At 29.5% G+C, this 53,768-nt stretch overlaps 3 protein-coding genes across 7 annotated transcripts; all 3 read right to left on the minus strand.

Annotated features, from left to right (window-relative positions):
• Positions 1–13,875: 13,875 nt before the first annotated feature.
• LOC122859513 lies at positions 13,876–26,400 on the minus strand. 2 transcript variants are annotated; one of them, XM_044163141.1, is made up of 5 exons: positions 26,124–26,400; positions 18,145–18,289; positions 17,712–18,006; positions 17,142–17,335; positions 13,876–14,489 (listed from the first exon to the last, which is right to left on the minus strand). In XM_044163141.1, exons 2-5 carry the CDS (start codon positions 18,248–18,250, stop codon positions 14,122–14,124), a joined length of 963 nt encoding a protein of 320 aa, XP_044019076.1. In that variant the 5' UTR covers positions 18,251–18,289; positions 26,124–26,400; the 3' UTR covers positions 13,876–14,121. The 2 variants fall into 2 exon arrangements, with proteins under 2 accessions (XP_044019076.1, XP_044019077.1); XM_044163142.1 differs by lacking the exon at positions 26,124–26,400 and having other exon boundaries at positions 14,020–14,489; positions 17,712–18,002; positions 18,145–18,245.
• A 1,908-nt stretch (positions 26,401–28,308) lies between these two features.
• On the minus strand, positions 28,309–36,871 carry LOC122859502. 4 transcript variants are annotated; one of them, XM_044163121.1, is made up of 5 exons: positions 36,616–36,871; positions 33,633–34,323; positions 32,111–32,251; positions 29,099–29,394; positions 28,309–29,036 (listed from the first exon to the last, which is right to left on the minus strand). In XM_044163121.1, the coding sequence occupies exons 2-5, from the start codon at positions 34,234–34,236 to the stop codon at positions 28,614–28,616; spliced, it is 1,464 nt and encodes a 487-aa protein (XP_044019056.1). In that variant the 5' UTR covers positions 34,237–34,323; positions 36,616–36,871; the 3' UTR covers positions 28,309–28,613. The 4 variants fall into 4 exon arrangements, with proteins under 4 accessions (XP_044019056.1, XP_044019055.1, XP_044019054.1 ...); XM_044163120.1 differs by having other exon boundaries at positions 29,099–29,391; positions 32,111–32,230; positions 36,616–36,870; XM_044163119.1 differs by having other exon boundaries at positions 32,111–32,230; positions 36,616–36,870.
• A 2,403-nt stretch (positions 36,872–39,274) lies between these two features.
• LOC122859516 lies at positions 39,275–41,181 on the minus strand. Its single transcript, XM_044163144.1, has 4 exons — positions 40,618–41,181; positions 40,200–40,464; positions 39,573–39,833; positions 39,275–39,453 (listed from the first exon to the last, which is right to left on the minus strand). The coding sequence occupies exons 1-4, from the start codon at positions 40,870–40,872 to the stop codon at positions 39,329–39,331; spliced, it is 906 nt and encodes a 301-aa protein (XP_044019079.1). The 5' UTR covers positions 40,873–41,181; the 3' UTR covers positions 39,275–39,328.
• Positions 41,182–53,768: the final 12,587 nt, after the last annotated feature.

Genomic DNA, 53,768 nt, shown 5'->3' on the forward strand with positions numbered 1-53,768 from the left:
TTATATGTGTAATTTTTAATGTGTAAAATAATTATGTGTAAAATAATAATGCGTAAATTATTATGTGTAAAACTATGCTGTGTAAAATTAAATGTGTAAAATATTTATGTGTAAAACTAAATGTATAAAATATTTATGTGTAAAATATTTGGTATAAATTATTATGTGTAAAATATTTATATGTAAAATTAAATGTATAAAATATTTATGTGTAAAATATTTAGTGTAAATTATTATGTGTAAAATTATTATGTATAAAATTAAATGTGTAAAACTATTTAGTGTAAATTATTATGTGTAAAATTAAATGTGTAAAATATTTATGTGTAAAACTATTTTGTGTACAAAAAGATTGTGTAAAATAAAAATGTGTATATATTTACTGTGTACAAATAATGTGTAAATAATCATTGTGTACACTTTCAATGTGTAAAACTAACCCTAAGCCTAAAAAAAATCAATATTGTTTTGAATTGAGGGTTATGTCATTTCATTTTAGCAAATTTTCTCTCAGCTTGAACGCTTGTTGCCTTAAATCGAATGACTTGTCTTTCAAATTGCGGTATATGTCATTTTTTTTTTGCAAATTTTTCCTCAAATCAAAAGACAAAATATCCTTAAGTTTATCACAAGTTTTCTTAAATTAATTCTATATTTTTAAAAAAAAAAAATAATTTGTCTCGAATTGAAAAAAAATATTTTCTCAAAACAAGACATTTTTTCTCAAATTAATTTTTTTTTTTTTTCCAACTTAAGACAAAAAAGTTCCAAGAAAAAATTTGCTAATATGAAGAAAATTTTTTTTCAATAACAGCAATTTTTTTTCTCAGTGTATAAGCTAAATACAAATTAAACAACCGTGTTACCCATAGTCGAAATAGCCGTGTGTGTTAAGTCCCATGTTTAGTAATCGATAAGTTGAGGGTTCGCGTCCGTCCAGAGGTAATTAATTTAGGTCACTTTTTCTGTGTAATTCTGTCTTCCATCCATAGAATCAGTCTCTCGTCGTCATACATATGTATAGTAATAATAAAATCAAGTCTAAAAAATTAATGTTGTTAATTTTTCTTTTTTTTTAATTTATAATAATATTTATTAATTAATTAATAATTAATATACATAGTTATCCTTTTTATATAGTCTAACGGAATGACCACTGGCCAGGATTGAATCTAAAATAGAGACTCGATTGCAGAGGCAATCATCTCTGTATCACGCAGATAATATTTTAGAATTTGTCAGAGGCTATTGTCTCTGATCAAGAGGCTTGCACCAGCCTCTGAACTACCTCTAATTTGGCCACTTTAGAGACAGAGTTTAGAGGCTGCAGAGTTTTCAGAGGCTGTTTTCAAAGACATAATTTCATCTCGGGCGTCATAAGTTTTTTCTATAACCCAATGTAATTTTTAGGCTAGACTATTCTAACTTTTAAATTTGGCTTCGGTGAAAATTTCTTTATGAGTTGTAATTTTTTATCTGATCATAGCAAAAAAAAAAAAAAAAACATTATATAACTTGCTATGGTACATTTTTATTTTTCAAGACAAAAATTGTTTTTTTTTGTTAACATGATAGTAAATATTTTAATAGTCAGAAGATAGACCCTGGATGACATGGCACCATAGTAAAATTTGCTGAAAGATTTTCCCCGTGCAATAACCGAAAAAGTTTGTAAATGGAATGATAAAAAGATCTCGATGGTAGACATTTGTTTTTAATTTTTACTACTAAAACTTGAAATAATCACTCATGTTTAGAGTTAATTATTTAAAATACAAAATGGGATAAAATTCTTCAGTTATATTTAACTCTAAACATTAAAACTTTTAACCCAACGTAAACGAAGACCTCTAATTCTAATTATTTTTTTTACTAAATTCATTGTAAAAAAAAATTGTTTTTACCAATTTCACAAAAAACTGATATTTTTTCATTAAAATCATTTAGAAAATTTCGGTGAAAAGTTTTTAAGTTATGAAAATCCAAAGATAGTGATCAGTTTATCGATAAACGAACATCAATTTATGTTTTATCGTTAACAAGCAAAGGAGCCGTCATTGACCCTTATCGCTTTACTGTACCTGGTTAAAATTACTACAGTCACTCAGAAAACTATTTACTTCATTGAATAGACGTGTTACTCGCTTTGCTCTACCCGTTGACTATGAATTTTACGTAGCCGGGACGCTTCGCGTCACCTACGTATTAGATTTGTCTACCGAAAATTGAAAAGCGCTCTCATTTCCAAAGTAATTGTCAGAGACACTTCGTGTTAGGACCAAAAGAAGCGTATTTTCGATTTCTTCAATTTGTATATTCTCGATTTTTTCTCAAATAATTATTAGAGTTGCCAGTGCCAAAAATGTTAAAAACCTTTTTTTCTTTTTTTTTTTAATTATTGAATAACTTTTTATCTGTAAGCGTGATCGATTTGCACCGACTAATTAAAAGTTTTCTTTTATTTTGATCTTTAAATCGCCGCTATTTTGAAAACGATATCTTTAAAACTCACGGAGTTATTAGAATTTTAATAGACAAATTTGATGTGGCTGTTTTTTTCCCGATTTACATTGGAACCCAACAAAATCATGTTTTGTGGAGATTCGACGCGCAGTGTTGGCAGCCCTGCTTCGTCTCACTCACACAGATGAACATATGTTTATGATAAAATTTCGTAGTGTTGTGACTAAACGACGACGTTTTATTTGAAAAAAAAAAAAAAATTACACTAATTAATAATTGCACATAACCCACCGGAGTATTGAAAATTTTAATTTTAGTTATATATGATTTTTTTGTTCTGAAGGTAGCAAAGCCTCAATTGATCATTTGAAAAAAACGACATGTACACTGCGAGAACTTCAGCTAAGAATTACGAACGTAGAAAAAAAAATTACAAATTAAATAGTAAAAACTGCGTCGCTAACAGTTCCTGGCGTCATTTGTAGGACTTATTCGTATATTGATAAATAACTTTTACTATAAAGTTTAGTAAAAATTCGGCCATTGACTACTCTACTAAGCCGTAAAATTTACTTAATTTTATTGTAATTTTTCTTTGAAAAAATGACCAAGTTTTACTATACATATTTACTATTAAAATTGAGTAGACTGAGAATATATCAAATACTGGTACTAAAATTTAGTTAATTTTATCGTAAATTTGATTTAAATGTTTGACATTTTTAACTGCTAAGTTTGGTAATTTGTGCTAGATTCATAGAGAACAGCAATCAATTCTCGGCAACATTTTTTTTTCTGTTTACACGCTCAAAACCCGAAAACTAATTGACAAATCAAAAAAGTCACACGGAGAAAAATAATTTGTAAACTTAACAAAAAAAATTGTAAAAATTACATTTTTTTTTTGTGATTGGGGAATCCGTCACATAAAATGTGTAAAAACTACAAAAAAAATATGTAATCAGATCAAAGCCAGAATTCACATTATTAAAATGTAAAATTTACATTTTTTTTCACTAAACATCAGGCTTATTGAAAAAAAATGTAAAAGTTACATTTTTTTTTAGTAAATAAGGGATTCTGCAAAAAAAAATGTTAAAATTACAATTAAAAATTGTTTTCATCGCAGAGATACAGTTTGCATAAAAAAAATGTAAAATTAACATTTTTTTTTACTAAATGACATGCTTAGTAAAAAAAAATGCAAAATGTAAATTTTTTGTTTGTAAATGGAGAGATTGTAATTGTTTCTTTGATGTGTAAACATCTTTAGGCGCGGGTTGGGTTAGAGTAAAAGGAAAAAACATAGAGTTTAGACGTCAGATCCGGTAACGGATCTGGGCAGAAATCCATTTTCTGTCAGTCTACATTGCGCCTTGCAGTGCCATGGTAATCGGTCGGTAACCGTTACCATCAGCCGTTCTGTAGTATAGATGAATTTAAATGTGCGTATTTATATATTTAATTTATTTATTATTATATATATATATGCGCCGTTGTATATATTAATATACAAGTATTGTATTTGTATTGATTAGTTATACTTGCATTTGTTAGGCGAAGTAAAGTTCATATTGTACATATATATATACATTATACATGCATATGCAAGTATTTTTCATTTACAAGATTAATATACCTATTAATATTGTTTATATGAAATAATATTTCCTGAATACAAAACATAATATTGAATTATTATACAATAATAATTTATTTATAATATTGACTAATTTTATGTTTTTAAAAAAGAGAAATAGACATTGATGACTGATGTGTTAGTTTGAAAGAGAAAATTATTATTGTAATTGTACAGAAGAATTTCAGAAGATATTATCATAACCGAGACAACATGTTTTTTTATTCGGTTTTTATAGAAAATTTTCTCACGATTACGGGAAAAATACGGAAAAAATTCCTACGAATGCGCAGTGGTTAAAAATGGAGTTGAAATATGGAAAAAACGGCTATTTATCGGTTATATATCGTGTAGCTATTGAAATAACGATTAATTCTCAAATTTAATAATGGCCATCAATGAATCTCGTCAAGTAAAAAAAATAGTCAACATAAAAAAATTCGATATCGCGAATAGTTTTCGAGTTATAATAACTTATATATTTCGATATATTAAGTTTTTTTTTGTAATATTAATAAAGGCAATCGATAAAACTCGCCGAGCTAAAAAAAAAGCCCAATAAAAATTTTTATATCTCGAATAGTTATCAAATTATCGATATTTTTTTTAAAATGTATACAATTTTTTTTTCTCAAAAAAAAAGTCGAAATTTTTGTTTTTTTTTTCAAAAAAAATGCTAATTATTGATTGTCGCATATTGTTAAGCACGAATATATATTTTTTTTTTTTGAAAATAATGAATATATCCAAGTTTTTTTTACTTGGTCGCTAGGTTTTTTACTTAGCTATATTTTTTACTTTATAGCCAAACACACAATATCTACATAATTTGACTTAGCTATATTTTTTACTTAGCTATATTTTTTACTTAGCTATATATTTTTTACTTAGCTACATCTTTTCCTTAGCTACATCTTTTCCTTAGCTACATCTTTTCCTTAGCTACATCTTTTCCTTAGCTAGTTTTTTTACTTAGCTATATTTTTTACTTAGCTATATTTATAGCCAAACACACAATACCAACATAATTTTACCAGCTATATCTTTTACTTAGCTTTATTTTTTACTTAGCTATATATTTATAGCCAAACACACAATATCTACATAATTTTACCAGCTATATTTTTAACTTAGCTATATTTTTTACTTAGCTATATTTTTTACTTTATAGCCAAACACACAATATCTACATAATTTGACTTAGCTATATTTTTTACTTAGCTATATTTTTTACTTAGCTATATATTTTTTACTTAGCTACATCTTTTCCTTAGCTACATCTTTTCCTTAGCTACATCTTTTCCTTAGCTACATCTTTTCCTTAGCTAGTTTTTTTACTTAGCTATATTTTTTACTTAGCTATATTTATAGCCAAACACACAATACCAACATAATTTTACCAGCTATATCTTTTACTTAGCTTTATTTTTTACTTAGCTATATATTTATAGCCAAACACACAATATCTACATAATTTTACCAGCTATATTTTTAACTTAGCTATATTTTTTACTTAGCTATATTTTTTACTTAGCTTTATTTTTTTACTTAGCTCTATTATATTATCAATTATGAAAAAAATTATTATTAACATTAGAAAGATATCGATAATTCGAAAACTATTCGCGCGATCAAAAAATTGTATTCGATTTTCTTTTCTCCTTGATGAGTTTAATCGACTTCCATTATTAAATAAATAAATAAAAAAAAATCGATATATCGAAACTTTAAAAAATATTATAACTCGAAAACCATTCGAGATATCGAAGTTTTTTTAAAAACATTTTCTTCTCCCCAACGATCTCTATTGATTGCCATTATTAAATTCAAGAATAATTCGTTATTTCAATAACTATACGACATATAACCGATAGATAGCCGTTTTTTTCATATTTCAACTTCATTTTTAACCACTTTGCGCATTCGTAGGAATTTTTCGTAGAAACACGCCGAAGATGTTTACACATAATAAACCCGCGAGTCTAGATGGCTCACAAAATTTTTTTTTTTTTTTTTTTTGTTTTATACGTGTCCTGACCGGGATTTGAACCTACGACTCTACCTAAACCTATTTATCCTATCTTTTAAAAGCAAGCGTCTTATCCCCTGAGCTATCGCGTGTTTATGTTGAAAAGGAAAATTTTTGTCCATATTAAGAATGACCTCCAATAACGACGAAAATGAAACTTTTTATTGATGAATTAGTAACATTGAAGAATTGACACAAAAATAAAAATTTGCACATTACAAATATTGAAAAGTCGTGTTAAGTCAATTTGTTGAAATAATTCCTTAGTCACATTAATTTCTTAGCTACATCTTTTCCTTAGCTACTTTCCTTAGCTTTTCCTTGGACCTTGGTAATTTTTTTTATAAATAAAATACATGTAAATTTATTTTTTTTAAAAAAAAAGGTCCAAGGAAAAGCAGTAGCTAAGGAAAAGATGTAGCTAAGGAATTAATGTGACTAAGGAATTAATGTGACAAAGAAATTATGTTTCAAGAATAAAATTCCTTAGCTACATCTTTTCCTTAGCTACTGCTTTTCCTTGGACATTTTTTATTTATTTTATAAATAAAATACATGTAAATTTATTTTCAAAAAACAAAAATGTCCAAGGAAAAGCAGTAGCTGGGAAAATATAGAAGCAGGAATTGATGTGACTAAGGAATTATATTCTTGAAACATAATTTCTTTGTCACATTAATTCCTTAGCTACATCTTTTCCTTAGCTACTGCTTTTCCTTGGACTTTTTTTATTTATTTTATAAATAAAATACATGTAAATTTATTTTCGAAAAACAAAAATGTCCAAGGAAAAGCAGTAGCTAAGGAAAAGATGTAGCTAAGGAATTAATGTGACTAAGGAATTATATTCTTGAAACATAATTTCTTTGTCACATTAATTCCTTAGCTACATCTTTTCCTTAGCTACTGCTTTTCCTTGGACATTTTTTATTTATTTTATAAATAAAATACATGTAAATTTATTTTCAAAAAACAAAAATGTCCAAGGAAAAGCAGTAGCTAAGGAAAATATGTAGCTAAGGAATTAATGTGACTAAGGAATTATATTCTTGAAACATAATTTCTTTGTCACATTAATTCCTTAGCTACATATTTTCTTTAGCTACTGCTTTTCCTTGGACATTTTTTATTTATTTTATAAATAAAATACATGTAAATTTATTTTTGAAAAACAAAAATGTCCAAGGAAAAGCAGTAGCTAAGGAAAAGATGTAGCTAAAGAATTAATGTGACTAAGGAATTATATTCTTGAAACATAATTTCTTTGTCTTTTTAATTCCTTAGCTACATCTTTTCCTTAGCTACTGCTTTTCCTTGGACATTTTTATTCATTAATAATAAAATAATATGTATTTTGTTTATTGAATAAATAAAATATCCAAGGAAAATCAGTAGTTAAAGAAAAGATGAATGACTTTCTCACGCACACATGTTTTTTACCAGGCTTCCGAGAAATTAGACAACCTCAATTTTTTACAATAAAAAAATGTAAAATCTACCTCTTATATTTGTTAATTTCTATAAACTTATTTTTTCAATATACTTTACAGTTTTTAGATGTAAAATTTGCATTTTATTTTTGTGTCTTTTTTTTTTTTTCTGAATTACAATTAAAAGCTGCAGATTTTACCAAAAAAATATCTAAAATCGTTAATGTTTATTTTCTTTGTTTTTTTCACCGCATTTATTTGTAATATTCGCATTTTTCAAAGATATATTTCAAATTCATTTTAAGTAAAAAAAAAAAATCAATTTTTAACATTTTTATCGTTAAATTTCACCTAATAAAAATGTAAAATTTACAAAAAAAAAATGTTTATTCAGTTTTGTTTTAAAAAATGTAAATCTAACCAAAGAAAATGTAAATTTTTAAATAAATTGTGTCGGATTCCTCAATCGCAAAAAAAAAATGCAAAATTTACAAATTATTTTTCTCCGTGCATTTTTCGATAAATTGGTTAGAAATAAATTACCAATAATAGACGACGTCTTAATTGATTTTTCCGGAAAATTTTATTTAGAAAAGTTTAATACCTGTTATATGATAGCCCTATACACCCATAACACGTTACACCTACTTCCTACCATTCTAATGGTCACCTGTCTACAGGTAAGCCAGGTAAAAAAGAATATTTTTTTTTAATGCATTTTAAATATAATAAAAAAAACCTTACCATTTTAAGAATTGTTAAAGAGATTAAAAAAATTATTAAAAATTAAATTGAATTGTAGAGTAATGCGGTATGGGTGGGGATTACAGAGTGGCGCTTTACTTTACAATTCAATTTAACTTTTAATAATATTTTTAACTTAAAAAAAAAAAGTCATTTTATCGAAAAATTTTTTAAATAAAAAGTGTTAGTTTTGATGTAAAAAACTTTTTGGTATAAAATAAAAATATAGGATCCATTTTAAAAAACTATGTTCATACCTGAAACTCCGTCAACTTTTACTTGAATCATTTTTCAATTCGAGCCATATATGTATTTCGAGAAAAATCCATTATCAAATTAAAATGGGACAGTCTGTATATTCATTTCGTTATTTAAAAAGAAAATACCATTTCTGCTTCTTTAGGGATTTAAGTTGGTCCGTTTTTCTCGATAAAATCACATTCATATTTTTGATCACATTATGTGATTTCTTTATTGATCACATTGATAGAATAATCACATAATGTACAAAATATACATATTACATTTGTATATATATATATATATATATTTGTTGAATGGCTACTTTGGTGACATCTTTTTTTTTGTTCTGAAATCAATGAAGGACATCACAATGAATAGTGTCTTTTCGAAAAAAATTAAATATACTCATTTTTTCTAGAGATACGGGCAATAAAGCATAATGTGTCTACTTTGGTGACACTAGTCAGTAAGTGGTGTGGCTACTTTGGTAACATTTTCTATGTCACCAATCAAGCCAATTCTCCTATTACATATACATACTGATGTCACGAAAGAAGCCACATGTTATATAATAATGAGTTTATACGAATAAATATATTAATTGTCTAGATTCGTGACTTTTTTTATACAAAACATCAAAGTCCACGAAATTATGTTCAGATTTATATAATTAAAGTTTAGGTGAATGAATTTTACTAGTATTGATTTGAAAAACGTTAAAACTAGTGTTTGACGAAAAATACGTATTATCTTCAAATTTTGTCTTGTATTTGTCGTATGTTTTCCGTAGTAACGTACGAGTTTCCGAACATCTATTTTCTATAGTTTTTTACTTTTTTTCTCAATTATTGCATGGGTCAGGGTCAGATAATGTTGAAACGAGTGTCTCGGAACGAATCTTAGCAGTTTTGAGGCTTATTCATGTGATTTCAGTTTTTCTACTGTCACCAATCTATCCACTTGACAGGAATTTTTAGTTTCGTCTCGTCAAACTGAAAAATAGAAACTTTCTCATAACTAACTGTCCAAGAGACTTGAAGATTCCAGACAGGTTACATTCGAATCGAGCGTATGGAATATGACAGAGAATATCTAATTCGAGTCAATAACTGTCGTGTAGTCTTCGTTTTTGTCGTAAGTTTTTTACAGTAACGTACGAATTTCTGAAACGTTATTTTTCCATAGTTTCTGATTTTTTTTCTCAATTATTGCGCCGGTCACGGTCAAAAAATGTTAAGACCAGTGACTTAAAAAGAATCTAAGCAGTTTTTAAGCTGATTGACGTGATTCCTGTTTTTTCACTGTCACCAATCTAGCCACTTGACTGGATTTTTGAGTTTCGTCAAGTCAATCTGTAAAACAGGAGCTTCCTAATAACTAACGGTCTCGAAAACTTAATGCTTCCAAGTAAGTTATATACGGATCTGTCGTATGAAATATGGAAGAAAGCATCTAGTTTCAGTCAACGAACGTCCTGTATTTTTTGTTTTCGTCGTATGTTTTCCATAGTAACCTACGGATTACCGAAACGTTAATTTTCGATAGTTTCGCGTTTATTTTCTCAATTATTGCTCGGGTCAGGGTCAAGAAATGTTGAGAACAGTGACTTAGAAAGAATCTCAGCAGTTTTTAAGCTGATTGACGCGATTCCTGTTTTTATACTGTCACCAATCTAGCCACTTGACATAATTTTTAAGTTTCGTCCAGTAAAACTGTGAAACAGAAACTCCCTAATAACTAACTGTCTAAGAAAATTAAAGCTTCCAGAAAAGTTATATTAGGATCGGGGTATGGAATATGACAGATAATGTCTAGTCCTAGTCAATGAACGTCGCTTATTCTTTGTTATTGTCGTATGTTGTCCATAGTAACGTACGAATTTCCGAAACGTTAATTTTCCATAGTTTCTGAATTTTTTCTCAATTATTGCTCAGGTCGGGGTCAAGAAATGTTAAAACCAGTGACTCGGAAAGAATCTCAGCAGTTTTCCAGCTGATCCTGTTCTTTCACTGTCACCAATCAAGCCACTTGACTGGATTTTTAAGTTTCGTCCAGTCGGACTAAAAAACAGAAACCACCTGATTACTAACTGTCCAAGAAACGTAAAGCTTCTAGACAAGTTGTATTCAGATCAGGCGTATGGAATATGACATAAAATATCTAATTCTAGTCAGTGATTGTCTGGTATTCTTTGTTTTCGTCGTATGTTTTCCATAGTAACGTACGAATTTCCGAAACGTTATTTTTCCATAGTTTCTGGTTTTTTTTCTCAATTATTGCTCAGGTCGGGGTCAAGAAATGTTAAGACCAGTGACTTAGAAAGAATCTTAGCAGTTTTTAAGCTGATTGACGCGATTCCTGTTTTTTCACTGTCACCAATCCAGCCACTTGACAGGATTTTTAAGTTTCGTCCGGTCGAACTAAAAAACAGAAACCACCTGATTACTAACTGTCCACGTAACATAAAGCTTCTAGACAAGTTGTATTCGGATCAGGCGTATGGAATTAGACATAAAATAACTAATTCTAGTCAATGAACGTCTTGTATTCTTTGTTCTCGTCGTATGTTTACCATAGTAACGTACGAATTTCCGAAACGTTAATTTTCCATAGTTTCGCGTTTTTTTTTCTCAATTATTGCTCAGGTCAGGGTCAAGAAATGTCAAGATCAGTGAATTAGAAAAAATCTCAGCAGTTTTTCAGCTGATTGACGCGATTCCTGTTTTTTCATTGTCACCAATCCAGCCACTTGACAGGATTTTTAAGTTTCGTCCAGTCGGACTAAAAAACAGAAACCACCTGATTACTAACTGTCCAAGAAACGTAAAGCTTCTAGACAAGTTGTATTCAGATCAGGCGTATGGAATATGACATAAAATATCTAATTCTAGTCAGTGATTGTCTGGTATTCTTTGTTTTCGTCGTATGTTTTCCATAGTAACGTACGAATTTCCGAAACGTTATTTTTCCATAGTTTCTGATTTTTTTTCTCAATTATTGCGCAGGTCAGGGTCAAGAAATGTTAAGACCTGTGACTTAGAAAAAATCTAAGCAGTTTTCAAGCTGATTGACGTGATTCTTGTTTTTTCACTGTCACCAATCTAGCCACTTGACATGATTTTTAAGTTTCGTCCAGTCAAACTGTGAAACAGAAACTCCCTAATAACTAACGGTCTAAGAAACTTAATGCTTCCAGGCAAATTATATTCGGATCTGTCATATGATATATGAAAGAAAACATCTAGTTCTAGTCAACGAACGTCGTTTATTCTCAGTTTTTGTTATAAGTTTTTCATAGTAACGTACGAATATCCGAAACTTCAGATTTTCATAGTTTTTGACTTTTTTTTTAATTATTGCTCGGGTTAGTGTCAAATCTTAAAACCAGTGACCAAGAACAAATCTTCGCAGTTTCAAAGCCGATTCACGTGATTTCTGTTTTTTTACTGTCACCAATCTATACAACTCATGGGATTTTCGAATTTCCGTTAGACAAACTGAAAAAAAAAACTCACCGATAATAATCAAAAAACAGAAAGCTTCTAGAAAAGTTGTATTCCGATAAAGCTGGGTAAGTTTGACAGAAAATCTTGAGTATTAGGCAACAAAAATCGTGTATTTTTCGTTTTTTTGGTGATTACCGGGACTGTCATAATGTTTCTCTCATCACGAAAATCATTGTTATCATTTAATACACACATCAGTAATTAAATGTTACCAAACTAGCCGGACGGTATATACTGGCTAGTTTCGTAACTGTCACCAATTAGTACAATTGGTCACGAAGTGTACAGTTTCGTGACTTACCTTGTTAACAGTGAATAATTCATAGATATGATGTCTACATAGTATTTTCCGATATACAATACTTCTTGATAATGTTTCCGATCGATTTAAATGACGTTATATTGTTCCAATGTGATTTAAAATCTTTTAATTGAAATTACTAAATCTTTTAGCTTTTTTACCATTATTTTGTCTTTATATTCATTTTTAATATTTCTAACTTCTTTAATTATAATCGTTATCGGTTAAATAAACTATAAAAGTCATCTTGAATGTTTGTAGTTCATTAACTACACAATTATTAAGGTTTCTCACTATTTCTGATAAAGTGGCTCTTTTCGTGACAGTCACCAAAGTAGACAAATCGTACGATGTTAGATTGGTGACGGTCACCAATCTAGCCAAGAGTCACCAAAGTAGCCACTTGACTCCTAAAATCGTCACCAAAGTAGCCACTAGACAGATATATTACAGTTTTTCTGCATATATAAAAAAAAAAAAAAAAAACATATTTATTTTCACTGTGTGTCCTATAAATATTACTTCGATTTAGAAAATAAATAAATTGACAATTTGATGTCATTTCGCGTGAAATTCACTTCATAACATAGTAATACTTTGGTTGTTGGCATCTGGTATAATTTCATGAAAAATTCTTTCAGTTCAGATAACAGGATTTTAAGTCAGAAAGCACCTGAAAATGGGCCGCTTTTCATATATATGCATAATATTGTATGATATATAATATTATATGAATAATATAAAAAAATTTATATTCATAAAAACATGTTTACTGATGAATCTTAGTAGTTTGCATCCAAAAATCTGTTTTGTCAACAAATTTTTCATAAATACGAATTTGATTTTAAAAAGTTGTAGACATGAATGTATCTTGGGAAATATCATAACTATTAAATTCATAAAAAACACAAAAAAAAGGGTTGTTTGACCAGTTTTGCCTGGATAAACTGTATGCAACAGGCTGAAAAAGCATTTAACCGCTAGCAAATCAATGAAACACGGGTAAAGCATTCGTCGGCCGTGACCTTGTTTTCCAAATACCTTCTGATTAGAGTGATCGTGCTCATGGCACACCTTCACCATTCTATACGATGTGCTTGGTCTTGATTGCAAATAAAAATAGCACAAAATCTCATAAATACAAGATCATCCATCCGGTTGTGGTAGTGGTCATTAAGAAACTCAATATATTTAAACTTTTGATATAAAAACATATTTACACAAAAACTTATACCAGGTAGAAATTAGAGTCAATTTGACGTCACTTTTTGACTTCTCACGTTAATTTGATATGAGAAGTCAAAAAATTGACTCTTATTTCTACCTGGGTAATTGTTGACTATTTTTTTTAAATATTCATTTTATAAAGTACATAAATACTTATCTATTTATTTAATTGTTAATAAATAGTAGTGAAAGTTTTGTCTAATAATGTAAGCAAAATAAAGAAAGAAAAATTTAAAAGAAATTGATGATAGAAAAACCCTATGCAATAAAAGAACGCAAAATTAATTTAATAATTTATTTGAATCACGAAATTTTGAAGGAGAAACTTTTTTCTCTATTATTGTTATAAATATCAATTTATCTTTCTATACTTCATAATATTTACAAAACTATTTATACAATTAACTTACAAAAATATTAATATAACTGGCCACGTGGATAAAAAAAAATATTTACAATTATTAGAATTATAATTCATAGATCAGTACATTTTTTTTACTAATAATGTATTATACTATATTTCTTTAAAAATCAATTTCCTAATATTTCTTTTGACCATGATAGGCTAAATTTTGACCAAATGAAACGCCATCAGAATGATAATCAGTTGCATCATCATCATCATAACTATTTTGATGTACTGGATACCCATGGGTAACAGTTTCTGTGTGGTGTGAATAAGAGCCGAGACCATTCTTTGTGTAAACTGGTGGTTGATAATTGCTCATTATCGGTTTGCACAGTTTGAAAAATCCAATTAAAGCAGGTATTACAATTGCCATGAATCCTAAGAATTTTTTTAATGATGCAAAACTAAGTATCAAAGGTAGGAAGAGTAATAATTTGAGTTTGAATAATTTCAAAACTATCAACATTGGGATCAATAGTTCCCTCAAACGATGCCGTGCTAAGAGATAAAACAAACGAACGAAAATTCAAATTAAATATATACATATATATTAGACCTATTCAAAAAAAAAAAATATTTTTTTTTTTGGCCTCCAGTGCATGAAAATTTTTGTTCTCAATGAAAATGACAAAATAGATTAAAAATTTTTTTTTTCCGATTTTTATTGAAACGTCACAACGGCATAATTGGTTTTTATTGGAATAAATCACGACCAAAGCGCGGTGTCAACTGAAAACAGTCACAACTTGGCCAAATTTAAAGATATAGACGTTATATTGTGCTTGTTTTAAAGGTTATTAAAAACTCTACAACTAATTCCTAATGATCTTTTATGCTACTATTTCCGTTTTATTCGAAAAACAGACAATTGTCGTTACCAAATGCTACTTTTTGAATTAATTGGTAATTACATTGCATATAAGTATTTTGTTTATAACGATAATCTTTAAGAAAAAATTGCATTTTCAAGGTCTTTAAAGGAGGAACATATTACATCCTATTACTTTTTTTGTCATATTAATATTTAATTATAAATGAACCGTAAGTAGATCAATATAACATTTTTTACTTACTGAAAATTAAAAAAAAAAATTGATAAGCTGGCATAACTTTTTCATTTATTATGTAATCCTGATTGAGTAAGGCCTAGAGTTACGAGCTATTCATGTGCTAATTATGTGTGTAAAGAAAAAATTTATTTATAAATGGCGCTGAAATGCCGCGTCTAAGATAGCGTCTCGAATCTCTTGATTCAGGGATGATTCGGGTTCCAAGGTCTCAACATGAATAAATAATTAAAAATAATACGAAATTTGATATAATTTATTAGAAATTATTAATTAAGTATTAATATACCCCAAAGAAGTCACAAATATGAAAAAACATCCCTCTGGAATAAGTAACATCGTATTTAAAGAGAACAAATTCAAGGGTTGTTGGCTAAATAATTTTTTGTCTATGATGGGGTTGAGCCATCCTCGTAATTTTTTTTTTTACTAAATTGTTTAGGATTAAAGCTAGTTTAGGAAAAAATGGGAATTTTTGAAATGGTCAAAAGGGGGTAGGGGGTGGATTTTAATTGTTTTTATTTTTCTTAATATCAGAAGCTGACGCCCTCTGCGGCAAAAGACAGAGAGAAAAGGAATTCAAATTTGTAATTATCGCAATCAAAAAACAATTAAAATCCACCCCCTACCCTCTTTTGATCATTTCGAAAATTCCCATTTTTTTTCCTAAACTAGCTTACACCCTAAACAATTGAATAAAAAAAAAATTACGAGGATAGCTCTATTTTAATAATAATAGATTATAAAAGATAAGGGCTGGGCCCAAGAAAACCCCTATGTTCTCTGTACTTTAAATTTCTGGACGCTAGCTTAGACGCCAATTTCAGCGCCATTATTTATAATAAATTTTTTTTTTATCAATAATTATGCTAGCTTCTAACGAAAGCTCGCACAAATTTTTCATTTATTATTCGACACAAATAAATTAGGAAATTATGAGCTACTTACGAGCTACTTATAGGGGTAAAAAAAAATTTATTTAACATAATTTTTTTTTTTATCAACAATTATGCTAGCTTTTATCGTAAGCTAGCATAACTTTTTTATTAGTCATGTAATTCTGATCAAGTAAGGCTTAAAATTTGAAAGAAAAAAAAATAATTATAAATAAATTCTTTTGTTTACACACATACTGAGCTCGTAAATAGCTCATAATTTAGGGCCTTACTTGATTGGTATCGAATAATTATCAAAAAAGTTGCGCTAGCATAATTGTTAATAAAAAAAAAAACTTATTATAAATAAATTTTTTTTACACCTATAAGTAGCTCGTAAATAGCTCATAATTTAGGGCTTTCCTTGATTTCTGTCGAATAATAAATATTCGTTGAAAGCTAGCATAATTATTGATAAAAAAAAATTTATTATAAATAAATTTTTTTCTTTACACACATAATTAGCACATAAATAGCTCGTAACTTTAGGCCTCACTCAATCAGGATTGCATAATAAATGAAAAAGTTATGCCAGCTTATCAATTTTTTTTTTTAATTTTCAGTAAGTAAAAAATATTATATTGATCTACTTACGGTTCATTTATAATTAAATATTAATCTGACAAAAAAAGTAATAGGATGTAATATGTTCCTCCTTTAAAGACCTTGAAAATGCAATTTTTTTTTAAAGATTATCGTTATAAACAAAATACTTATATGCAATGTAATTACCAATTAATTCAAAAAGTAGCATTTGGTAACGACAATTGTCTGTTTTTCGAATAAAACGGAAATAGTAGCATAAAAGATCATTAGGAATTAGTTGTAGAGTTTTTAATAACCTTTAAAACAAGCACAATATAACGTCTATATCTTTAAATTTGGCCAAGTTGTGACTGTTTTCAGTTGACACCGCGCTTTGGTCGTGATTTATTCCAATAAAAATCGGAAAAAAAAAATTTTTAATCTATTTTGTCATTTTCATTGAGAACAAAAATTTTCATGCACTGGAGGCCAGAAAAAAAAATATTTTTTTTTTTTGAATAGGTCTAATATATATATATATATATATAAACAAAAAAATATCTGATTCAAATTTTTTTTATGAATTGAAGAACTAAATAATAATAAAAATAATATAATCTTACAAAAAAGAGAATCTTTTTTATTCTCTAGTGTATCAATCTCATCCGCAATCTCATCCAAAAACCTTGGTGCATAAACCTCGATTCCTCTCATTCTTGGAGGTGGTACATCTGTTTTAACAACAGATGTTTTTATAAAACTATCTGTTTTTTCAACAGAGAACTCCATTGATTGATCCAACTCAAATTTGTTCGATCTAAAAATATGTCAAAAGTTCACTGAATTATCTATTGTCAAAATATGAATAAATTTCTTTCACTCAACATTTGCTACATTAGCCATGAAATACAATTATTCTTTTGAGGTCTGAGATAAAAAGTGCCTGATTTATTTTGTTGAGAAGAACACAAAATTTCTTTTAAATTTGGTCGAAAATCATGGTACCCTTCGAGTTACACACAAAACTACGTCTCACTTCTTTATTTATATATAGATACGTTAATAGGATGATAATAAAATAGTTGCCTCGAAAAAACTTGGAAAAAGGTACATAATTTTCAACCAAAAAACAATCAATAAAAGTCACTTAGTAGCCAAGCCATCAAGAAATTATTATAAATATTATATATTACCTTACTGAACCTGAGTACTGGTACGGTTGACGATAAATTTCAAATACAAAATTTTTTCTTAAAAAAGCATCTTTTACATTTTTGCTATAAAACTGTTCGGGCTGATCAAACAAATTAATAATTAATCCGATCAGCCTGGACTTGAAACACTCCACTAGATCACCATTTTTGCATTCTTGACTCATTGTTTGAATATTAAGCCCAATCAAATTAAAAAAATTTTTCATCTGACGGCTTTTTTTCAGAGATGAATTTTCTTCCATTAGAATATACTGATACTGATTAACAGAACTGTCTGAAAAAAGCATTGACATAATAAATATAGCTTTTTCATAAATAATAAAAATATTCTTCTGGTTTCAACAAAAAAAAAATCGTTGGCAAGGTAGAAATTATTTATCAGCTATGGATCGTAATGAAACATTTTACAAACCACGATTCACTGGTAAAGCTGCATCCTCGAAGGTAACTGCGAATACTGACACAGTTGCTGACAATCCAAGACTCAAGGTACACAACATCCATAGCAACGCTTGCATGACCAATGTTCATCAAGTTCTCGGACAAAAGTTTTTCTTCTGAAAAATAAAAGTTGATTCAGTCATTTACAATTACAAAAAATTCTGATCGAAGCGATATAATATCAAAAGACTCGGTAAGGTCTCGCTTCAAATTTTTCTCTGATATTTGCAGTGGTGGAAAACGCGCCAGGGGTTAAGACATGTCTAACGCGGGGTAAAAGTAGATTATTACAATATCCGTACAAAATCTTTAATTTTTTAATAATTTTTAGAAATTTATTTAAAAATGTAGATATTATTTTGAAAAATAGAAAATTTGACGTATTACATCTTTGTATATAGGATATATGACATGTATCTGGCAACATCGATCTTTGACATTGAGAAGCTAATTCCTATTTTATCGACACAAAATATTGCATACACATTTCTTTTAAGTTGGCTGACATCTAAATAATGCGACGGTGCTGCATAAATAAATTCAAAGAAAATATATCAATAAACATTTTGTTATTATAAAATAAGTTCAAATATTGAGAAAACAATGTTTTATGACCGATTCAAAAATAAAAATTTCAATTCTCTGGCGTTGGCATCAACACTTTATAATGTATGAGTAATAGAACTTATTCCCTCTACGGAATTCTAAAAACCGCGTTGAACATGTGTTCTAAGTCAGGGGTCAATGACGTCATAATTTTTTGTTTATTTTATACCTTGCTAATTATTGGTTGAAAAAAAAAAAAAAAACGAAGGGTCAATCGTTCTGGTTTTTCATGTATACACCAAATTTCAATAATTCAGGAATTCTGAATTACTTCAAATATTTCACTAGATTACATGAAGTCTTGAATTATCGAATATAATTTCTTGTTCTAACATAGATGTATTAAGTACAGTGAACAAAATAAACTAATGATGAATGAAAATTCATCCTTGAAAAAACATATATGGAATAAAAAATTTATATAACTTGGTGAAAATGTATGTTTAATGTAAACTCATTTTTAATATGCAAATATCTCAGTTATACGTGTACAGTAATTTAGTGACCTTGGTCCTTCCGGTGTAGGAGAACACAACGTTGGCAAACAAGCAACGGTCCTTAAGTTCTGCCAAAGCTAGGGGCACCCAGGGAAAAATCATCAGATCAAATCAGATCTGACCAGATAAGGATTATTGGACAATTTCAGATCTGACTTGATCTGGGTAAAAATTTATTAATTTAATAAAAATAATTTCAAATTAGTCAATGCTCGATTGAAGAATATGGTTTTTCTTCTTATAGTTTTAATGAAATACAATTAAGAATTCTATATTTTTATGATATTGACATCACTCGGACTTGAACTCAATGCTTCTTGTGTGAAATTCCACAGCCTTACTACTTAACCACGACAGTGATTATAAAACGTAAGAAAAATTTGTCTTCTTAATCATTCATTCGCCCGTGATCTAGTTTGATCTAAGTGCAGATCAAGTTTTATCAAACTAGATCTAGTCAAATCTAAACAGATCAAGTTTGATCTAGTCAGATCTGATCAGATCAAATCTTATCTGAGCCAGATCAAATCAGATCAAATTAGATCTAAGACGATTTTTCCCTGGGCATCTATGTCTCAGCCAAAGCTTGGCCTATGCATGGTTGTCTATCATTGGGCAGGATGGCCATGAATTAAAACCATGCCTTGGCAGTACAATAATAGGCTAGTCGTTTACCAACCTCTATACACTAAACTGAAAATTCTCATAACAAATCATTGAATTGTTATTTAATTCAACAGAATAAATAAAAACGTAGGTGCATAAATAAAATAGTAAAGTATTGTTTATATATATTTATTCTTTTTCTTATAAAAAAAAGAACTTGAATAGTGAATCAATCTAACCCTGAAAACTACATGAAACTTTTTTTTATAAATGCAATAATAATAATAATATTCTGGTTTATGACTGTCTGACTTTTTTTTGAAATGGTATTTAAAAGAGTTTGAACAACACTTAATTGTCTTATCATTTTCTTCAAATTTCTGAAGTAGGTTTATGAAATAGTTATCTATTTTACGCCAAAATTTTAAAAGTCTATCTCAGCTAGTAAAAAAGTTATTGATGTTTAAAGTCAACAACTTTTAACATGTATGCTAACGCCAGAAAGCAAGAATGTTAAAAAAGAAACAACATATCTCAAATTTTCGCAATGTTGTCTTTACAGTTAAAATAAAAACTGCTTTTCTGAAATTTCAAAATCTTACAAAAATTACTATCTGGTGTTGCAATGTAATTGTAGACCAATCACAGCGTTTACAAGTGTTTCATTTTTCAATATTATTGATACACGGAGAGAAATCCGCAGCAAATAATGCTGTAGAGTATCAAACAAATTTTACTGTAGTCTACTGGAAATTGAGAAGTTGCGTGGGGAGGTCACCAGGATCGACTAGATTAAATGAAATTAAATAAAACCTTATTATTTAAACATCAGAATAAAAATGTAATGTGTTTATTAATTTAAAAAAAATAAACCATTTTATAATTTTCATGTGTATTTTTATTTAAATTCATGAATAAAATAAAAACAATAAACTTTTTTAGAAGAGGTTAGGAACACACTTGATTTCCAATAAATATTCGTGTCATCGGGCGGGAAAACCTGCTGTACACTACAGTAATTTCTGGCATAAAGTATACCATTAACTCGAGACTTCCAAAAATTCCGGTAGACTACAGTAAAAAATTTAGATGAAATATAATAATAATCATTATAATAAGTGGGAATTAGTCGCTTTAATGACGTCAGCTATGATTTTTACGATACCACTACAGTAATATTTGCTGCGGATTTCTCTCCGTATACTGTTATTATTTTCAAGTGATTTAACTAATTTAAATAATGCACATCTCAGGTAGGATCTCACAAGAGTAAACGACTGTGCCAGACTTGTTACAAGCTTGTGTTCCAAACCTTGGTGAACTAGGATGTGCCTAGCATGACACAGAGAATTTTTCCAGTTATTGCACAAGACTTGTTAGTCCAGGCTCGTACCAAGCCTGTGTCAATTGTTAATTTCAAGCCTCACACAAGGTCGGAAAGTCCAAGCTTGTGCTAAGCCTGTATTTTCGTTTTTCGGTCACTAGACAAGCACTGTTGAACCAGGCTCGTATCAAGCCCGTGTCAATTGTTATTCCCAAGCCTCACACAAGGTTAAAAATTTCAAGCTTGTGTCGAGCCTGTATTTCCAGTGACTAAACAAGCCTTGTTAATCCAGACTTGATACAAGCTTGTCTCGGTTGATTTCCCGTGGGGACTGTGTGTTGAGTCTCAATAGGATTTATTCATATAAAAATTTTTACAATCACTTTCATCAATACCCCAATGGTTGACATGATAGTGCATTGGACTTCCACGTGAGAGATCCCGGATTGAACCCGCGTCGCGTCCATAGTTTTTCGTTTAATTATTATCGCTTATTAGAATTGTTTGAATAAAAAAATAACAATGTTATAAATAATAAAGTAACAATAATAATTTATTTATATTTTTTTTAATTGTTTTCGAAAGCTTGTGGCAAGCCCGAGACACAGGCTTGTGCCAAGCTCGGAATTCTAGCCCGGGTACAAGCTTTGGACACAAGCCTTGGCACAAGGCTTGTCATCAAGTTTGTAACAGAGGCGCATCTCCAAATACTTAACAACCTTGGCACAATCGTTAACTTCTACCTGGGATGTGTCATATAGTACTATATAATATAAACGTGCGCAGCAGTGTGTATTCTGGCCGAGTTCGTCATACTGTTGTAAGGTCATGAGCCCGGTTCATGATGCAAAATGTGGTGTCATTCTTTTCTGACCAAACGATTGTTCTAAAACGAATATAAATAACGGCTGCTTCAAAATTCAAATGTCACAATTTGAGGCTAAACATGGTGTAGATAAGCGTTCAACAACTGAGTCAGCCATTAATTTTTCAGACCCAGTTCTTGAATTCAATATTCATGATAAACTTAATTTTCTATATACTATATTAAGCCATATAATTTACTTAATTTAATTGTAATTTTTCTTTAAAAAAATGACTAAATTCTAGTATATTTTTTAGTAAAATTTAGTGACTGAGATTATACCAACTACCAGTACTAGAATTTACTGAATTTCTTTGTAAAATTAATTTAAAAGTTTGCCATTCTTTACTGCTAAGTTTGGTAGTTTGTGCTAGATTCACAGAGAATAGCAATCAATTCCCGGCAACATTTTTTTTTTCTGTTTACACGCTCAAAACTCGAAAACAATAAATCTAGCTTAACCCCATATCTAGCTTCAACAGATATGCTGTAAAAATGCTTGAAATTACATGACAATTCAATCCCTACGCAAAGATATTTTATGAAAATTTTGTAAAAATTATATAAAAGTCGTTTTATAAAATCATTTTGTAAAGTTGGGCCAAAAAATTACGTAAATGCATAAAAGATTAATCAAATTTTTATAAAAATTTCGATTTTTTTTTAATAAATATTATATATATATATATATATATATAAAATATAAATATAAATAATTTTAATAATATTAATAATATTAATAATTTTAAATATAATATATAAAAAATTTGTAAATATTTTATAAACTTTTTGTGAATATTTATAAGGTTACTTTGAAATTAATTTTATGGAATATTTCTATATAATAATTAAAAAAAAATTTTTCCAACCAAGAATCGAACCCAGGTCATTCTGTTGGTAGACGGGTGCTTGACCACGGTCCCACAAATCCTTTGGATATGATGATTAAAAACGTATATAAGAATACTACTTGTTTAATTTTAACTACATTTTAGTTTTAATCGTACTTTCGTCATCGATTTCCTTACAAATCCATAGAGGAGTGATCAGAATTTATTTTCTAACATATAAATATATCAGAATCGATTGTTCAATCAGTCGGCCATCTTTGTGTCATTTCGTCCAACTACTAGAATTTTTACTTAACTAAATAGCAAACCTTACTGAAGATTGTAGTAACTTTTATATATATATATATATATGATAATTTTTATTATATATGTAGGAATATTTATTGAATTGTGCAGTATTTTTCGCAGTGGAACATATAAGATTTTTTATTTTTTTCACAAAACATGCATGTTTTTTATTTTAATTAACTCATAACTCGTAATCTAAGAGATTAATCAAAAAAAGTAATTTTTCGTAAATTGTTAGAAATTAAATTTCTAATAGTAAACGTCGCTTGACCTATGTCTATCTGCAATAGACAAGGATGTAGAGAGGCTTAAATAACATAACAATTTTTCAGTCGGGCGGACATATTGTGTCATTTTACTCAATTTTGTATTAAAATTTATTTAAAAATACAGTACGCTCACAACAAAAATTTTTACTAAATTTTATAGTAGAATATCTCTCGCGGTCAGTCACAGAAATAAAATTAATAGTACAAATCACTATAGTAATTTTTACTCAAACATGATTGTATTTATTAGTTAAAATTTCTCGCAGTTACATTGAATATAATTATTATTAAAAGACTCGGTAGAGTCCTGCCTCAGTTTTTAAAAACGCGAGTGAGCCTACTGCTCACGCTAAGTCTTTTAAGTCAGTGACCGTGACGTCATCATTTTTAATTTATTTAATATCTTTCTAATTACGTTTAAAAAAAAAAACAGAAAATAGTTTCACTATATATACACGGAGAGAAAAAAATATTATGTTTTACTATGCTACTGTAGTACCGGTGGATGTTTTCGGATTTTTGATAAGATATAATATTTTTTTTATGTTTTTTATTATTTATTTTATATATTTTAATAAAGGCACATAGTAAATTAAATCATTTGTAATCAAACTATGGAACAAGATTTTTTTTACTGAAGACATAGTCGAAAGTACTAACGAAATCTTTTTTTTTTAATAAACTGTAGATACAAAGTGCTATGTGTAAATTAATGTTTATTATGTTAGCATAGTAGAATTGACAATTGACGCTCGTTAAAATAATCATTCGGTACCTAAATTCGAACAATGTTATTTATACTACTCATCAATTTTAAAAAATACGATTCCCGATTTAATTTTTATTGTGTGTTTTATATTAATTACGATATTTGAAGCGAATTTTACTATATTCACATGGTAAAAAATGCAGAAAGACGAAATACCAAACAAAAGAGTCAATTTTACGTTAATTCCAGTTTAGTCCCGTAGCTGAGCGGTCTAAAGCGTATCGGACACCACGTCAATATGAACAGGTTTTAAAAATAATCAAATATATTTTTGACTATACAACATAGTACTTTTTATTTTAAACATGGCCATTTTTACGATTGAGTATTATGATACTTACTACGTCTGATTAAAATTCTCAAACATAGTAAAACTCACTGTTTACATGATAAATGTTGCTAAGTTTCCCAAAACATCCACCAGTACTATAAAACATAGTAAAATCCAGCGTTTTTTTTTAGTAAAACCTAATATTTTTTTCTCTCCGTGTATCGATGTCTCTTTTCAATAAGCCTACTCTCGATTTTTTTTATCAAATATTAAAAAAGATATACAACTTACCCGAGTTGAAATTGAAATCAAGTCTTGATCAAAACTTGATCAGGCAACATTGATTTCAAATCCATTCTTGATCAAGAATGTAACGCCAAACGTGATCAAGATTCGATCAAGATGCTTGATCAAAACTGGATCATGTTTACTTGATCAATACTTGATCAAAAAACAAAAATTACATTATTATTTTTAACTATTACATTTTTTTTCTAATTACCCAGAGAAGAAAGAGAGAGAGAGAATTAGAGAGACGGAAATTTTTTTTATTTCTAACAAGTGCACTACAGGGATTCGAACCGACGAAGTTTAGATTGTACGTAGTATGGGGAATGCGTTAAACCGCTCGGCCACGGAGGAAATCGATACACAAAGTAGTTTTAAGGAGTTTATATATTTAGAGCAGTCTTAAAACATAACTAAGCCATGTTTGGCGTCGTTTTTATTAACAAAAATTATTTTATCAGTGAAAAAATAATATAATTGTTACAATGAATGGATTGAATAATAAAAAAATACAAGAGCCGAAATGTATAATAATTGATCAATTTTTGATCAATTCTTGATCGGGCTGGCCTTAATAAGGATGAGTTAAGGTTTCTTTGATCCAATCTTGATCAAGTTATCCTTAATGAAGCATCTTAATCAAATCTTGATCAAATTTTGATCAGGCTTACCGTGTTCGGTGTTAAGGGAACATTGATCAAGACTTGTAGTCAAATCAGGCTAGTCTGACCAGATTTCCACTCGGGTAATAAATGTCAGGTAACAAATCTTACTAAAAAATAAATTTTCAAGTTGAAATGTCCACATTTCTTCGGATTCGTCGCGCCATACCCCGCGTCTACCTTCCTTCTCCTGAATTTTTCTTTTCATGCATATACGTGTGCGTATGCAGCCATATGAGTTGGCTACTCGACCATTGATGGTATAGCAAAATTTGTTTTTTTTTTTTTCTTCAAAGCGATACGGTACGATAAGCCCTGGATTAATACCTTATATATAGTAAAAGAGAAAGGCTCCAACACCGTGTTTTATGAGGTAAAAAGACATGGTAATATACCCAAATATTATACCGGTATAGCCACAATGGAGTTCAAGAGTATCGCATACAGCACTCTGTATATGATTTTCAGTCAGTTCAATGCTTGATAAAAATATTCAAGAACCCAGTTTTTCATGAAAAAAATCTGTATTCCGAATACAGTTGAATTTATTTATACAAGCAATGCTTAACAATAAATTATTTGATGTTAATAAAATCTTTGTTTTTACGATGCGAAAATATGTTTCGTTTAAATTGAATTAGTGACTTTACTTACGGCTACGTGACCTATTGCTGGTCAACCATGTCTCATTCGTCCGTCACAACGTCAATTTTGTTTACGTTTCATCCAATCTTATTCATATTAAATATTGATTTTATTTAATTTAGCTGTTCAATTTGTTTATTCTTGATAATAAAATTTTTTGATTAATAAGGAAATATTTCCGTTTTATCACATTATTTTTTTACCAAAACACTACACCAATTTTATTCAATTCGATAAGGCTCGCCCACGCACACCTAAAACTAACTGCCGGCAGTTTCTCGGCTGTGTATACGTACACACGACATACAATGGCTGCCAAGTTCCGTTACCTTAGGGGGCCAATGAGATTCCAAAAAAAACATGAAGTGGTTTTATTGTACTGAAGCGTCTTATATTCAATTTATCTACTTGACATCGCCGAATATTTATATTGTAAATATTTTGGAAAAAAATTTTATTAACGTTTATAACGAAAAACTTGCAGATAAAGACAAATATCAGAAAAAAAACAAAACAAGTTGATTGAGAGTTGAAAAAATCAATAGATAAGTTTAAGCCAAAAAAAATCTATTATTTTAATTGTTTTCAATCTAATTTGTAAACTACTTGAATGATTCAAATGACCCGGAATCGTGATTTTGTATTCAAGAATACAACTCTATAAGCATTACAAAATACTCGCATTAATTTCAATTAGTATTTAGTCAAGTATTAATATGATAATATTACAAAGAGTTTTTGTACATGAGTACAAAAAAAAAGAAAGATAAATAAATAAAAATTATGAGAGTAATTAATCGCTTATCACCCACTAGAATGTATCTTAAAATTGAATTTTTTTTTATATTTGTCCGAATTCAAGTATGTATATTGCGAGTTCATATGGCAATTGCCGAGTTCGCTCCCAAGCCCAAGAAATAAGCGGATTAAATTTTTCGGGCAAACCGGTTCATCCGAGTTCGCTCCCGTTTTAAAAAAATGAAGAATCCGAGTTCGCTCCATACGCTTCCCCTACCGTTCCCCCTCCACTTTTCTAGCTCGCTATTCCCATTTTTCTACTCAAGATCTAGCTTTAGTTATAGCCAAACGATCAATATCTACATTATTTTACTTAGCTAGATTGTTTACTTAGCGAGATTCTTTTCTTAGCTGTAATTGTAGCCAAACAATCAATATGTACATTGTTTTAGTTAGCTAGATTTTTTACTTAGCTAAACTTTTTACTTGGCTAGATTTTTTTCATAGCTGTAATTGTAGCCAAACAATCAATATCTACATTATTTTACTTAGCTAGATTTTTTACTTAGCTAAACTTTTTACTTGGCTAGATTTTTTTCATAGCTGTAATTGTAGCCAAACAATCAATATCTATATTATTTTACTTAGCTAGATTTTTTACTTAGCTACATCTTTTCTTTAGCTGTAATTGTAGCCAAACAATCAATATCTACATTATTTTACTTAGCTGTAATTGTAGCCAAACAATTAATGTCTACATTATTTTACTCAGCTAGATTTTTTACTTAGCCTTAATGTGAAGGGAAATGTAAAGGGAGAGGGTACGCAAAACGAAAGTAGGGGAATATTAGAAAGAGAGCGATGGGAGCGAACTCGGAAGCCAAAATATCGCGTTTCGGAGCGAACTCGGATTTTTTTTAGGCCTTAATCCGGCTTGGGAGCGAACTCGGTAACAGCCGTTCATATTATCTTATCTTGCAAAATACAAAGTATGGTTGCCCATGTTTTGATATTCATATTCCATGAGCGAATAGTAATAAAATGATAATTTCGAAATAATATATCAGTACACTCTTGTATGAAAATCACAAACCAAATGTAAACATTTTCAAGACTAATTGAATCATAATTTATTATATTTTATAACAGAAACTGAAAATTAATATTATTCTCACTTAATTAAGAATTCATCAAACTCAATGGATGATTATTTAGTAATTTTATAAGAAAAATGATTATATATGGTTATCTTAAACGTAAGTAAAATTAATTGAGAATCAAATTAGTTATATAAATACAATAAATAAGTTTATTAATAATATCATGAAATAGTCGAAGATTCATGTTTTTGTTTTTTTTTATTAACAATAAAATAAATAAATAATATTTTGGTACAATTAGAATATCGATAAATTATCTTGTCACTATCTATAGAGCATATCTTTAATATAATTGCGATTTTAATTTATATCATATGTCAAGTCGTTTGATCATAGAAAAAAACTATCCGTTCAAATAAAATAACAATTACTTATGAGTGAATGAATAAGATAATTGCTGAAAGACATCATTTGCTTATATCTTAATATCTTGTTCAACACATAACATTGAGGAATTCTAAAAACTAAATATTTTATTATAATGAGTCTATTAACAATTATTTTCACTTTTCACTCTTCTTTCGGATCATTATTTCTTATAATTTACGAAAAACAATGTTTCAATAAAAAATCACAAAAAAACAAATTGATTAATAAAAATTTATATTTTCCTAGCATGCACAAGTTTATCAATATCTTGATAAGTTGCTAGCATTGCTTGATTTTGTTGTAGACTTGGATCGTCTCTTGGTACATCACACTGAGAAAATGCTTCTTCACAATGGATACCATCTTGACCATCTTTTGCTGCCTTCATATATCTAAAAAAACGTAGAACATCTGGATTGTCACTACTTGGACGTCTGAGCTCATTTAATTCTCTTGATAATTGAGCTGATACTAAATTTGAATATGGTGCAAATCTTGCTGGACTTCTGTACATTGCACAAACGGCATATTCACGACACCCCTCTGTTGTATGACCCAATCGTGAAAATACTGCATCGAGTCGTGAAAGTAGTGGTGAATAAAATGGATCATAATTAGTTAACAATAATGAGCTTGTTGGTATATCATGGAACACCTATAAAAATACAATAATTTGATTATTTTATATTAATCCAAAAATAAATAATATGCACTCACCTTAAAATCTTGTTTCTTCGATGATCCTTGTTTTTCAATTTGATGACGTGTATAATAACGATCATTGAAAATTGGATTTGAAAATCTTGAATTAACATAAGCTAATCGTGAATCTGGCTTAACTGATGGCTGAACTATCATTGTTTCATCATACATTGGTGGTGCTGGAAGAGTTCCAAGTGGTTGTTTTGTCATATAATCATCACCATATAAATCTGAGTTATCTTTAAATTCAAATGTTTCTTCTGGTTGAGCTGTTACACTTTGCGATGTTTGAGCAAATGATGAAACACCTGCTAAACGACATTCATAAATATATGTCTATAATTAAGGCTGTATGTTAGTCACAAAGAAGAAATTATTTTTATGCCTAAAGGGCACACATCTGGTTATTCGAAAAAAACAAATAACATATATGTTGAATAACAAAAATGTGTTTTCATATACTTTTATATATGGGCCCGAATGTGTATTTTCACCACTTATACATAGTTTACGTCAAAAACTAAAATTTCCTTACTCATGTGAAAATCTCATACATGAATGAAACATATTTTAATGACACATTCATTTATAAGCAGCGAAAATCTATATATAATTTTACATATAGTTTCAAACACTTATTTAGAAATATATTTCTAACATATATACAAATAGCATTTTTATCTAGGTATATTTTGACAAAATCAGATATCTAATTATTAAATTGTGTATTCGACTAGTGTAAGATTATATGATATATCTCGAAATCAGCCGATACCAAACAGATAAATTTTTCGCTACTCATGAAAATCTGCGTTAATGCACTGAAAAATTTTTTGAATCACTATGAGAAAAAATATTCTTGACATTAGAAATAAACTTCTTGGTCAAAAATTGTTTGAAATAAAAGAAAAATATTTAATGAAACTAATTAACTAAACAATTGTTTGTTTTTTTTTTTTAAAAAAATCTTGTTCTAAAAAAAAATTCCATCATTTTATTCAACTGATGAATTATTCAGTTGGGAAGCAGACGCGTTAACCGTTGCGCCACGATAACGCACATGTGAACGTAAATTTTGTTTTTTCCGACAACTATAAATTTTCCAAGTAATAAAACTAGCGAATATTTTTTCAAAGGAACTGAGGAAAAAAATAATTTTTTTCATTAATTTCATAACTCTAAAAAATCCATCTTTAAAAAAAAATCAAAATTTAAATTACGAATTTAAAAAATTCAATCACAAATGTACCTATTCTCCCTATGCTTATGTGTTAAAGTTGTCAACTTCTGAACTAATCATCTTGATTTTAACACAGAGGAAAATTATGAAATTAATTCACCAAATAGATAAATCCCGTGTAGGAATCGCCAAGACTGACAACACGGCCATGCATTGGCCCATCAATGGCACCCAATGATTGGTAGCCAGGCATGGGCCATTCATGGTTCATCATTGGCAAACAATTGGCCCATTCTTGTACTGCCAATTCATGGTTCTGATTCATGGCCGAGCCTTGGCTGACTTTTAGATGGCCAATGATTGCCAACCATGCATCGGCCGAGCCTTGGCTGATTCTCAAATGGCCGGTAATTGGCAACATTGCATGGGCCAAGCCTGGCTGTCTCTTTAATGGCCGTTGCTTGGTTGCCAATCATTAGCCGATCTCTGGCTGATACATTAATGGCCATTACTAGGTTGCCAATCATCGGCCAAGTCTTGGTAGACTATTAATGGTCGTTGCTTGTTTGCCAATCATTGACCGATCTCTGGCTGATACATTAATGGCCATTGCTTGGTAGCCGATCATCGGCCAAGCTTTGGTAGGCTTTCAATGGCCGTTCTTTGGTTGCCAATCACTGGCTGATGCATTAATGGCCATTACTTGGTTGCCGATCATCGGCCAAGTCTTGGTAGACTTTTAATGGCCGTTCTTTGGTTGCCAATCATTGGCCGATCTCTGGCTGATACATTAATGGCCATTATTCGGTTGCCGATCATCGGCCGAGTTTTGGTAGACTTTTAATGGCCATTGCTTGTTTGCCAATCATTGGCCAATCTTTGGCTGATACGTTAATGGCCATTGCTTGGTTGCCATTCATTGGCTAAGCTTTTGAATCCTCAAATGGCCAACACATGGTTGCCATCACTGGCCAAGCTTTGGCTGACTCACGGGCGGCCAAGAGTTGGTCTTTTGTTGATTTGATTCAAATCAGAAATTTATTTACAAGTTTTCCTATAGCCGCCGTGGCCGAGTGGTAATGCTTCAGGATATCGCACAGGAAGACCCGAGTTCAAGTCCAGGTAAAATCAAATCTCAATAGTGTTTAATGATAATTTCTTCGATTGATTATTAATAGTTTGTTTAATAAAAGCTCGATTGTTAAATAATAAATAAATAAATAATTTTTTTTTTTTTTTTTTTTTTAATGGAATTAATAAATGGCCCATTTATCGAGCCAATCTTGGCAAACATTATTGGACCATTAATGGCAGCCGATATTAAATTACCGTAACGCTCCAGGCTTGGCGCATTAATGGCCCCTTAATGGCAAGCCAATAATGGCCGATGGTTGGTCTACTCTTGGCTTACCCTTGGTATATCAATGGGCCATCAATGGGCCATTAATGGGGAATTTATTGGCCCAATATTGGGAAAATTGAATTGGCCATTCATTGGCGTGTACATTGGCTCTCGTTTGGCCAATCAGGGGCCATTTATCGGGCCAATCTTGGCAAACATTATTGGACCATTAATGGCAGCTGATATTAAATTACCGTAACGCTCCAGGCTTGGCGCATTAAAGGCCCATTAATGTTTGCCGATTATTGGCCGAAGTTCGCCAAGCATCGGCCGATGCTTGGCCGTGTTGTGTTCTCGTACACGGGATATTTCATTGAAAAATTTTTGAAAAAAATCGAAATCAAATTATGGAAGAGTTTATTTACAATATTAAACAACCGTAAAATGGAGCCTTAAATTTTCTTTGACAAGATCAACAGAAAATATATGAACAAATCATTCTCACCTTTACCAACAAATTTTCCAATACTTCCAATGATACTTGGTAGAAACAAAGCAAACAACATTGTTTTAACAACTTGAACACCAATCATAATAGGCAGGAACAGCTTCTTCAGGCCAAATGCTAGAAAACCAAGTCCAAAGCCTGTTAAAAATGGGTTCACGCTACTTATAATATATTGATTTCAATAATATACTTTTGTCCACATACCCTCGAAAAATTTTATTAATCATTTTTAATTGTTATTTATAATTTAATTGTATTGTCAATTTCATTACTATTGGCTGCTTATTTTAACGCTAAGCGGTTAACCAAATTTTCCCATGTTAGTTAAGGTATAACTTGCCAAAATGAAAAATAGTCTGAGGCTCATGAAATTAATAATTTAGATAAATGAAATAATAATGCATCTTTTTGTCAATTCAGTTTTTATGTTATAATATTTTTTTTTTTTTAATAATTATTCAAAGTTGACATAATTTAGAGAGGTTAAACATGGGCTCTTATAGGAGGAGGTGTTAGAAAATATCTACGAACTAAACAAAACAATACTTGTTTTGGTCTCACCTATCCCAAAAACTAATAGATAATAAAAGAAAAAATAAGGAATTTTTTGATATCAGGATGAAATAGGCTTATAAGACTAAATCTCACGTAATTAATAAAAATATAAGCTAAAAACACGATTTTTAGCAATTTTATGAGAACAAGTATTGAGGCTCTGGCAACAGCGCATTGAAGCGGGAAAATTTAAACAACAAATTTAGCAAAATTTAGCATCCATGTTTAGCTTTTACACAGCATACACACACATACATTCATGAAATAGATATTAAGATGGCGTCAAGATCAGTGTTGCAAACTGACAAAAAAAGCACTATTGCCGGGGTCATTACGAGAAAATAAAAACTAATTAAAATTGTTTAAATTACAAGAATATGATTTATTATGCAATAAAATAGACGAAATGATAAGATTCTCTAGTAAAAAGTATTATTAATAAGCCACAAACACCCGAAAAAGATCCATTTTTTTAGTTATTTGGGGTTGGCAGCGCAAAAACTATCCATGTAAAAGCATAGGCAGTATATTTAGGACACGCCCCCAAAAATTTTGGCAAGTTATACCTTAAATAGGAAAAAAGAAAATTCGTAAGGAACCACTTAGAGTTAAGATAAGAGGCTTGCTCAAATGTTGAGGTTTTCTTATTTGAGCAAACCTCTTTCGATTGACGCGTGAGCCCGAAATTTTTTTTTTTCCGGTCGCTCTACTGTTTAGTTATTATTTAATGTTCAATTGTTTTGCGCCGTGCATAGAGAATCAACAATTTAGTTTGTAAATTCGTCATAAAATAGCAACAAATCTTATACTAAGTATAAGAATCAAGTGTTCAATTAATTATATTATTTTGTCAAAGTTAGTAAGAAAAATCATGCTGTGAATTTTCTTTTCTAATAACTATTGTGCAATTATTTTAAGATGAAAAAATATGAAAATAATTCATGACCCATCAGACAAAACTTACCTCCAAAAAAAGTTCTTGATTCTTGTAAATTCAATGAAAACTTATCAAGATCTATCATCATTCTATAGTTTTTGGCAAACTTATGAACTCCATCGAATAAATTTTCAACTGTGGATTTTGTTGTTTCAGTGTTATTTTTTGCAATTAGTACAGTATCACTCATATTTAATGGTTCAGTTTCTGATAGATCTTTAATAAATGTAGATACATTTCTTTGGATACAATTGATAGACACTGAGTTTGAACAAAAACTCTTCCATTCGATCGAACTGTCAATTCGTGATCCAATATCAGTTGAATTTTTTGAATCCATATAAACAACTTCTGACACATCTAGATCCAATTTTGATGGTTTATTGTTGTCCATTTCATGTAAGTTATTATTATCAAGCATAAAATTTTCAGATATCTCATCAGTTGTATCATTCGCTATTTGTTGAAATTTATTGACTTTAGTTTCATTTGGGAATGTTTTATTTAACTTTATGGCCTCTATCTCAAGCGATGAGTCATTTATACATGCGAGAGTCAATATCACCACTATGGCCCATTGATGAATGGATCTACGTTTCATTACGCAAATTCTATTGTATTTAGTTTTCATTGCGTAATTTAAATTTGTTTTTCTTTTGCTATTATTCTTACGAATGATTTAGCATAATCCTCTGTCACCATTTCCAAATATCCATGTCTATGTAATTATAAATAAATCTATATATTTGTTTTTCAAATTTCAAGAATATATATGGCACAATTCATAGAAAATTGCCAAGTTATCTCCCTTGTCTCTTTTAATTCAGTTATCAATTATATTTTTTTTTTTTTTTTTCATAAGCGAATAAGCGATACGTGTTTTTTTTTCTTAAAAATCTGGACATTTGTTTTTTTTAAGTTTCGATTTTTGAGGTTTTTTCTTTTTAAATATACCAACTTCTGCATGCTTTTTACTTAAGGGAGAACGGTACGTATCATATCAACCAAAAGTTTTGTCCCTGAGCTCTATTTTTTGTCTGTACCAAAACCAGCCGCTGACGTGAAAACTTTTGATTTTTTTTACCCACACAATTAAAAAAAAATCCACACCTACATAACAAAAGTGATTTGGCAACGTTTGATCTAAGTAGACACGCGTTTTAGAGACGCAGTCGATAATATACCATTAAATTTATAACACGAATCCAATGCGTAGTTGCCATATTTTTGTCAACAAGAAAAAAAAAATAATAAAATTACCGTTTTTTTTTTTTTAATTGCTATTTTTTTCAAACAATAAGATAGTAACTGACAAAACTAAAGCTGTTAATCTGTTCTAAATAATTTCATCTACTTATATTTACAAAAAAACACTATACAAAATAATTCCGGTCTATACTGTTTTTTTGCAATAACTACTGTTTTGGAGGGTCATTTTTTCATTACTCTATGAGAGCCTATGTTAAATTTTTTTTTTTATAAACATTATAACTCTTAAACTAACTCTGTAAGAGACTTAGAAGTTTGTTTTAATAGATTTATCATAATTTTAACTATCTAAAAACACAATAAAAAAAGAAGTTTATAATTTCCTTCAATGGGGGCCGTTCTCCCTTAAAAACTGTTCTCTGAATGAAAAAAATTATGGGGACAAAAAATTTTTCTACCATAATTTCTCAAGTTAGTAAGATAGTAAATGTAAAAATATTCCGTAGAAAAAGAACTTATGAAAAATAAAAGTTTGAAAAGTTTCCATGTGTATAAAAGTTTGACACTCATTATTTTAAAAAGTCCGAAAGAGAAGAGTTGAAAAAAATTGACAGTGTAGATAACTATTTCATTTGAAAAATGAACCTAAAAAAAAAAAATCACGTTGAAACTTAATTATCCAGAATCAACCCTAAATAAATAATTGAAATCAATTTTTCTCAAACTTGGCCCCGTTTTTTTTTTTTTCTTTTTTTTTTTTTTTCTTATCAATAAATAATCGTTAAAGTATAAGAGTTTTTTATGTGCATTATTCGTTCAAAATTTTCTTAACTTTTCGAGATATGAATAAATAAAGAGTAGAAAACACGGTACCACGTGCCTCTTGAATATATTTATACAGACATGACTTGACAGTGCACAGCATTGAGCGCACGGACTGAAAAAATATATATAGATACATACATCTCAAAAAGTTAAAAAATGCGCTCAAAAATTTCTTATATTTTAAGAATTATTTATTGCAACAAAAAAAAGGGCCAATTTTAAAAATAAATTGATTTCAATTATTTATTTAATAAATTATGGTAGAAAAATCATTCAAACAATTTTCCAAAGTCTTTTTATGTAAACTATAAATAAACGTTAACCTTTTTTCTCTCTGTAATTTTTTTGATTAAGTCAACAGTTTTCAAGAAGAAAACTCAAGAAGAAAGAACATGCAAAAGCTGGTATTTTTTTTTTTTAAATCCTCGAAAATCAAAACTGAAAAAATCATAAGTCCAAATTTTTGAAAAAAAAAATACATATTGCTCATTTTACGCTAAATAACAATTAAAAAAATATTTTAAATGAATTTATTTTTTTTATTTAAAAAAAAAGTGGAATTAGCCATATATATAACAATAATAAATATTATTTAATACTGCGAAAATCAAGTAAAAAAAATTCTTTAACTTGTACAATAAATTAACAATCCGTTAATTCAGGACATGATTTTTATGAACTAACTGCATTTTTTTACTTGCTGAGGCAAAAGCCGGTATTTTTTTCGCGGTCACACCGAGACTCATTATGAATATATTTTGTTATTTTTTAATAATAAGAAAAGAAGAGAAACAAAAAACATTCGTTACTAAACTGAATGACTAACTTACCGAAAGTATACCCAATAATGAATTTATCATACTATCACTGAACAGTAATGTATTAAAAAAATTGGCTTTTAAAAATAGATTCAATTACTCCCAGTTTTTATTTGAAAAAAAAAAAAAACAAATAATAAAATCTATAATATACTTACATATACTTTTCGAAGCTTTTTAATAAATCCAAATAGAAATTGATAAAGTTATAAAGAATAAAAAATAAGAATCGTTTAATCTAGTTAGAATAGAATTTCAATAACTCGTAATTGAGAAATAAAATAATTACAAAAAAAAATAGATTTGAATTGATTAAATAAAAAATGGAATAAAAATAGAATTAATAAAAACTTGACATATGGTATAAGAGAAGTCAGCTCGTGTACGGTCGAGACAGTACTGACAAGTTGTTGCTGGAAGAATCGGCTGAGCCGTAGCTGATCTGGGTTATTCGGCCATCCGTCTGTCCGTCCTTAGCACGTTCGTTCATTTACCTCCTTTATACCTTCTTTTTTTCTTTAATATACATCTTATATTTTTATTTTTTATTTCGTTATACTTTATTTGACTTTTTTTTTACATTGCTATGGCACCCATTTCTTTTTATTCTATAAACTGATAACATACACATAAGTATATTTCAAAAATCGAATTTAAAAAAATTCAATTACTGTCTACCTTAAAATGAAATATCACATATTTTGGAAGTATTTAGTAGCAATACAGTTTTAATATATGGGCTCGTATTTTTTTTTTTGCTGCCCTACACATATCATTAAGGAATATATTTTTTTATATTGTGTATTTAATATTCTTGCTTCGAGGTATATACAAGTTACCAGAGTTTTAGTTTTTAATTAAAGAATGTTTATCGCCCGCCTGAGGAATTTTTCTGTTAGGATTTTTCTGTGTGTCACTCACTGACACACAGATCGGCGGTCATGTCAAGTGACCTCTAAAATCCATATTGCTATATTATTATTTATCATTATTTATTATTATTATCTATATAGATACTGGCAAACTCATCTAATTTATGGTTAATAATGATAAGGTATAATGATGGTTGGTCTAGTCAAGTGAGCTATTGTTTAAAAAAAAAAAATCAAAATGAATTTTCTCCATTACTTTTAAACATTCCTAATACTGATGACATCCCTTGAATCAAACTCCAATCGGCATATTATCGAGAAAACATCCGAGAGATCATTTTTACCAGGGTGAATGCATTAAGTTATCGTATATTATAAAATATTATTAGCGTATAAAATTCATTCAGTTAGTATGTAATAAATAAATTCGTTTTTTTATATAAAAATAGTTCGCTTTTTGAGGCATAACTGCTTAGAATGTTAGTGTTCAGTTCCATTTGTTGGATAACCTGGATAAGATTTTATAATTATTGTTATATCTTATTATTTCAATCAAAAAATTTCATCGTCAAAAGAATTTACAAAAAAATAAAAGAATTAAGTTTGGAATAAAAATATTATCTGGGGCTAGCCAGTTTTCAGTTTTTTTTTTCAGGAAATGATAACGTTAGATAGCAATAACTCTTAAATCGTAAGAATAATCCCAAGCGTAGCCGGATAAATCAGCTAATATATTTATATTTATTGTATACACCAGCATTTACCTCCTTTAACCACCTTAATACATTCACTCATTACTCACAAAAACACACTCACTTGACCTCCAAAGTTTATGTTGTTCCATTATTATTTATCAATAGATACTGACAAAAAAAAGTTATCAACTACCAATATGGTGTGGAAAAAAAAAATAATAAATAAAGTTTTAAAAAATACTTATACCAAGAAGTTACGAAAGAATAAGTAAAATTTTTTGTGTCATAAAGAATGAGGTTTTCAAGGTGGAAAATAAAAAAGTAATAGATGCGTAACGAAATTTGTTTCAGACGATCGCACGTATCAAAATATAGTCATACAGACCTGATACCCGTTACCTTATTACGAATTTTCTTGTCTTTTTTTGATTTTTCGCAAGCTTTTTCTTATAATGTACACATCGTTTGTAACGGTTGACTTGTCGTATAGGACTTGTCAAACACTATAATTGACGAGATCATATTGATTATTATGTTGTGATAATAAAATCACAGTACAATAAAACAAAAAATAAATATATCAAAAAGTTTATTAACGGTTAATTTTAAATATTTATCGTTCATATAGTTTATTGATGCGTAAATTAAAATAAAAAATGATTGGGAATACATAATATGATAATGGCAAGCATCCAAATCTGTCAGTGGGTCAGTTGGAGTAAATAGTGAAGGCCAATAAACTCTAAACTTTTCTTCCAGCAATGACCTTGAAGATTACCAAGTGACCTAGGAGCTCCGCAACTGTAAAATATGGAATTATTTATTTAACTATCAGAATTAGGTCCCGGAGAATCATTCACAAATTACTCTTTTCTATCGAGCTATCTTCGAAGGCAGGCATATATGTATACATAATGAAACGTTGAAATCTTAATTGATGAAAAAAAAGGGAGAGGAATTTATAAATAAAAAACAAAGTAGAACAAAAACTGGATCTTTTAGAAATTCAAGTGGGAACGGCTCAAATGCGGATGTCGATGGAATGGAATAAACTGAAAGTATATAGGTAGACTACTAATGACGCATCAATTATTATTAAAATATTTTACTCAATATAATTGACATATTAACTGGGAAAAAATTTTTTTAAAGCATTTTTAGTAATAAAAAAAAAAAAAAAATACAATTAATAACAATTTTTACTGAATAAAAAAATATATTGTATCAAGTGCTTTTGATTTTTTTTTTATTTCGATAAAAATTATTAATAGCATTACACTTATAAGGTTCCTAAAATACTATTATTATCGCCTTTGTCGATAATATGGTGAGTACGGTGACTGTAGTTGATAATTTTGTGGATAGCTATATCCAGGTCCTGGTAGTAAGTCATTCCGATGAGACCAGCCGACATCATCATAACCGTGGCCTTTGAAAAATCAAAAAATAACATATTATTCAAGTTAATAATTTCTATTAGATCAATTATTTTATAAACCATATTATGGCATTATTCATGTAATTTTTTTAATGAAACTGCTAAATTACCTGTTGGATAATCAACAGGTGCATCAGCACCAGTTGCCCAAGCATGATAAGGATGATGATGATGTGGTACTTTACAAATTTTTAATCTTGATAAAATACCAGGTACAAACAATCCACCAATGATAATTAATTTTTTAATCAAATGTACACCAAATAATATAGGTATTATCAGCAGCTTTAATTTTAACAAATTTAAAAGTATTAAAACTGGTAGAATAACTGATTTTTTCTTCTTGTGAAATAATCTCCAGCCAGAATCATCTGTCGTAAAAAAAAAAAAAGAAAAGGATTTTGTTACATATTTATATAAATAATGTTTTTTTAAGATCATCAAGAAATAAATATTAAAAAAAAATTATTTTTAAAAATATTTTTTATTTGTAAATTAATTTAACGCGGTAATTTTAAAAATCTTGCAGAGTTAAGGATAGCCAATACACAAATATTTCTCAAGTAAATGGCTGTCAGTCAAGAACACTTGTGAGAAAATAGCAGTTTTACTGTTCACAACAATGTAGCTTCCCCCACGAAGAAAGGATATATATTTTTTCGTAGGGGTTAATGATATCAACCAAAAATATAGAAAAATAAATAAATAAATTCAATTTAATGCTAAAATAAAATTACCTGAGTCTCCTTTTTGAATACTGGAAAGTTCATCCTCATCAACAATAAGAGGACCATTTTCAAATGATCTAAAATTTTTTGATGAAGGAATAAACGTATAAACCACTGCTCGTCGTCTGATAAAATCATCACCAATATTTCTAAAAAAATTTAACGTTTCACCAAATAGAAATTTGAGATCTCGTGTTTTTGGTATTTCGGGAAAAATTGGATTCTGAGTTGTTGCTGGTATTTTAATAACTCTGAATGGTCCATAACTTAGCTCCTGTCGAAAAATAAAAAATCATTAGATTAAAAGAACCTATATTTTCAAACATAAAATAAAGTTTATTACAAAAAAATGTAATCCATAACTGTGCAATTTCACTTTTACTTATGTACACAAAATTTATAGAAAAGATGACAGAAAAGTATTCACCTTTTTACGTACAACTTCATAAAGCCATTTAACAACTCGGTATTTTCCACAACCCACAACATCCCTCTTAATGATACAATCACGCCGACATTGATTAACAAATTCATTTCGTGCTATTGTATTATTTAAGTGATTTCCATATGAAAAATTTATGCATATAAACAGAAAAAAAATACACTTAAAAAGACAAAAATTAACAGATTTAATCGATAAAAACGTTGTTCTATAAAGAAATTTTTTTTTGTTAAATTTCATAGTTAATTGTGAATTTTCGCTCAGCTTTTACATTGTCTAATTAATGAGTCTATTCATTGATCACTAATTCAACTAATTTTTCTAGGTTGCATTTGACACGATATAAAAATAGATTCTTAACATCGCAACTTTCAATAAAACTAAATCATTTTTAAATTTTTAGATAAATTATGTAGTTCATTTATCAAATAACACAAATGAAAATTTTATTTTCATTGATTCATTTAATTTTTTATTTGTTTAATAACTTTTTCTATAATATTTTAGTGATAAAAAAATATGATGAAGATAAATTCAAGACTGCAACTTTGCAACTCGTTGTTAGAGCAAGTCTTACCATATATTTATAAGAAAGGATTTAGGTCGGTGGGGGTAACGGTCCACGGGCAATGCTCATGAGGATCTTATCCCAGAGAAAAATTAATACATCAAACCACGATGCGGCTGAGTTAGATGGCTACACAGCACATCTTACTCGATAAAAATAAATATTTGTACAGATAAAAGCTGTGAGTAGGGTGAAAAAAAAATAAAATCAGTATACTATAGTATATTTTTTTTCTTTTTTGTATCAAATAATTATTTTTTCTTAATTGCAATACTGCAAGCGTCATAATCACATCATTTGACTATTATTAATTTGATTATCACTTTTTAACGTGTTTATTAAATATCGATCTTCTTTTCTAAGATACTCATAAAAAATAATATTTGAAATTTAAAAAACATGCTTACAATAACTCATGAAAAAAAAAATTCCAAGTAGCACTTCTCGTTTGAAATTATATATTACTTGTATTTTTTTCTATTTTTCTATATATAACGAATGAGTTTTGAACTTCTTACTGGTTTGCTGTTCAAATATTTTATATATAATCAATACTTGTAATTTACTGTTATTCATCCGGGTCAATAGAATAAACCCTGAGTCATTTATTCAGGTTACTGGGAATATTATATTATAAAAATATATTTTTTAAAGAGGACATTTAACGTAAAGATGTGTACACCTTTTACTTATAACGTGTTGTAATTCAAATGAGATTAGAAAAATTAATCGAGGAAGTCATAGAATGTATTAAACTAACATTATTCAACATTATTAAATAGTTCAATAATATTAAAGTATTACAATGTTTGATAACAGAATTTGATCTATCATTATTTTTTCTTATCCTATAAAATTACCACAAATATACATAACCGGTTTTATTCTTGTCAATTGTTCAATCATTCTTTGAGTCTCACTTTGCTATATACAATTTCGTTCTTAGAATCATTTGTGTACAAATTAATTTCAAAAATGTCATTTTTATTGTATGATACCGTTTACTTTTTACCACAAATAAATATATCAAGAGACTCGGTAGAGTCTCGCCTCAATTTTACGCCAGCGCGAGACCTTACCGTATATAATAGTTTTAAGTCAGCGGTCTGTGACGTCACGATTTTTAATTTTTGTTTTATCACCTTAATTAATGTTAGAAAAAAAAAACTAAAAATAGTTTCATCATATATATTGATGTCTCTCCTTCCAATGAGCCTACTCTCGATTTTTTCTACCAAATATTGAAAATGATATACAACTTAATAAAAGCCAGGTAACAAATCCTATACTATAAAAAGCATGGTGTCATGGCGGCATAACATGCGTGCGCATCTGAATTTGAATTTGCCGCTTTGATTTCAAACTTAGCGCCTGATTTTTTAATTTATTTGATTCTGATTGGAGGATCAGATTGGTCACGTGCATATCTTATAAATTATTATAGATAGCACTAAAAACATATACATAATTGTGTCATTGTGTGTGTGTTGACTGTGGCATATGTAAATCATAACATCGTTTCATCTGTCAAAAAATGTTAATGAATATAACCTACAAATTATTTATTATGATTCAATAGATTTGCTATCAATAAAAAATTTAAACAAATAATAATTAAAGAAATAAAAAAAAAAAAAAAACTAGATTAATTTTCATATAAGTTATGTGAGCTGCGGACGCGAAAGTTTTATAAAATACTCATTGGAAGTTTTTTGATTTGCTTTAATTGGTACTGCAATTATTAATGTTTTACCTTGAAATTAATGAGTGAAAAGAGATTAACATTCATATTTTTTTTCATTAACATGGAATCATTAGATCTTAAATGATCAGAATATTTTGTACTAATTTGTTCTACAAACATTGAATTTTTACCCTATAAACAACGAAAATAGTATATTGTGATACTAGGGGGTAAAGTAGGGCCTCACTCGCAGTGTTTGATAAAATTCTGCTTAACCCCCTAATCTCACATATATTTTTCCTCACGTGGGCATTTTTTTTTTACTTTTTTAAACGCGTTTGTTGTGGTAAAGTGAATTATTATCTCACTTTTCGCTGTACACGTCTTTTTCACTTCAACCGAAACTTCCGGTAAAATGAAAGTTACGCACGGTAAAGTGAAAAAGACGTGTGGAGCGGAGAGTGAGATAATAGTTCACTTTACCACCGCAAACGCGTGGAAAAAAGTAGTAAAAAAAATGCCTCAGTGAGGAAAAAAAATATATATTTATTCCAAAATGTTTATATACAAACGCGTGGGATTTTTTAAATTACATGCATGCTTATCTATTTTCAAGAAAATAGCAGAAGTTAATTTTCACTCATGAAATCGAGATTCGTACATCAATAATAATAACACGATATTGTAAATTGAAATTTGGAGTAAGCTATTTCTTTTTGATTTTTTATAAAAGTACAAATTCTTTTTGTTTTCTCAAAGAAAAAGACGTTTGCTGATTTATTTATGTACCGATAATAACAGAATTTGATAGCAGGCAATGGCAGACAATAGATGGAAAAAAAATTGTTGAATGAAAATTATTTATCAACAATTGCATGGTGCCTGTTGTTTTTGATGTGGATATTTTTGATGAGAAAGACATGAGCTACATAATTTTACTTTACAATCTATGTTATTGTTATTGAGGTGTAATTTTTTATTTTATTGATGCAAATTATAGCCTTTTCTCTTTTCTTTGAAATAGATAAGAAACAAATAAAAAAAAATTTATTATCAAAGGCACCATGCGTCTGTATATTTCATAAACATTTTGAAGTAATTTTTTTCTTTTTTTGTCCTTATTCTTCAAGTGAAAATTCTCATGTTAATAGTCCAAATTAATACAAAATAATTCTGATCATTTAGCAACTTTTTTCATGATTCTGAGTTAATTAGAAAAAAAAATTGAACCGTCCTCTAACCCTTCAATAAGGTGTAAATAAAATATATACAATAAATTATTACAAATGAGTACAAATCGAAAGGCTTCCAATGAATATTTAAAAACAGTTCCGTTTCCGTGGGCTGGGCTTACGCATTCTATTAGGCATCGACAAGTGTTATTTGTAAATTAATTTTTCTTCTCGTTAAAAATGTCTTTTTTTTTTGTTTTCTTGTTATTCACACCACATGATGACGTGTTATTGGCATTTGACATATCAACAATTTTCAATTTGAAATGTCCACATGTCCACATTTCTTCGGATACGGGTGCGAACTCACGACAAGCTAAAATTTCTCAGCCAATGGCCGCTGTAAAAATAACCAAATTATAACTAAATTCACTAAATAATCACTAAATTTACTACATTTACTGCAAATCCATGGTGTCTCTCGGTGACTGCAGAACAAGCTTGACACCGCCAAGCTTGTTCTAAAATCACGGATTCGCAATAAATTTAGTAAATTTAGTTATTTTTGCAGCCGTCATTGGCCACCATGTTTACAAGCGGAAATTTTAGCTTGTCGTGAGTTCGTACCTTACGTCACGCCATACCCCGCGCTATCCCTTCTCCTGAATTTTTCACTTCATGCATATACGTACGTTTATGCAGAGGCATGTGTTGGTTATTTTACCATTGATGGTGCAGCAGAATTTGTTTCTTTTTCATTTTCCCTGAGCTATACATTTTAACTAATTTTTCCACTGATAAAGTAGAAGCCTCAGTTACTATGGGATCAACGAGGATTTCTCACCATCCTCCTCTCTTACCGCCAGGAGGGAGCCAGCTGGTGTATAACGGACCGTGGGGTAGTTTCGGGAGCAATGGCCGCTGACGGCCATTTCGGTAGTGACTAGTTCAGCAAGAAATGGTAGAGGGGTGCGGTCCACCATATTGGTTCCACAACGTCACTCGGGCACCATTACGAAAATGTATATGATTTTTAGTATTGGCCGGGAGCATAATAACCTCACCCCGCGGCGGCGGTTATTACCGTGAACATTAACTTTGGTTTAACTAACTCGCCTAACCTAAGTCAATACGAGAACGAGGATATTCGTACCTCGCAGGCTTTACCAAATATCCTCCTATTGCCTACTCACTCTAGTGCACCAAGTAGTCGAACATAAAGTCCATCCGCAGCCACGCTGGTCTTACGCCGGACCACTCTATGCATCTGACTACTTGATTATAGGTTACCCTGACAGTAAGTAACCACACTAGAGCGAGAGAGCGAGTGATATACAACGTCCTACCTATGCAGCATAGCGACATCGTAAATCTCCCTCGGGAGCATACACCACGCATCGGGAGCTTGGTTGGACTCATTAGTGACATCAACTAGTTCCACCCTAGGACCCAGTCGACGTCATCGTCTAAGCCAGCTGACTCCACCAAGGAGTCATGCCAGCTTCACCAGTGATATCAACTAGCTCCTCCATGTCGACATAACCAAGTCACCAGCCAACTCCACCAAGGAGTCAGCTAGCTTCATCGGAAGCCAACCACGGACTGTCACCATTCCCGGTGCCATCAGCCAGCTTCGAGAGCCGGCCGATGACTGGCAGTAAGTTGCCAGCGATCACCAGTTTTATGGACTCTCTATCCCCACTCCCGTTTGACCCACTCCATACGACCATCTGTGCGCACACCTGATGTGATTCTCCGGTGGGAGTGTCGAAGTAGGGGATACGAATCTGACGTAGCCAGGGTAAGAATCCGGATTATCCGCTCGTGGCGGATGTCTACCAAGTCAACACTGACATTTAGGCGAAAATGGATATCACTACCGAGGCCATTCGCAAACCGGTGGTATTAATTAGCGTCTTAGTCGATAAAACCCCTCAGACCAGACCTCTAATTATTTTCAGGAGCGCGAGATCTGCCAAATCTCGTTACAATACATACGAAATTACTGAAACTAATTTACATCAGCGTTTCAATTATTATCATGTAAAAATTCATCTTAATTTATTTTATTTTTACTGCCAATAAATGAATAATATAAACGTATCTATTTTGTGAAATTTCATAAACTCATTTACCTTAAAGACTTTGATAGTGTTACGTCTTGGTATCAATATTATAAATAAATAAATAAATAAATAAAATATTTAGTGAATTCAAGGGCATATAAAATACCGAGTAAGCAATTGTTACGTACCAAGTTGAAAAATTAAAATTTAACTATGAAATAACAAGAAAAAGAAAGAATATGTAAAATCAAAATTAAATAACCAAATAATCATAGAATAATTAAAATAAATCAACTTGGTATTTCACGTTAAAATTAAAAATCCTCTTATTTTGTTATTCCCTACAGGGTAACGGGTTAGGAGGGAATGTGTATGATTGTAGATGTACCTTGATGTAAGAATAATCCGAAACAATTGTTGAGAGCGTGTCAATCTGGATGGTCGCCTGTTGATGTTTGTAGTCTCGAATAATCCAAACGGTAAAGTAAACTCGAAGCACAGAAAACAACACCCCGGAGAAATATTACAGTCAATAATTTTTATATAGGATTAGGGAAGGTTAAATAACACAGAAAATAATAATTTATCACAAGAATTAATTAGTTTAAATTCACTCGAAAAATGTTATTTATTTAAAACGTAAAAGTTCAATTGATTTTATTTAATTTTTATCAGATGTAATTGATTTAATTTTAATTTTAATTTTAAATTTTTAATTTAGTTTCAATGATTTGAATAGAACGAAAGTTGTCGCAAGAGTGACGCTCCTTAATATTAAAAATAAAATTATTCCCATAAAAATTTAATTATTAGGTAGGGATGAAAAGTGGTACCATAGTTGAACCAATGAAATGCAATGGTTCCCATAGTAGTCAGCATATTGTAATTGTTTAAACATTTAATAAATAATAATTTAGCAACTTCAACGGATGTGGCATCTCGCGTTGCAGAGGTGACTTTGAAAACTGCTTACCAAAATTTATATAAAAAAAAGAAAAAAAATAAATTGTTTTATAAAAATGCAAAATTTGAATTTAATTCCGTGTGAAAATAAAAAAATAAAAAAAGAAAAATTTTATTGCTTGTTCTGCATCTATTGAATTTGTTAATTTATCATTTATTATTGATTATTAATTATTATTTATACCAAGACGTAACACTATTAAAACGAAATTTAATAATGTTTAATAATATGTTTAATTACAGCTCTACCACCCCTGTAACCTCCTCTACCTCTGCCTCCTTTACTTCCTCCTGTGTCTCCTTTCCTTTCGGTACCATGGATGATCATGGATTCGCGAATAAACAATATTTATTGCCTTTTTAATGGCTACAGAATTAGTGCAAACAGACGTAACACAATTAAATTTTTCCCTTTTTATTTGTTAAACTATTTTTATGTTATTTTAGCAAAATCAACATTTTACCTTTTTTCTCACAATATTATGTTTTTTATTTTAAATTATTTTTGCAAACCGCAGTTCAAAGTCACCTTAGCTACTCGATATTTTACATCCGTTGACGTTACAAATAATTCTCTAAGTAAAATATTAAACGCTGACTATCGTGGGACAGGTAAAATATAATTGGTCAAGATGTTGCCACTTTTAATCATCCCTACTTTTTAATTTAATTTTTATGGGAATTATTATTTTATAATTTAAGGAGCTTCACTCTTGCGACAAGTTTTGTTTGGACAATATCTAAATTAAATTTAAATCAATTTTATGAAATCAAATATAATTAAATAAATAATAAAATCAATCGAACTTTTACGTTTCTAATAAATAAAATTTTAAAAGTGATTTTAAATTAAATAATCTTTGTGTTTAAATTATTATTTTTCCGTTTATAAATTGACTGTTCCTAATACTATAAAATTATTGACTGTGACATTTCTCCGGGGTGTTGTTTTCTGTGCTTCGAGTTTATTTTACCGTTTGGATTATTTGAGACTACCAACATCAACAGGCGACCATCCAGATTGACACGCTTTCAACAACAATTGTTTCGGATTATTCTTACATCAAGGTACATCTACAATCATACACATTCCCTCCTAACCCGTTACCCTGTAGGGAATAACAAAATAAGAGGATTTTTTAATATTAACGTGAAATACCAAGTTGATTTATTTTAATTATTCTATGATTATTTGCTTATTTAATTTTGGTTTTACATATTCTTTCTTTTTTTTTTTATTTCATAAATTAATTTTAATTTTTCAACTCAGTACGTAACAATAGTGTCCTGTATTTCTAGTCTTCTTGGTTTTACCGTGGTTTCCCTGAGCTTTTTATGGGATCGGGTACACTTAGTAAGGCGATGGTTGCATAAGCACATCGCAACCCAGGTAGGAGTGAACGATTGTGTGTCTAGCTTGTGCGTCAAGCTTGTGCCAATGTTGTTAAGTGTTTGGAAATGTGCCTATATTACAAGCTTGATGACAAGCCTCGTGCCAAGGCTTTTGTCTGGGGCTTAACACAAGTTTCCAAAATCAATTTTAAAAAATATAAATAAATTATTAATGTTAATTTATTATTTATAACATTGTTATTTTTTTATTCAAACAATTCTATCAAACGATAATAATTAAACAAAAACTATGGACGCGACGAAGGATCGATCCGGGGCCTCACACGTGGAAGTCCAATGCACTATCATGTTGACCATCGGGATATTGATGAAAGTTATCGTAAAATTTTTTTAGATCAGACACGCATCCAAATGTATATAAACGGTCGGAAAACAATGGCCCAACAGACCAATTCACAGGGCAATTTTTTCACAATTTAAGGCTTTTTTTTGCCGGTGATGGCGCTTGTAAAATTTTTTTTATATAGATTTCACATACAAAAGCTCCACAAGCGCCGCCAGTGGAGGAAAAAAGCCCTAAATTGTAATGCCCTGTGAATTGGACTGCAGGGGGTAACCATGAGATGCCACGAATCTGAATTTACCTAGATCCGTCACGCACATACATATAAGTTCTTTAACTGTATGTGTTTACCTGGTGAAGTGTTAGTGCAGTATAGTACTTCTACCATGAGCAAGGATGGGTATGTACAAAACATAATGTTTTAGACCATGTTTAAAACTATGTTTTGTTTAATAATAAAATTATAATCTTTTAATAATTATATAGGCATATTAAATTTTTTTTAAATTATTTTATTAGAAAATTATCATTTTTTGGTTTTTTTATGAGGTTAAGAACGATTTTTTTTTTAATACTTTTTTTTCAAAACTAATACATTGAATCAGTTTCCCATGTATTTGGTATTTTTGTACCCTAGCGGAAGAGTCATTAATGAAATGGGCGCTTACTCAATAGCAGATTAATAGCAAGTCAATAGCAAAAAGAATTACGGATTACAAAGGCTCTGCATTTTACTAAACATATTAAATTGATCTACATAAATTAAGGAAAAAATTAACAATGTTTCTATCACATTATTATAGCGTGATTCGATGTCATTTCTCAATAATGATATAGCGAAGAATGATGTTAAATTCTTTTAGGTTATGTCCGAGCTGTCATTCGTTGTTATCTGAGTTTTGGTAATTTATGGAAACTTACCGCGAGAATAAAATGACATGAAACATCCACTCAATAGCTAGTCAATAGCTAGTTAATAGCAAAAAAAAAAGTTAAAAATACGTGGGTGCATTCCTTTAATAAAAAATTTTTTTTCGCTCTGCAATTTCGCCCTGTAATACCGACTAAAAACTAGAAACAGAAACAATGACAAAAGTGATAGAATCCTCTATGTAATTCTCCAGACTTTGAACATTTACGATAATATCCTGTACAACCTATGTGACAATAACAAGCAATTACAACAAGTAAATTATCTTTTTATTTCAGTTTGACATAAATATTGAACAGTCATTCAGGTAATTTTCCAATAATTGGAAGCCAAAAAAAATAATGTCATGTGCTAGTACTGCTACAAACAAGAAACAGCTTTTTCCTATAAAATTTTGGTCGGTATTACAGGGCGAAATTGCAGAGCGAAAAAAAAATTTTTAATAAAGGAATGCACCCCGTTATTATCATTGTTATTGTGTATTGTTGTTGCCTAATTGTTTATTATATAATTTTTTTTTATTTAAATTTTATGTATTGTTGTCAAAAACTTTAAAAAAAACAATATAATAAACAATTAAACAACAACAACACACAATAACAATGATAAATAAGGTATTTTTGACTTTTTTTTTTGCTATTAACTAGCTATTGAGTGGATGTTTCATGTCATTTTATTCTCGCGGTAAGTTTCTATAAATTACCAAAACTCAGATAACAACGAATGACAGCTCGGACATAACCTAAAAAAATTTAACATCATTCTTCGCTATCATTATTGAGAAATGACATCGAATCACGCTATAATAATGTGATAGAAACATTGTTAATTTTTTCCTTAATTTATGTAGATCAATTTAAAATGTTTAGTAAAATGCAGAGCCTTTGTAATCCATAATTCTTTTTGCTATTAACTTGCTATTAATCTGCTATTGAGTAAGCGCCCATTTCATTATCAAGTCGCTATTAAGCTGTTGTTGAGTGTTCCGCTAGGGTAACTCGAATGTCATTTGTAATGAAACCATGTATTTGGTTTCCCATGTTTCCAATTATTTTTTTTGTCAAAATTTATTCAAAAAAAAAAAAATCTAATATGCCTTAAATTATTAAAATATTATAACTTTAATATTGAACAAAAACTTTGATTAATGAAATGCTTTTTTTTATATTAAATACAAAATAAAAATATACTGTCGTACGTCTGTCGGATTTGTGTCGGAATTGTGTCGGATTCACAATTCTCACAGTCGTGTGTCAGAAGTGTGTCGGAATTGTGTGAGAATTGTAAAATCTCACAGTCGTGTACAGATGATTCTGACAGCTAACCTCACTTTTAATACATAAACAGAATTGAGTTTTTTCAATAAAAAAATTATTTAAAAAAAATTCTAATGTGTCTTAAAATTTCTAAATAATATTCTTATAATTTTAGACATAATATTTTATTTTTTAAATGTTACTATCATTTTACTTACTATTTACTTACTTACTTACTATTTTACCTTATTATTTATTTTTGTGACTTAGAAATTCTTATAGTCGTGTGTCGGTTTTTGTGTCGTTTTTTAGTAGTTTTAAACATCCTTAGTTTTTTTTAGGGAATATTAATTTCCTATTGTTTTCGCTTTTCTTCTGGACCCCCCCCCCCCCCAACCATGGTAGACACAATCATAGTACAACAAAATGAATAAAAACAGAGAGTTTAAAAGGTTAGAATAAAGCGATTCTGGACATGGAGATAACCCATTAGAAGGAACAAGCAAAATGAATGAAAATTAAATAAATTTTAGCTGTAACAATAATCATTGTAACAATAGAGAATGGAATAAATTTGTAGTCACGAATTTCGATATATATTAAAGAAGAAATTAAAATTCCCCCCGCAGGGAAGGCACAGTTGCTTCAGCAACTGTATGATCATTTTTTTTTTTTTATTGAATGAACACTAGGGACAAAGCCCTATGGTTCGATCCTTAGTTTTATCTATTTGTATAAAACATCTCCTTCTAGCGGTGATGCTTGGAGCTATCATCAAAAGTAACCAAAATGAATTACAATCCCGAAAAAGAGCTCAGGAATTGATGTGAAATATTTAGGATAAGCAGTAGCTAAGGAAAAAATGTAGCTAAGAAAAAGATGTAGCTAAAGAATTAATGTTGCCAAAGAATTATGTTTTAAGGAAATAATGTTGCTTAAAACATAAGTTTTTTGGCAACTGTAATTCCTTACCCAGTTAAAAAAATTTCATAGAAACCGCAAAAAGGGTCAAATACACATCAAATGCTCATAGATATTATTATTATTCTATGAGCATTTGATGTGTATTTGACGCTTTTTCGTAATTTCCATGAGATTTTTTAAACTGGGTAGCTACATCTTTCCTTAGCTACTGCTTGTCTTTGGGATTTTTATTTATTTAATGAATAAAATACATGATTTTTTTTTTTTCGGTCTCGATTCGCTTTTGGTCTGCTATTGATTTGCTTTTGATTTTAGTGATAAGTTTTCATAAATAACCGCTATCGGTGGTCTTGTAATTTGTGTTTGCGTGACAGCTTGGTCTCTAACCTCTCAACCTTATGTTTTGTAGAGTTGCGCACGAGACGAGACGAGACGAGACTTTGCTGAGTCTCGTCTCGGTCTCGATAATTGGCTGAAATTTCAGTCTCGTCTCGGTCTCGTCTCGTCTGAAAATTTCTCGGTCTCGTCTCGATAACGAGACTAGTCACGAAATTTTTTTTTTTCAATTTACTTGGTATTATCAATCTACTTATGGAAAAAAAAAATAAAAATACACAAGAAAATTTATTATCAATAATTTTTTTTTATTATAACTTACATGCTTTTTTTTTATATATTAACTCATTGGTATTCTAGTTTTTTTTTTTCCTAATCTATAGTATAGTACACAGCAATACTTAAGTATTGATAGTTTATAATAAAAAAATATATTGCAATACTAAGTATTGCTGTGTACTTAGTATTGATAGTTTATAATAAAAAAATATATTGCAATACTAAGTATTGATAGAAATCTAATGTCTATTCGACGTCGAATAGCGCTCGATTTCCGAGGCCCACGCTCCGTTCGACGTCGAAATTCGAGCTCGAAACGATGTCGGAGGGTGACGCTATTCGATGTCGGATCGACGTCGTTTCGGACTTGTTCATAAAATAATCGCTTGCATTGAATTTTGATAGATGGCAGCAGAGTCAAGTTCTATATATAGGTAAAGAAGGCAATTTTTTTATTAGCAATATCATTAAAAGCAATAAATTAAAAAAAAAATGCCTCATACGCAGGGATGGGCATCTGTGAGTTTTTGAGTTGCTTACAATTATCCATGAATGAAACGTTTGAAACAGGATAAAACCCACGTGATCTCTCAGTAGCTCAAATTTTTCAGTTGTCACATGTTAATTGATACAGAATTAATTCAGCCATAGAAATTAACATGTAGACAACCTCCTTTCCATAGCTTTTTATTGATTTAAATAAATAAAAAGCTATAGAAAAAGGGATAGCAAAATAATACAATCGTCCAAGGAAAAGATGTAGCTAAGAAAAGGATGTAGCTAAGGAATTAAGGTTGCCAAAAAATTATGTTTCAAGGGAATAATGTTGCTTAAAATATAATTCTTTGGCAACCTTAAATCCTTAGCTACTGCTTTTTCTTAGCTACATCTTTTTCTTAGCTACTGCTTTTCCTTGGACATTTTTTATTTATTTTATAAATAAAATACATGTAAATTTATTTTTTAAAAATACAAGCGTCCAAGAAAAAGCAGTAGCTAAGGAAAAGATGTAGCTAAGGAATTGAAGTTGCCAAAGAATTATGTTTCAAGGAAATAATTCTTTAGTCACATTAATTCCTTAGCTACTGCTTTTAAGGAAAAGATGTAGCTAAGGAAGTAGGAAATAATTCCTTAGTCCCATTAATTCCTTAGCTACATCTTTCTCTTAGCTACTGCTTGTCCTTAGTCATTTATTTATTTAACAAATGAAATACATGTAATTTATCCTGTTTTAAACGTTTTATTCCTGGATAATTGTAAA

Source organism: Aphidius gifuensis, linkage group LG6 (assembly GCF_014905175.1).
Source record: "Aphidius gifuensis isolate YNYX2018 linkage group LG6, ASM1490517v1, whole genome shotgun sequence".
Lineage (NCBI taxonomy): Eukaryota > Metazoa > Arthropoda > Insecta > Hymenoptera > Braconidae > Aphidius > Aphidius gifuensis.

Excerpts from the sequence above, each read along its gene's own strand:
- LOC122859502 (XM_044163121.1), bottom strand. The coding sequence starts at position 34,236 with ATGAAAACTAAATACAATAGAATTTGCGTAATGAAACGTAGATCCATT. Across the intron at positions 32,252-33,632 it reads ATCAAGAACTTTTTTTGGAG|GCTTTGGACTTGGTTTTCTA; the intron begins GTAAGTTTTGTC and ends CATTTTTAACAG. Across the intron at positions 29,395-32,110 it reads TGGAAAATTTGTTGGTAAAG|CAGGTGTTTCATCATTTGCT; the intron begins GTGAGAATGATT and ends AATGTCGTTTAG.
- LOC122859513 (XM_044163141.1), bottom strand. The coding sequence starts at position 18,250 with ATGCAAGCGTTGCTATGGATGTTGTGTACCTTGAGTCTTGGATTGTCA. Across the intron at positions 18,007-18,144 it reads AGCTTTACCAGTGAATCGTG|ACAGTTCTGTTAATCAGTAT; the intron begins GTTTGTAAAATG and ends TGCTTTTTTCAG. Across the intron at positions 17,336-17,711 it reads CAGTACTCAGGTTCAGTAAG|ATCGAACAAATTTGAGTTGG; the intron begins GTAATATATAAT and ends ACATATTTTTAG.
- LOC122859516 (XM_044163144.1), bottom strand. The coding sequence starts at position 40,872 with ATGAAATTTAACAAAAAAAAATTTCTTTATAGAACAACGTTTTTATCG. Across the intron at positions 40,465-40,617 it reads ATGAAGTTGTACGTAAAAAG|GAGCTAAGTTATGGACCATT; the intron begins GTGAATACTTTT and ends ATTTTTCGACAG. Across the intron at positions 39,834-40,199 it reads TATTCAAAAAGGAGACTCAG|ATGATTCTGGCTGGAGATTA; the intron begins GTAATTTTATTT and ends TTTTTACGACAG.